Genomic DNA, 63,953 nt, shown 5'->3' with positions numbered 1-63,953 from the left:
TAGAATGTATTATTAGCCCCAGGGGTACAGGTTTGTGAATCATCAGGCTTACACATTTCACAGCACTCACCATAGCACATACCTTCCCCAGTGTCCATAACCCAACCACCCTCTCCCTACACACCTCCCCACCAGCAACCCTCAGTTTGTTTTGTGAGATTAAGAGTCTCTTATGGTTTGTCTCCCTCCGGATCCCATCTTGTTTCATTTATTCCTTCCTTACCCCCCAAGCCCCCCACATTGTAGCAAGAATTTTTTTTTAAAGTTCTATGCTTTAATGCTATATTCTCACTTTTGGAAATCTATCCTAAAAAAATATTCCTAAATGCAGAAAGCAGGTTTCTCATAAAATATATTGATTACACAATTATTTAAAGAAATCATATTTAAAATACTAGGATATAATACATAATAGTAAGAAATAGTAAACTCAAGTATGGCCCATTTATTTAATGGAATATTATGTGAATAATCTATATAAAAGTAATATTGTGTAACCTTTAAATAATCTGCTATAAAATGAAAAATGCATATAATATTAAAAATAAACAATAAGGATACATGATTGAAATTAACTTGAAAAGCACCTATGCCTTGCCTTGAAGGAAATGTGCTCAAATTAATAGTGACTCACTTTGGTTTTACTTTTTAAATTTCTTTATTATGGAGGTCTTATTTAACTGACATGTAGCTTTCCAAATGAAGAAAATGAAAGTGATAATTTACATAAAACAAAGCTTGTCACAGATCTCACTGCTGGTTTACTATGCATTATCTGGGAATTTATCTAAGCCCTACACAATAATGCCAATGAACAGGTCTTGAGTGCTTACCATGTTTTAGGCATTATGCTAAGTACTTCAGAGGTTTTATCTGATCTTCATGACAACTTTTTGGAGTAGAAACCATTTTGACCCCCATTACAAGTGAGAGAAAGGAGACTTTCATTAACAAGATAACTAAGCTGTACAGTTTGTGAGTGCTGTGCCAAGATTTGAAATTGAATTTGATAACCAAATACAGTCATTTAATTTTCATGTTATATTGCTTCCTGTTAACATCTGCCATTTATTTCCTGGACCTGTGCAAACTCTGTCTGCTCTCTGCTGTGTGACTTATAAAATGAATGACTGTATTTGGGTTGAGAGATAACCCTGCCCTCATGAGCATCAAATCCAGAGAACTGTTCATGTTTTATAGCCACATTTCACGTTCCACAGTCTGTTTCTTTCCAGATTAAGGAAAATATTTTTGTCTTTTTATCTCTTACATCTTCTCAATCGTATCTCCCTTTTTAAAGTATTTTTTGTACCTGTCAAACATTTTGAATGTCTGGGTTTTAACTTAGGTAGAAGATATAATAAAATATTATTTTAAATTTTTCTGTTATGCCTACTGCTTTTATTTTTATAGCATCCTATAAACTCAGATTTGAAGATACAGGAGGTTCCCTACTGCTTGTACAACTGTAAAGATGCTGAATGTATCAAGGTGGTATATTTCCTATTTTTTTAAAGATTTTATTTATTCATTTGACAGAGAGAGAAACAGTGAGAGAGGGAACACAAGCAGCGGGAGTGGGAGAGGGAGAAGCAAGCTTCCCTCAGAGCAAGGAAGGCTCTATCCCAGGACCCTGGGATCATGACCTGAGCTGAAGGCAGATGCTTAACTGAACCACCCAGGCACCCCGGGATATTTCCATTGTATTGTTGAACTCAGATCTCATGAGAAGCTGAAATCTGACTACAATCATTGGGTTCCCTTAATAGCTTCACTGAACAAATCTTGTATGGGGGACTTGGGTGGATAAACCATGGGGGAGACTCCAACCTGTGGGTTCTTTCTTAGGGGAAGGAAACCTCAGACACTTAACCTCTCTTCTGAAGAAGGGCCCTTCTAGTATATATATCTGTGAATATCTAATTGTGATTAATAAAGTGGCCTCCAAAGTCATGCAGCTCATCAATGCAGATAGACTAGGCTGAGAGAAAGAGAGAAGATGGAGGAAATGGGTAACTTCCCTAAAGAAACAAAGAGATGCCCGTAGTCTGTAAAAGTAGAGATTCAGCTATCAGGACTCACCCCGAATAATGATGTTAGGACCTCATTTTATTAGCTTGAACCTCATTATATCTCTCCCTACCACCTCCATAGTCTTCTATCTTCCTATGCATTACTCAGGAGAGTACTAAATCGTTCCCTCCTGCCTACCTCCACATGCTTAAGAGCATGGCCAGGTTGACAATTTAATAAAGCTTGTATGTTTTGCTTTCAAGTCTCTCACAGTATTCCAGTACAGCCCAACTTGCTCATATTTTTCCCATCTCCCCCACCCTTCCCTCTGCCCTAAGATTTTCATTTTTTTTCTATTAAACACTGCTTTCATTTTTTAAAGTTTTATTTTGATTCCAATTAGTTAACATACTGTTATGTCAGTTTCAAGTGTACAATAGTGTTTCAACACTTCCATACAACATCCAATGCTCATCACAAGTACATTCCTTAATAACCATTACCTGTTTCACCCATCCCCCCACCACCTCTCCTCTGGTAACCATCAGTTTGTTCTCTTTGGTTAAAAGTCTGTTTCTTGGCTTGTCTCTCCCTTCTCTTTTCCTTTGCTCATTTATTTTGTTTCTTAAATTCCACATATGAGTGAAATCATATGATATTTGTCTTTCTCTGACTGACTTGTGCTAAGCTAAATAAGATTTTCATTTTTTTAAAGTATTTCAGGGACACCTAGGTGGCTAGATTGGTTAAGCGTCAGACTCAGTTTCAGCTCAGGTCATGATGTCAGGGTCCTGGGATCAAGCCCAGAGCAGAGTCTACTTGTCCCTCTCCTTCTCCCTCTGTTCCTCTGCCTGCCCCTGCCAAATAAAGAGAATATTTTTAAAAAAGTATTTCAAAGACTTGTTTGCCAATATTCATAGCAACACTATATTCATAATAGCCAAAAAAGTGGAAATGACCCAAGTGTTCATCAACAGAGAAATAGATAAACAAAAGACGGTAAATATATACATTGGAATATTATTCACATACAAAGGAATAAAATTGAGACACATTTGACAATATAGATAAACCCTGAGAATATTATGCTAAGTAAAACAAGCTACCCACAAAAGAACAAATATTGTATGATTCCATTCATACGAAATATGTAGGACAGGCAAATTCACAGAGATAGAAAGTAGAATAGAGGTTACCAGGGGCTGGGGAGGGGAGGAAAGGTGTTATTTAATGAGTACATAGTATCAATTTGGACTGATTAGGAAGTTTTAGACATGGATAGTGGTGGATTGCACAACAATGTACAACTTAATGCTACTAAATTGCACATTTGAAAATTATTAGAATGGCAAATTTTATGTTATATTTATTTTACAACAATAAAAAATCACCAAAGGAAAAAGGTGAAATTTTCACTATCATTATTGGGTTTTTTTTTTTATCAAGAACATGTTAAGGAGAGGCTGGGTGGCTCAGTCAATTAAGCATCTTACTCAATTTCGGCTCAGGTCGTGATCTCAGGGCCATGAGATAGAGCCCCATGTTGGGCTCAGGACTCAGTGCTGAGTCTGCTTAAGATTCTTCCCCCTTCCTTCTCCACCCCACTCTGTTCCTCTCCCAGCTCAAACTCTAAATAAATAAATAAACTTAAAAAAAATTGAAATGATTATATTTTGAATATACTGGGTTAAAGAAAACACCCTTTTATAAAAGTACCTATGGGTACTTTTACCTCTTTGGGATTATATTTAATCTTTGAGATCCTATTTAATCTCCTGTATTAAGGGAGGGAAAGAGTCCTAGTATGGGATTTATGAGCTCTGAACTGTAGTTCCTATTCTGCCTCTAGGTGGGTGACCTTGTCTAATAAACATAATCTCTCTGAATTAACTCTATAAAACCTGGTGATTAAATTAGATGATCTCTAAATTCCAACCTATTTTGAATATTATGTGCTCTGAACACTGAGAAGCCTTAAACAATTCCAGAGGGCCTACAAACCTGGAACCCTGCAGGGACTCTTGGAAACAGCCTTCTGCCTCACATATGAAAGTCAAGCCCCTTCCCTGAGGCCACACCTGCTATTTGCCCAAATATAGTATTTATCAACTTGATCTCCTACCCCTGATGCTTCCATTAAGGCCCTTCCAAATCTCAAAACTGCTCCACAAAGATGGGGATTTTCCACCCCAGAAAATATTCACAAACTCTCTATAAAAGGCAGCTCAATCCAATAGAAAAAGCAAACAGTTCTGACTCATCAAGTCAGTTCACCCTCTGTGAGGCTTGTTTTCCTCATCTGTTTATTAGGGATGATAACAGTAGCTACCCCTCAGGGTTTTATGAGAATTATGTGCAACAAACCACACATAATCCTTAGCACAGAATTTAGTACCTAACAGGAACTCACTAAATACTCATTATGGTAATGATGGTAATGAGAGGGGGTAGCGGGTGATAATCCCTGCCTCACAGTGATATTGAGGAAATAGAGATGTGAGTTTCTGCCTGTGGCAAACAAACCACTGATTTTTCTTAAATACTCATCTAATCATTAGCCTGGAAGCTTGGAGTTTTCTCTCTCTCTCACCTATACCAGGACTAAGTGTGGTGAATGGGGGAAGTAAGATTCAACTGGGATTCAAATGGGATTGAAATGACTGATCTTACACAAAAAAGGAAGAAAAACAATAGAAGGCCATAGTTTTAAAAGTTGTCCCAGGAAAATGCGATTGCATTCTAGAAAGTGGCAAACTAAAGCAGGTGTTCTGGCCATTGCTTATTCCTGGTTCACATGGACCACAGTCCTGGGAGAGTATTTGCTTTCTGGTTCCCATTGATCTGGAAAGGCTTCCAAGAGGAGGCCCTCTGGGAACTTGGGGAGGTGAGTCAACTCATAGAGGTGGTCCCAAGCAGCGCATGCTGTGAGAGGCCTCTGGGTCTTAAGCAAATGCTCACTGAAGAAAGAGTGTCTTTCCCAGTGAACAAGGATCTCCAGGGACTGAGGATCATAAAAACACTGCCCTGTTCCCAGTCATGTTTATGTTGGCCTGGTCAGTGGAGGGCACTTGTTTAGGTAGCCAATTCCCCTTGAGAGACAGAGTCTGAGGTTGCCCGATAAGCAGGACTGCTCCCATCCCCAGTAATTTCATTTGACCCTCTCTGAGCAGCAAATCATTTACTCCAGACAGGATTGACAAGAAATAAGGACAGAACATAAATTTGTTTGTTTCTGGGGACAGACATTCCCCTAAGCTTTTTTTTGTTGTTGTTGTTGTTGTTATTAGAAGAAAAGATTCACTGTCAATATATATTTACGACCAGAGATTCCCAGCAACACCTATCTGAGATTCTTTCCAATTCTGATCACCACAAATTCTCCCAGCCTAGGCCAAAATTCATGCCCAACTTCCATTTTTATATCATTCAAAGTTAAATATTCAAGAATCATTTATAATATTCTGGGCCCTATAAAAGGTGAAAATAATACAAAACAAACAATAGTGGGTATTACAGTGAACATCAGATAATATTCAAAAAACAAGAGATAACAAGTGTTGACAAGGATGTAGATAAAAGGGAACACTTGTACATTTTTGGTGGGAATGTAAATTGGTACAGTCACTATGAAAAACTAAATGGTTACTCAGTAAATTGAAAACAGGGCTGCCATATAAGATTAAGCAATTTCACTTCTGTCTGAATATATACCCAAAGGAAATGAAATCATTATCTCAAGGAAATACCTGTACTCCCATATTCATTGCAGGTATTAATCCCTATAGCTAAGATATGGAAACAAGAAAAGGATGGAATATTTAGCCTTAAAAAAGAAGGAAATCTTGCCATTTGCAATAAGATGGAGGAATCTGATGGGCAAGATGCTACATGAAATATTCGAGATAGAGAAAGATAAACACTGCAGAGTACCACTTATATGTGTAATCAAGAAAACAACAAGTCAAATTCATAGGAACAGAAAGTAGAATGGCTGTTGCAAGAGGCTGTGGATGGGGAAATACGGAAAAAGAATATGGTAAAAGAATATAGACTTTCAGTTATAAGAAGAATGGATTTTGAGGATCGAAGTATAACATGGTGACTACAGTTGATAATACTGTATTGGTTAATTAAAATTTGATGAGAGAGTAGAACTTAAATGTTCTCAGAAAAAAAAAAGAAAAGTAAAGTAAATATGTGAGAAGATGGATGTGTTAATTAACTCAAAGGTGAGAATCCTTTCACAATGTATATGGTTATGAAATCATCACATTATAGCCTTTAAATATATTACAAATTTATTTGTTAATTGTACCTCAATGCATATGTAAACTAACTCAAAATTGACCACTGACTTGAATGTAAAAAAAAAAATTAATGTAAGCATAAATCTAAAACTTTTAGAAAAATTTAGGAGAAAATCTTCAGGATAGAGGGCAAAGTATTCTTAGCCTTAACACCAAAAGTGTGATTCCTCTAAGGAAAAATTGACAAAGATTTATTAAAACTAAAAACTGTTTCTGAGTCAAAGACTCAGTTAAGAGGACAAAGAAACAACAACAACAACAAAACAACAGAGTGGGAGAATATATTTGCAAATTACATATCTAAGAAAGGCCTGGTATCTAGAACAGATAAAGTACTCTGAAAACTCAACTAGAAAAAAGCCTAATTAGAAATAGGCAAAAGACATGGAAAGACATTTCATGGAAAAAGAAACAGATGCAAATGAACACGGAAAAATTCAACGTTATTAGCTAGGAGGAAATAAAAATTAAAACTACAGTGAAATATCACTATGCATCTATCAGAATAGCTTGCTTGTTCTTTTTTTTTTTTTTTTAAGGTGAAAACATCAAATGTTGGCAAGGATGTGGGGAAACTGGATCTCTCATACACTGCTGGTTGAAATGTAAAACGGTATAGCCAGCCATTCTAGAAAATATTTTGGCAGTTTCTAAAAATACTAAACATGCAACTAACATATGGCTGAGCATTTGTACTCCTGGGCATTCATCCCAGAGAAATGAAAAGTTATGTTCACCAAAAGTTTTCATGCAAATGTTTATAGCAGCTTTATGCATAATAGCCCAAAACTGGAAACACAGAAGTTCTTCAACAGGAGAATGGTTAAACAAACTGGTACAACAAGGCCCTGTAAATACTACTCAGCACTTACAAGAAATGAACTCTTCACACACAGAATAAGCTGGCTACATCTCCAGAGAATGATGCAGTGGGGTTAAAAAAAAAAAAAAAGATTACATATTGTATGATTTCATTTATATGACATTCCTGAATAGAACACATTAGTGATTATCAGAGGCTAAATGGGGGATGGGAGGGAGAAGAGTGGATGGGGCTATAAAAGGTCAGCATGAGGGATCCTTGTGGCACTGCAAGTGTTCTGTATCTTCTCTGTAGCGATGTCAATATCTTTATTTTGATACTGCACTAATGTTTTGCTAGATGCTACCCTTGGAAAAATTGGGTGAAGGGTATATGGGATCTCTATATTAAATATTATAACTGCATGTGAATCTACAAACATCTCAAAATAAAAAGACAAAAAAGAAAATCTTAAAGAGTTGACAAGGTTGGAAGATGGTGTTGGAGTAGGAGGGCCCTAAATGCACCTCATCCCACTAACACAACTAGGTAACTATCAAATCATTCTAAATACTGCAGGAATCGACCTGAAGTCTAGCAGAACAAACTTCACAACTAAAGCTGGAGAAGAGGCAACAATGAAGAAGGTAGGAAGTGCATAGACATGGTTTGAGAGAGAAACAGATCATGGCTAGGGGAGCCACAGTCACAGAGAAGGGCGAGAGACAGACTAGCACAGAGAGGAGCACATAAGGAAAATGAATCCCCATATCAGCTGGCTTAGAAAGCGAGAAAGCGGCTACATTTCATGAGTTCCTGCAACCAGTGGGTCTTAAAATGTGGAGTTTTAAAGGCCAGTATGTTTGTCTTGGTAAGAGACTGGAGGGCGCTGGGGATATTCTTAGAGAGGAGACAAAGAACTCACAGACATACAGCATGGAAACAATGATCTGAAGAGTGCCTAGGGCACACAGTGGGAAGGTTATTTGCTCTTCTCAGTGCATATCCAAGAGAGACAGCAATCAAGGGGAGACCCCTTGAGAACTGGTCAGCACCCTTTCCCTCCCATGCCCCTCAGCATAAGCACTAGCCACCAGTGGGAACCAGCACAGTGCTGACACTCAATGCTTGCTTACTCCAGCAGAACCACTCCTCCCAGTCATGCTTGCCTCAGTCCCAGAATGAGGACCACTTTCCCCACAAGACCTGCCCAAACCCCTACTCACAACTTATCTTCCAAAAAGGGGGTTTTTCAGAGCTATGGTTTCTGTGGGTGGGGCAACAGGTATGATTTCACAAACAGACAAGAACTCACCTAGTTAAAATGTACCACATTCAGGCCAGGAACCAAACATTGCCCACAACAGACAAAGAGAACCTCTGCAGATGACTGGCCTAAAGGATAGATGGGCCAGGACACAAGAACAGAGCACATGCAGTGCACAATGGAAACACTCATAGAAGTGTCCCAACAGGGGACACTATACTGCAGGGCACTAGAGGACCTCTTCTTCAGGATAGAAAGTCTATCAAGAAAGCAAAACAATTGTAAATAATTATACACCCAAATGGGAGTACCCTGATACATAAAACAGTTAATTATAAACATAAAGGAGCTCGGGGCGCCTGGGTGGCTCAGTGGGTTAAAGCCTCTGCCTTCGGCTCAGATCATGACCCCAGGGTCCTGGGATCGAGCCCCATGTCTGGCTCTCAGCTCAGCAGGGAGCCTGCTTCATCCTGCTTCCCTTCCTCTCTCTCTGCCTGCATCTCTGCCTACTTGTGATCTCTCTCTGTCAAATAAATAAATAAAATCTTAAAAAAAAAAAACATAAAGGAGCTAATCAATAAGAATACAGTAACAGTAGGGGACTTTAACACTCCACTCACATCAATGGAACAACAACAAAAAAATCAATGAGGAAACAAAGTGGCTTTAAATGACACACTGGAACAGCTTGATTTGATATATTCAGAACACTCCATCCTAAAAAAAAGCAGAATATACAATTTTTCTAGTGCACACAGAACATTTTCCAGAAGAGATCACATATTAGCCCACAAAACAAGCTACAACAAATTTAAGATCACAGTCATACCATGCATCTTTTCTGATCACAGTGCTATGGAAGTAGAAGTCAACCATGAGAAAAAAATCTAGAAAGAGCACAAATACATGCAGGTTAAATAACATGCTACTAAACAATGAATTGATCAACCAGGAAATAAAGGAAATTAAAAAGTACATGGAAACAGATGGAAATGAAAACATGATGGTCCCAAATCTTTGGGATGCAGGAAAAGTGGTTCTAAGAGGGAAGTTTATAGCACTACAAGCCTACCTTAAGAAGTAAGAAAAATATCAAATAAACAACCGAACCTTACATGTAAAGGACCCAGAAAAAGAAAATTAAACAAAACCTTAACCCAGCAGAAGTAAGGAAATAATAAAGATTAGAGAAGAAATAAATGATATACAAACAACAAAACAAACAAACAAAAGAGAGTAGAACAGATCAATCAAGCAAGGAGCTGGTTCTTTGAAAAAGTAAAATTGATTAACCTCTAGCCAGAGTTACCAAGAAAAAAAAGAAAGGACTAAAATAAATAAAATCACAATAAAGGAGAAGAAATAACAACCAACAGCACAGAAATACAATTATAAGAGAATATTATGAAAAACTGTATGTCAGCAAATTGCACAACCTAGGAAAAAAATGGATAAATTCATGAAAAATAAACCACCAAAACTGAAGCAGGAAGAAATAGAAAATTTGAACAAATAACCAGTAAAGAAATTGAATCACTAATCAAACACCAAAAGTCCAAGACCAGATGGCTTCACAGGGGAATTCTACTAAACATTTAAAGAAGAGTTAATACCTATTCTCAAATTTTTCCAAAAATAGCAATGGAAGGAAAACTTCCAAATTCATTCTATGAAGGCAGAATTACCCTGATACCAAAACCAGATAAAGACTCTACTAAAAAAGAACTACAGACCAATATCCCTGATGAACATAAATGAAAAAATCTTCAACAAAATAATGGTGAACTGAATTCCATAATACATTTTAAAAAAATCACTCACCACAATCACATGGGATTTATTCTTACATTGCAGAGTGGTTCAATATTTGTAAATCAACTAACACCACATCAATAAGAGAAAGGAAAAGAACCATACGATCATTTCAACAGATGCAGAAACAGCATTTGACAAAGTACAACATTCACTCATGATAAAAACCCTCAACAAAGTAGGTTCAGAGGGAACATACCTCGACATAAGGAAGGTCATTTGTGAAAAACCTACAGCTAATGTAGCTTAGCTATAGAGAAAAGCTGAGAGGTTTTCCCCTAAGGTCAGGAATAAGGCAAGAACGTCCACTTCTATTCAACACTTCCATTCAACATAGTACTAGAAATCCTAGCCACAGAAATCAGACCAAAAAGAAAAAGAAAAAAGGCATCCAAATCAGTAAGGAAGAAGTAAAACTTTCACTAATTGCAGATGACATGATATGCCAGCAAAAAACTGCTAGAACTGATAAACTAATTTAGTAAAATTGCTGGATAAAAAAAAATCAATGTATAGAAATCTGCTGCATTTCTTTTTTATTATAAGATTTATTTTTTTAATTTAAATTCAATCAATTCAATAATTAATTAATTCATAATGTATTAATTCATAATGTATAATGTATAATTAATATGTAATGTATCATAATACATTACATATTAATGTTATGTATAATAATGTATAATGTATAATTAATTCAATAATGTATTATTTGTGTCAGGAGTACAAGTCTGTGATTCATCAGTCTTATATAATACCCAGTGTTCATTACAATTCTGTTGCATTTCTATACACCAATAATGAAGCAACAGAAAGAAATCAAGAAAACAATCCCACTTACGATGGCACCTAAAATAATAATATGCCTAGGAATAACCCTAACCAAAGAGGTAAAAAACCTGAACTCTGAAAACTATAAAATATTGAGGAAGAAGTTAAAGATGACACAAAAAAATGGAAAGACAATCCACGCTCATGGATTAGAAGACCAAATATTTTTCAAGTGTCTATACTACTTAAAGCAACCTACACATTTACTACAATCCTTATCAAAATGCCACCAGCATTTTTCACAGAACTAGAACAATTCTAAAATTTGTATAAAACCATAGAAGACCCCAAATAGCCAAAGACAACTTGAAAAAGAAAAGCAAAGCTGGAGGCATCACAATTCCAGACTTCAAGTTATATTACAAAGCCTTAGTAATTAAAACAGTATGGTATTAGTGCAAAACCACACACCTAGATCAATGGAACAGAACAGAAAACTGAGAAATAAACCCACAAATATATGGTCAGTTAATCTTCAACAAAGCAGGAAAAAATATCCAATGGGAAAAAGACAGTCTCTTCAACAAATGGTATTGGGAACCTGGACCACTTTGTTACATCATACACAAAAATAAGTTCAAAATGGATCAAAGACCTGAATATGAGACCTGGAAACAACAACAACAACAAAAAAAAAAAATCCTAGAAGAGAGCACAGGCAATAATTTCTCTGACATTGGCCATAGCAACTTTTTTCTAGATATGTCTCCTGAGGCAAGGGAAACAAAACAAAAGTAACTATTGAGACTTCATCAAAATAAAAAACTACTGCACGGTGAAGGAAACAATCAAGAAAACTAAAAGACAACCTACAGAATTTGCAAATGAAAAGGGTTAGTATCCAAAACTTATAAAGAACTTATGAAACTCAACATCCAAAAAACAAATAATCCAATTTTAAAATAGGCAGAAGACATGAACAGACATTTCTCCAGAGAAGCCATCTAGATGGCCAACAGACACATGAAAAGATGCTCATCATCACTTATCCTCAGGGAAATACAAATCAAAACTGCAAAAAAAAAAAAAAAAAAAAAAAAAAAAAAAAGAAAGAAAGAAACCATACATGTTGGCGAGGATGTAGAGAAAAAGGAACACTCTTGCCCTGTTGGTAGGAATGCAAACAGGTGCATCCACTGTGGAAAACAGTATGGAGATTCCTCAAAAAGTTAAAAGTAGAGCTACCCTAAGATCTAGCAATCATACTACCGGGTATTTACCCAAAGTACACAAAAACACTACTCCAAAGGGATACATGCACCCAATATTTATGCCAGTGTTATTTATAATAACCAAGATATGGGAGCATCCCAAGTGTCCATTGATTGATGAATGGATAAAGAAGATATGATGTGTGTGTGTGTGTGTGTGTAATAAAATAGTACTCAGCATAAAAAAAAGAATGAAATCTTGACATTTGGAACAACATAGAAGGAATTTGAGAGTATAATGCTAGGCAAAGTAAGTTAAATACCATATGATTTCACTCCTATGTGGAATTTAAGAAACAAAACAAATAAGCAAAGGATAGAGAGAGAAAGAGATCAAGAAACATACTCTTAATTATAGATAACAAACTGCTAAACCGATGATTACCAGAGGGGAGGTGGGGAGATGGATGAAATAGGTGATGGGGACTAAGGAGAACAGTTGTCATGATGAGCACCAGGCCTTGTATGGAATTGTTGAATCACTATATTATACACCTGAAACTAATATAACACTGTATATTAACTACCTGAAATTTTTAAAAAATGTAAGAAAACTAATTAAATAAATAATGAAAAATATCTTAAAAGAGTCTTAGGTTACATGTTATGGCAGTCAAAAAAAATTTTTTTTAACCGTATGTGATGAGCACACAACAAAGAAGTAGTTAGAAGATGGAGAGGAGGCTGACATGAAGCACCATGTCCCATTAAATGGTCTCCCTGGCAGGACGTAGATGTTGGAGTGGAAGTGAGTAAGAGCAGATGGGTTGACCAAGAACCTTAGAGAAGGCACACGTGATGGCCTCCATTTCCCATGGGAAGTCAGGAGCAATGTCAAATAAGCTGCTAGGAGAAGAGATTGGCAGGTTGAGTAAAGAGCTTGAGAAGAATGGTGACAATTTAAAAATTGAAAGAAATTACAGAGTGATGCAGAAGTCTCAGCTCAAGCTAATGGCCATAAATCATTTTGATAAAAGATTTCAAAAGTGTGTGATTTTTCCCCCTAAGTTTGTTTATCCTCTCAGGGGGAGTAAAGTAGATAGGCTGGGCCCAGTTCAGCTGGGAGAGGGCAGCTAAAATCAAAGAGGAGAAAGGTCAGTGTATCCCTAGAAAGCAACTGCAGGTGAATGACCACAGTCCAAATCAACTGAGGTATGAGCTGAGGTGAATTTGTGGCAGAACTCTCCAGAAAGTGAGAAAGAATGGAGACAGAGCTTGTATATGGTGAGGAAAACAGAGCAAGAATTCAAACCCTAGCCTGCCTGGTTCTGTAGTACATATTCTTTCCACTGTCCAAGTTCCCTCCTTTTTGAACTTTGATTCAGCCCTAGGCTGAGTGTGGGAAGAATCTGTGCCAGTGCCCCCCCCTTATTGTTTAGTTCTTTCAAACACTTCCCCTGATTCCAAAGCTAGCCTTAACTTTTCCATTCCCCAGGGATCTGGGAAGAGTCACTCCACAGTGGCCCAAACCTGGCCTCCCCTAGAGATAGGCACTGCTGCCAAGATGTCCCTGTGTAATGAGATAAAACTCAATCCCTCTGCCACAAAGACCTCCTGGGCTCTTGCAGGATGTGGAGTGGCAGAGCAACCTGGAACAATAGCCAGGGTGAGTAACCTGTGGCCTCATCACATCCCCTTCTCCACTTCCCAGATGGGTGACTGCCAGCACCTTAGCCTCAGATGTAGATAACAGTGGGAAGAGTCAACAAATAACACAGAAGAAAGAGAAATAATCAATCTTGGACCATGAGAAATACTAGTCCTATCTCCTGCTTGGAGAAGAGGGCCTGAAGGAGGCTACCTATCTGAGGTTCAGGGAATTTAAAGCTCAGACCACATTCCAGGGAGACAGGTCCTTTAGAGCCCAGTTCTCTTCCCATCTGGCATTCCAAGATCATTTGACCTCTGGTTCAGCATCTCAGCTATCCTTCTTTTTGTCTAGACTGGCATTTCTCCACAGGCATTCTCTGTCACACTGGTCTGGCTTCCCATAGTGGCCTACGGTGGTACAGAGAATCCTGATTACCATGACTCTGTGAACCAAGTGGTGAAAGAGAGCTGGGAAGTCTCACCTTTCCTCAATTCCCTTGTTTTCCATACTGTCCATCTTTCCTTTCTGTCTGGCATCTCAGTCCAGAACCTTGCTGGGAGAATTTTTCCAGAAAGTAACCTGTCTTCTGTAAGAATGGAAGGGACAGGAGAAGGAATCATATAGCTGCTCCCTAGAAAATCATCCTGTTTTCAATCCCATTTCTTACTCTTGCTTTTATCAACTCTAACTCCCTAGTTCTTTTGAAGTGGATATGTGGCATAACCTCCTCTCTACAACTTAAGCTTCTATTTCTGCCAGTTTCTTTCCATTCTTCTTATGATTGCTCCTCATCCGTGATATTGTTGATATACCTTATATCCCATCCTGTTCTTCTGCCACTGTCAGATAAGATATTTTTAAAATTTTGCTATCATTTAAATGAGATTTTGGAGAGAGTAAATGTTTGTGTGCAATTCACCATGTTTAATTAGAAATCTCTTACCATTAAATGTTGTTATTTTTACAGAGTAAAACTGTTGATTTATTCATATTTTATTATGAAAAATAATAAAATCCTCTCTCCAAATTAGAGAGGACAAACTTGATCTCTATATACCTACACCTAGCTACCAAAATCATAAGCTCATAGCCTCTCTTGGTAGCTTGGCACTACACAATTCCTACCACAGGTGGCCCCCACTTCCCCAATTATTTTGAAGTCAATATAATGTTCTATTTTATAAATATTTTCAAATCTTAAAACACAACAATAGTATTATACCTATTATATTATAATCACTGGCATCAACTATTATAATCACACACACACAAAAAAGATCATCATCAAGAATTCAACCCATATTTAAATTTCCACTATTATCCAGTAAAAGTATTTCTGAATGCTAGCTTACTTACATTTTTTTTAAGATTTTTTTTTTTAACAGAGATCACAAGTAGACAGAGAGGCAGACAGAGAGAAGCAGGAGGAAGCAGGCTCCCTGATGAGCAGAGAGCCTGACACAGGGCTCGATGCCAGGACCCTGAGATCATGATCTGAGTTGAAGGCAGAGGCTTAACTCACTGAGCCACCCAGGCGCCCCATAGTCTGCTTACTTTTTATATTTGATTTGCTCAAAACAAGATCCTAACAAGGTTTGTCCATTGCATTTGGTTCATAGGAATCAAGTCTCTCTTAATCAGTAGGTTTTCACCCTTTTTTAAAATTTTCTTATAATTTATTTATGGAAGAAACTGAAATTTTGTCCTGGAAGCTTTGTTTTTGTTGTTTGGATTTTTCTCATCACATTTCTTGGTGTCTTTAAACATATCTGCTTGCCTGGTGTCTCCTGTATTCTCTATAAACTGGTAGATATGAGACAGGCTTGTTAACTTAGTAAAATACAGTGTCTACTTTTCTCTCATTTGTGATAATATCAGCCCCTGATGATTTTTCTGCCAGTATTTCATTGGGTTTGTTAAAAAGTATTATGTCAGTTCTATTACTTTTTGTTTTTAATATTTTATATATTTATTTGAGAGAGCACAAGTGGGCGGGGGAAGGTTGAGGGAGAGGGAGAAGCAGACTCCCTGCTGAGCAGGGAGGCCAACGCAGGACTCCATCCCAAGACCCCAGGATCATGATGACCGAGCCACCCAGGCACACAGTTCTATTACTTCTTAATAGCTGGAATGCTTCTGTGGAGAGAAGTTTTCCACCTTCAGTTCCTTTCTTTACACCATGCTACAATTATAGAAGAAAAGTAGGTTATTTGTCAGTTTTCAGAATACTGAATGCCTAGCCTTGCTGACCTCGTACTTACACATACACTAGCTAGCCTTAACACTCTCTCTCTCTCTCTCAGTGTGTTTCGATCTGTAGCAGTTATTATTTTCACTGATGCTTGGTTGACCCATATCTGGCAAGTGGGAGACTCTCTGAGTTGACTTTGTCTTTTAAAAATAACCTCAGTTGTCTTTAGTTCCCCGTTTTCTACTATTAAAAGATATCCAAGGTCATTTGGTGTATTTCCAGGGGAAGGCTTATCATCCATTTATGAAATTGGGGGAAAGGGCATTTAGAGACCACATCTAAGCATTAGGTGTGTTCCTTGCTACTGAACTGTTCTGGTTTGTAGCTGTTTTCTGTAAATAAAGCTAGAAGATATGTATTATTTAAAAGAGAAATATCTCTTGAGCTTACTCTGATATTCCCAAGTTGATATTCTCAGTTTCATGATTACAGCATTTTAACTAACTTGTTTGAATTTACATACATATCCTCCATTCTTACCCTGAAAATTTTGCTTCCCAAATGCACTAAAATAATGACTCAAATGATGTATCTTATACTAATAATAGCCCATATTATAAATAATAATACAAATATATTGACTTGTATTTTTTTCCTTTTCCACCTGAATAATATCTAAATATATTAAGAATGTGTAGATTACATCAATTTTTCTGCTACTCTCTATGAACTTTGATCCTTTCTTTGTAGTCTAGTGGTCTTAAGAGATTTCTGAGATAAGCGGTAACTTTTTCATTTTGAGATTCATTGCTTTTATCAGAGCACCTGTATAATTTTTGTTTATCCTTACAATACAATTGCCATACTTAAATACATATATATTTGCTTATTGGTTTTATTTCCTAGTGCTTGACAAAAACTTTAGTGTTACATTTTTTTCAATTTTCAGAAAAATATTTTATGACATATTTTAGAAGCTTTCTGGTTTTCATTTTTATTTTACTCTTCTTCAGGAATAGCTATTATGTTTAAAATTCTACTATTTATTTAGCATCTTTATTATAGACTAATTACTTTTTATCATTGTTTTCATTTAATTATATTTCATTATTTTCAATACTGTTCTCCATCTTTGAGTATGTTATTTTCTTTGGTTTACCATTTTGATGTTCACTTTCTTTTTTATTACCAACTCATTTTTATACCTTAATATCAAATATTTTAATTTGGTTCATGATTTCTTTCACTTATTTACAAATTTTTATCCATAATTTTCTTCTCCTTCCTTAATAATTCCTTATCTCAAAGAGTATTTTTACATACTTTTAACATGTCTTATCCTTTTTAATTTTTACATAATATGTCTGCACAAATTCTATGTTGGAATTTTCTGTTACTCATCTTTGAATGGGGTGAGCTCTACCAGGAATTAATATTTATCCAAAATATGTCTGAGAGAGAAGAAATGGAGAATGACAGAACTGATACTGTCAAAACTTTATTTCATTATATTCTCTTTTAAATATTCTACTAGAATATGTGCAATCTGTTTTAGAGACCCAATTCTGTCATCTCCCTCAAAGAAAAAAAAAAAAGGTCATTCTTAACTTCAGAGTAAGTTGATTACATTGGTAAGATAGAGCATAACTGTACACCTAGGCTTCATAGTAAAACACCTTTCAGCTCTCAAATTTATTTTTGATAGGTTTTTTAAATCTTTGCTGAAAAATAATTCATGGACTGTTGCCCTTATGTAGTTTTTATTGACCTATTTTAGAGGGGATTTTGGTGTTGCTCTTTGGTTTTTTTTGTTTTGCTTATTTACTTATCTGTTTGGAAATTTAAAGGTGAATCCAAGAAAAGAAAGATAAGAAGCCCATGTTATCAACCCTTTAGTCTTCTATCATATATTTGCAATTTACTTCCATGAGACCATTGTTTCTTGTTTAAAATAAAGCACTTTTTATTAGGCTTTTTAGGATCAACTCATATTCTAAAAGAAAACACTGCTTTCTTCAAAATACAAAGAAATCAGTGTTTCACATTATAAAATGAGACTGTTATAGTCAATAGATTTAAATTAGAGTTATAATCTAGTTGGCTTTTAGGTGGAGTACATTTTTAAATCTCTTTATGTTGCGTATTTGCTAACATGTAGGAACTCATGTCACCTAATATCAGAGCTACTCTATTTTCCAATGATTTTGTCGTTATTTTTCTTCCCAGACTGAAGACGCCACATCTTTCTGGATACCTCAACTACTTTCCAAAGATGCTGCCTTCCCAGTCCTATGTCAATATTTCCTTCTTCCAGCCACATGCCTTCCTAATGATTGGCATCCCAGGGCTGGAGGCTATTCATGGATGGATCTCCATCCCCTTCTCCTCTATGTACACGGTGGCCCTCACTGGAAACTGCCTGATCCTCTTGGCTATAAGGAGAACTCCCAGCCTGCATCAGCCCATGTACTACTTTCTGTCCATGCTGGCCCTCACCGATGTGGGCCTCACTCTGTCCACACTGCCCACCACCCTGGCTGTGCTCTGGTTTGACCATCGGCTCATAGGTTTCAATGCCTGCCTGGTCCAGATGTTCTTCCTCCACTCTTTCTCTGTGGTGGAGTCGTCGGTGCTCCTGGCCATGTCATTTGACCGCTTTGTAGCCATCTCCAACCCTCTTCGCTATGCAACTATCCTCACCAATAGTGTCATCATTAGGATTGGGTTGGCCATTGTGGCTCGAGCCACTATATCCCTCTTTCCTGGGCCCTTCTTACTGAAGCGACTGAACTACTGCCCTGATAAGAACCTTCTGTCCCATTCCTTCTGTTTCCATGCAGATGTCATGAAACGGGCCTGTGCTGATATTACTGTCAACATCCTTTATGGGCTCTATGTAGTTTTATCCACAGTGGGTGTAGACTCCTTGCTTATCGTCCTGTCCTATACCCTTATTCTTCATACAGTGATGGGCCTAGCCTCTCCCAGGGAGCGTGTCCGGGCCCTAAACACATGTGTGTCTCATATATTAGCTGTTCTGATTTTCTATATCCCCGTCATAGGAGTGTCAATGATCCACCGTTTTGGGAGGCACCTGCCTCATATTGTACATGTTCTCATTGCCTATGTGTACCTGGTGGTGCCCCCTGTGCTCAACCCCATCATCTACAGTGTGAAATCCAAGCCCATCAGGGAGGCCATGTTCAGAATGCTGAGAGAGAAGAGGCAAGGCTGATGAAACCAAGAAACAACTGCAGAATCTGAGGGAAAATATGGCCAGTCTTACGTCCAGAAACCCCTTACTCAGATCCCTGACCCAGACACATTATCAAGAGTATGACAACTGGATACCGTCAGATTGATGAGTGACAAACACTCTTCTTGATTCTTTTCTGCACTCATTAACTTCAGCTTTTTAATTCAGTTTTTACTTGTACAAGAGACTCTGTGCTCATTACTAGGGATAGTAAAATGAATTATACATGGTCTTGTCCCTCTGTTGCAGGACAGAAGCTTCTAAATACACAATTAAGTCAAGTGTAATAAGGCTATGATAGGTACACACAAAGTGCTACAGGCACCTGGAAGAGGGTTTCCTGTCTCATCAAGAGGAAATGAGAAAGGAGTCAGGGAAGAAGGATGAAAGGTGAGTAGGAGTTTGTCACACAGAAAAGGTGGGGAAAGGGAAGGCATACCTAATAAAGGCGAAAGAATGTAAAACACAAAAACACTGAGGTGTGGAGCACCAGGGTGGTCAGTTGGTTAAGTGACCCACTCTTGATTTGAACTCAGGTCATGATCTCAGGGTCCTGAGACTGAGCCCACCTAGGCAGGCTCCATGCCAGCAGGGAATCTGCTTGGGATTCTCTCTTTCCCTCTCCCTCTCCCACTCCACCACCCCTCTAACATAAATACATAACTCCTTAAAACAAAACATTGAGGTGTGGAACTATCTGGTGTGTTTGTGGAAAGGTGAGTAGTCAGTCAGATGTGGTTCCTCATAATCTGTGCATGTTGGAGGGAGAAGGACAGGAGATGAGATAGAAATGATGAGCGTACTTTGTGCTCCTTGGGGCCTTTCAGACCTCAGGGATACATCTGCCTTCATTCCTTTTTTAAGAGTCAGCCGTGGGAAGCCTACTGCTTTGTAAAAGTTACAGAGGTTTAACTGTGTGTTACAAGTTAGAAAGGTGAAAGTGGAGAAAAAGAATGCAAGGAACACATTTAAGAGACTGTTGTAACAGTCTAGGAAAAAGAGAAGGGAAGCTAAAGATAAGCTAATAATGGGGAAATTAGATGTATTCTTAAAATCTTATCTCTAGGGGCGCCTGGGTGGCTCAGTGGGTTAAGCCGCTGCCTTCGGTTCAGGTCATGATCTCAGAGTCCTGGGATCGAGCCCCGCATCGGGCTCTCTGCTCAGCAGGGAGCCTGCTTCCTCCTCTCTCTCTGCCTGCCTCTCTGCCTGCTTGTGATCTCTCTCTGTCAAATAAATAAATAAAATCTTTAAAAAAAATAAAAATAAAAAATAAAAGAAAGAAAGAAAGAAAATCTTAAAAAAAAAAAAATCTTATCTCTATAGTTCTCTTCTTTGTCCTCTGAAAATGCCAGAAGCAATGAGCAAAGCTAGGGCCCACATACTGGTTTTTAAATACCATTGCCCACCCTAAATAACCTAGAATCCTTGGAGCAATGACTAATTCTAGGTATGAAGCAGAAAAAAATCATAAAATGATACTGGAATAGTTTATGCCCTGGAGAAATAAAGAACACAAAAACAGTAAGGTCATGTAGAAAAAATGCACAGAAACTCATTTGAAGAGGCTACCAGTGGCTCTAGATGGGTCAAATAGAACATTAAAACTAATTTTGGTAGCAAACAGTTACAACAAATTGAATTTTTAAAGAAAGTGTGAGTCCTAGTGATATTTAAGACAAAGAGGGAGAAAAGAATGAAAAAAGAACTCTTCTTTAGAAAGTACTGATAGATTTAGAAAATTACCTTTTGCAGTTTTTAATGTAATTTAAAATTAATCAAAAAAGGCTGAAAAGATATTGGGAAAAAATATTCACACAGTCTCAAAGTATCACTGCACACACTATTTACTAAATAGTAAAGGAGGAATATGTCTTTATGATAAAGAGACTCCTAGTGACCACCTTAAGCAAGTGATCAAATTTAGCTTAACCAACAATAAGATCATCTGATCTTATATAACTTCTGATTTGAACAATAAGGACACAAAATCACACCTGTAAAACACCCACCAAAATTGTCCAACCCGAATCTAACCGTGAGAAAGTAACTGGAAAAATCTTGAATATGGGTAACACCACACACACATACATACACACACACTGACAAACACAAACATACACACATTAACCGAGCATCTTTTTTTTTTAAAGATTTCACTCATTCATTTGACAGACAGAGATCACAAGTAGGCAGAGAGGCAGACAGAGAGAGAGGAAGCAGGCTCCCTGCCGGGCAGACAGCCCAACGCAGGGCTCGATCCCAGTACCCCGGGGACCATGACCTGAGCCAAGGCAGAGGCTCTAACCCACTGAGCCAACCAGGCGCCCCTAACCGAGCATCTTTTCAAAAAATGTTTATTAAAAAAAATGTTGGGGAATTAATCTAAATTAAAAGAGATTAAAGGGATATTACAACCCAACGCTAGCATTAACCAGTAATTATTAGGACAATTATGAAAAATGAATATGTGTTTTATACTTATAAAATTATTACATTAGCGTGATTTGCTTAGATTTGAAAATAGTTTTGTGATTATGTAGGAGAATCTACTTTTAGGAGTCACATGGTTAATGTTCATTGAGAAGTATTGCAATGTCTACAATTTAATTTCAGATGAATCTGCAGAAAAAGTGTGTATGGTGTGTGTGTGTGTGTGTGTGTGTGTGTGTGTGCATATGTGTGTGTACATGTCTGAGAGGGGAAGAGTGGGAAGGCAAGTGAGCCCCAAGCCCTAATGCCCACGATCCTATAACCTCAAGAGAGACAACACAGTCTCCCAGGTAATTATCAATGAATACTGAGAGAGATCCTAAGACTGAGCCTGGGTAAGCTAATCCACTGGTGGTAAGAATGCAGAATCAGAATGCAGAGGAACCAAAATAATTCTATTTCTTCTTGGCTAGAATGTGCTTTCCATTAAGACTTGAATTGGGATTTTCTCCAGTCCCATCCCAAGCCAAGCCAGGGGTTTCCACAGTGATCCCTAAGCACTTTGTGCTTTCTTCAACTGTAGTGCTTAAAACTTCATATTGTAATTATATACAATTGTGTATGAGACTTTGAAAGTAGGGATCAGTGATGATGTTCCAGTTATTTCTGACTTCTCAATGGTTAACTTGGGGCTAGCACAAAAGAATACTTCCTTAATAAATAATGTTTTAGTGAATGAATGAAGAAAGGAAGACAGTGAAAGAATATAGCACAAAGCCAACGGATCTGGTCAGAAATGAAGATCTCTGGATACAGGGTCCAGCACTCCCCCCCCCAGTTTACTTCCAAATGCAGGCAGCAGAGGATGAACCCATAACTGTACAGCCCTTGGGAGTGGATCCCCAGCTTTGTCTAATACTGTAGTAGTCACCTACTACTTTTCTCCACCTTAACTGGAAGACTCTCATCCTTCCAGGAAGAGATCAAAGGTTCTGTCTTCCGTGTCTTATTCCCTCATCATCTCTCTTCCACTCTCTTTGAAACTGGCACACACCTCTCTCAAAAAATTTACCACTTGCTATTGAAATCATCTTTTGACTAATGTATTCTACTTCCTGGAAGGCAATTACTGATTCACCCATTTACACTGAATGCCTTCATTACCCATTAAAAGGATTGGCCTAGACATTGCTTCAGGAACATAATTTGAATAAACCTATTTATAAATCATAATTCCTGAAGAAATATCCTGATGTTTATTCAATAAAACTCTTTACTAAGTTCAAGCCATACTCCAAGCAATGGAAGCTATAGATGTAACTTTACAAACAGCTGTGGAGCAAATGGGCATCCTTTGCTCCAAAAAGCATCTTCTTGCTCAAGAATGGATTTCCTCCAGTCTTCCACAGTTGCCTGAGATTGTATTGGTAGAAACTCATTCTATTTTGCCTCAGCTCTTAAAATTGGATGTCCCCGGGGTAGAGCCACCTTCATTTGAAAGTCCTCCCAAAGAGACCGCTGAGGCAGGCACTTTCTTCACTGGCAGGCACACTGGCAGAAAACTGGGGCATTGGCAATTTGAAATAAGATTAGGAGGCCAATGTTTGGGAATATAAATGTTTTTTTAAGATGCTTCTGTGAATATCGCTTTGAATCCTGACATCAGTTTTTTTGGGTTTACATCCAGGAATGGCATAACTGGATGATATGGTACTTCTACTTCTTTTTGAGGACCTGAATACTGTTTTCCAGAGAGGCTACACCAGTTTACATTACTGCCAACAGTACACAGAGGTTCCAATTTGTCCACATCCTTACCAATATTTGTTATCATTTGAATGTTTCTTTCTTTCTTTTTCTTCCTTCCTTCCTTCCTTTCTTTCTTTCTTTTTCTTTCTTTCTTTCTTTCTTTCTTTCTCTTTCTTTTCTTTTTTCTTTTTTCCCTTTCTTTCTTTCTTTCTTTCTTTTTCTTTCTTTCTTTTTCATCCTTTCTTTCTTTCTTTCTCTCTTTCTTTTTCATCCTTCCTTTCTTTCTTTCCTGATCATAGCCACCCTAAAAGGGTTGGCATGATATTTCACTGTAGTTTTGATTTGCTTTTCATTAGTAATTAGTGATGTTGAGCACCTATTCATATACCTGCTGGCCCTTTGCATGTTTTGGAGAAATATATATTCAATTCCTTAGTCCATTTGTTAATCAGGTTTTTTGGAGTTTCTGTTATTGAGTTGGAAGAGTCCCTTATATATATTTTTATATTAGTCCTTTATCAGGTATGTGGTTTACAAATATTTTCTCTTATTCCATGGGTTGCCTTTTTTACTCTGTTGTTTCCTTTTCTGTGCATTAACTTTTTAGTTTGCTGCAGCCACACTTGTCTAATTTTGTTTTTTATTGATTGTGCCTTTGGCCCATATCTAATAAATTATTGCCAAGTCCAAAGTCATAAAAATTCTTCTCTGTTTTTTTAGGAGTTTTATAAGTTCAGGTCCATTTTTTTGTATATGGTATAAGAGTCTGATATCATTCATTTGCATGAGGACACCCAGTTTTACCAACCATTTGTTAAGGAAATTGTCTTTACGCCATTGCATATTCTTGGGACCCTTGTCAAAAATCAGTTGACTGTACATATGCCATTTATTTCTGGGCTCCCTATCCCAAATGTCAGTTTTTATACCAATAGCATACTGATTTTTTTTTTATTTTTAAAATAATCTCTACACCCAGCATGCTCATCTACAACTGAACCAGCCAGGTACCCATACCATACTGTTTGAAATTACTGTAGACTTACAAAGTACTTTGAAATCAGGAAATGTGACACCTCCAAATTTGTTTTCTATCTCAGACTACTTTGACTATTTTGGATCTCTTGTGGCTCCATATGAATTTTAGGATTATTTTCTCCTATTTCTATAAAAAATGTAATTGAGATTTTCATAGGAACTGCATGGAATTCATAGATCACTTTGGGTAATGTGGATTTTTGTGACAATATTAAGTCTTTCAATCCATGAACATGCAATGTCTTTCTATTTATTTGTGACTAAATTTCCTTCATCAATAATTTATAGTTTTCTGTATATAAGTCTTTCACCTCCTTGATCCAGTTACTCCTAAGTATTTTATTCTTTTTTTTTTTTTTTTTTTTTTGAGAGAGAGAGAGGACAGCAAGGAGGGGCCAAGGGAGAGAGAGTCTGGAGCAGACTCCATTCTGAGCATGGAGCCCCTTGCTGGGCCTGATCTCACTCCAAGATCACAAACTGAGCCAAAACCAAGAGTCAGATGCTCAAGAGCTATACCACCCAGGCACCCATTTTATTTTTCTGAAGATTTTATTTATTTCTTTATTTGGGAGAATGAGCATGAGTAGGTGGAGGTGCAAAGGGAAAGGGAAAGGGACTAGCAGACTCCCTGCTGCACACAGAGCCCAACACTGGCTCAATGCTGAGCTCGATTCCGGGATCCTGAGATCGTGACCTGAGCCGAAGTCAGTCACTTAACTGACTGAGCCACCCAGGCACCTCATCTCAGTATTTCATTCTTTTTGATGTCATTGTAAATGGGATTGTTTTATTAATTTTGTTTTTGGATAGTTCACTGTTCATATATAGACACACAACTGATTTTTGTATGTTGATTTTGTTTCCTGCAACTTCACTAAATTTGTTTATTAGTTGTCACAGGTTTTTTTTTAAAGGAGTTTTGGGAGTTTTCTATACATAAGATCATGTTGTCTACAAAGAAAGATAATTTTACATTTTACATTGCAATTTGGATGCTTTTATTTCTTTTTGTTCTCTAATTGCTCTTCTTAGGACTTTCAGTTCTGTGTTAAATAGAGGTGGAAAGAATGGCCATCCTTGCCTGGTTCCTGATCTTAAAGGAAAATATTTGAGTTTTCCATTGTTGAATATGATGTTAGCTGTGGGCCTGTCATAAAAATCTTTTATTATGTTGAGATATTTTTCTCACATATCTAGTGCTCCCATTTTCATTGCCCCATTATTCATAACAGCCAATATCCAACAATCCAAGTGTCTATCAAAAGATGAATGGATAAAGAAAATGTGGTATATACATACTGTAGAATATTATTCAGCCTTAAAAAAAAAGAAATGCTGCCATTATAACAAGGAAACTTTTGGAGTTGAGAGATATGTATATTACCTTGATAGTGATGATAAATTCATGAATGAATGCTTAGATCCAAATTCATTAAAGTGTATACATTGAATAAGTGCAGTTTTTTGCACATCAGTTGTATCTCAATAAAGATGCTATGCGTGTACACACACACAGACACACACACCAGATACTGCTGCATTTCACATGTGTGGTTTCTTCAGGTTTTCAATTTATTTTACTCTATTAGGATAAAAAAGAAACTCCTGGGGATGGAACAAGATAGCAAAAAAAAAAAAATTTCCTAGGATGGAAGACACTCTGCTTTAAAAACACAAAAACAGAGATATGGAAGCTCTCAGTAAAGATGTGTGCCTTCATTCATCTCTCTCTGTCTTGGGACACTTTATTCCCCATCTATCTTCTGAGGTTACTTGATACATATTCACTGTGCAACAGAATGAGGCTTTCACAATGATATCACATGAAGAATAGACACAGGAAATAGGGGCGCTTAACCTGCCTGAGCCCTGGGGGCCATGGGGAGAGTAGACAGAGACACAAAGAACCCTGAGTCTCTGAAAGATTCTATTGCTGGGGGGTGGGGGGCCCGCAAGGCAGAAAATGTTGTGTGTGACTCCAGAAGCCTGATCTGATATCATTAAAAGGCACAGTAAAGGAAAAAACCGAAATGCCCAATAAAATTTCCTACAGATATGGTAGAATGGATAAACCTAGAGATGATGATGATTCTAGGCATCTCCTCCACAATTTAGTTGCTCAAATATCTCATTTGCTGCCCTCTATGCCAACACATGTATCCCACACATTTTCCATTGCCCAGGAAAAAGCAAGCACAGACTATCCTCTGTGGCTATGGCTTGGACATCCCTGGGGAATAGCAACTCACTAAGGCATCCAGCCAGTAGTATAAAGGTAGTATCTTAGTTGCATATTTTTCCTGGCTTCTTCAGGATGTGGAGAGGTAGAGAAGGCTGTGATAAGCAAAGTGAGTATCTTGGGGCCCAGACACAGTCTCTTCTACACTCTTTAGAAGGACCGAGGTCTGGTTACTGAGTCTGAGATCCCCTTTCTTCAGCTGCTGCCAAGAGGAAGAGCCAGTGGGATGGGGGTGAGCAGATGTTAGAGAAGCAAGAAGAAGAGTAAGGAGGCCTGGACTTCGAGAGACAGCAGGTCTATGCACCTAGATACGGCACAGGAAAGGAAGGCAGCTACTTTCCTAAAGCATAGAAAATGTCCTGATTCAGATAATTGTTCAGAAACCCAGACTCTGTGTCCAAGCAGATTAGTATTCTTTTGCTTCTCTAAGGAGAGCAACAGTGTAAGAGTATCTGAAAAATCCCATCCCAGCAAGCATCCTGCCAGTGATCTGAATGTTTGCTTGGTGTCTCAACTCTCATTATGAGATTGTCCTTCATAATCTTCTGAGTAAGAGCCTTTTAGAAAAGCACTTGGCATATACATTGCAAAATGATTACACCTTAGTGTTGGATCACATCTCCATCACATAATTATAATTTCCTTTTTTTGTGGGAAAAAAAGAATTAAAAAAAAAAAGAAATGCACTCGGCTTTGGGTTAAGAAAGCATGGTGGATTCAGCTCTTTGTTTCTAGGCAACTTAACTTTCCCTAGACACACCCAGTGACAAGTTCCCAGAATCCTAGACTGTTCAAACAGAAATTATTTAGTTCCTCAGAGGAGAGCTATAATTGGCAATATCTTTGATCCTTTAGTATCCTGGAAATAATAACAGAAAACCAAACCCAGTCTCACTTCCAGGCTTAAGCAACTTAATATAACACTTTTGGATTTCATGGGAACCAGGAAACTTATCAATCCAACTTGGCTACTAAAATGGGCAGAAAAAATAAAATCTGTCCTTTCACCACACAGAATCCCTTCCCAATGTCAGACTCTTCGTAAAACTATAATATTCACAAAATGTAATAAGTGATAGAAAAGCCATTATCTGGATATAAGGGAAAAATTGGCTTGACTGCATAAGAGCTGTCCCTAAATTTTAGCAACTTGTCTTAAATGGTATCATATAATCTTCCCTTGTGAGCTCCAGGCTTCTTGTAATATTCTATTTAATTTAGCATTTGGATACTTCACAACAATAAGAGCAATAGATCACACAAATCCCAGACTTGCATAGGAACTTCATATCAATGAGGGGACAAGGGCAATTTCTACAACAAATGGAGGATATGTCAATTATTCAGTATTAGATAAATCAGTGCAGGATGAAAGAGAGAGAATGGTGATATAAATCCCAGGTAAAATCAATCCTCAAATCAATCCTGCAAATCAAAGGAAACCACAGAATGCACCCTCTATTCTGATTTAAGCTGCCAATGACAAAGTATTTCCTGGTTTGATCTTAAAATAGTACGATAAAAGTAGATACTAACTGCATTAATCTAAAGGAACCATGAGTCTTTACTATATATACACTATACAGTATAAATTGTGAATATGTGCACCTAGGAGGTGCATAAGAAATGTGACTTAGATTAGTAAAAGGAAAAACAGGAATGAGATAATTAGCACAATAAAAGGCAAATGGCTTTATAAGAAGGACACAAAAGGTCACAATGAGCAACAAAGGGACAGTTTTGTGAGAAATAGGAAGGCGCTTTATTCACACAGCTTCAAATTATGTAACCATGGAACAACAGGAGATTACAAGCTCTTCCAGATAATCTGATCCAACTAGCCCCACACTTCACAAATCTCCAGCATGTAGGACAGCTCATGGCCAATACAGGCAATGTAAAACCACTGAATGTGTTTAAGTAAAATAGACCTGAATTTAGACTCATTTCCAGAATGGCCTATAGGAACTCACTAAGCATCTCCCCTCCCGTTTTACTATTTTTATATTACCATTTTTAATGTTTATTATATTATTTAAGGGGTGCCTGGGTGGCTCAGTGGGTTAAAGCCTCTGCCTTCAACTCAGGTCATGATCCCAGGGTCCTGGGATTGAACCCTACATCTGGCTCTCTGCTCCATGGGGAGCTTGCTTCCTTTCTCTCTATCTGCCTGTCTCTCTGCCTACTTATGATCTCTGTCTGTCAAATAAATAAATAAAATCTTTTTTAAAAATTAAGAAAAAATACACACAAATAACATACATGGTCTTTTTTTTTTCTTCAGGTTGTATTTATTTATTTGGGAGGGACAGAGAGCATGAGAGAGAGGGGCAGAGGGAGGATTACCTCAAGCAGATTAAGATTCTGACCCTGAGATCATGACCTGAGCCAAAACCAAGAGTCGAACACTCAACCAACTGTGCCACTGAGGGGCACCAAACTTTTATGATTATTTTTAAGACCAAGAGATATTATTTACAAACAAATAAGTGAGGGGTCTAATATCTGAAACATAAGAGATATTCAATAATTGATAAATTGGTAAATTTAGTTGCCCAGGATCAGATACTAAATTGGTGACATTAATAGGATGGATCCCACTAAATACTAAAGGAGACTAGACTAAAACATGATTCATGTTTTCAGTGTGTGGCTGTAGAAATTCAAACTCTTGGAAAAGCATCTCAGGGCCCATATTCTCTGTAATTATGGCCCACGCAGCTGGTCAGGTGTCTGTGCTGACTGATTCACAGGTAGGCATACTTACAAGAACAAATCAAGACCTCAAGCTGAGTGTGATGGGGGCTGACCAAAATGTTTGGCTGGATTTTTAAAGGTTTGGGGGAATGTTGAGTGAATGGAATGAGGGGATGATTCTTGAAAAGCAATGGGTAGCCTGGATTACAAGAACATCAATTTATCCAGGTTGATATGCTCTGGGCAAGGCATGGGTGAACCACAAATATTTAAGTGTTCTCAGTGACCTGGGGAGCATCAAATGTTTCTTCATTTACCAATCCTTTCCTAGTACTTATGTTCATTTTCAGTCTGGGACTTTATAATTACTGGGACATAATTAAAAGAGAAGGTCCTAGGATCTATATTCAAACCCTCCAAACACAAAAAGATCTTGATTTCTCATAGCTAACTCAGGGGTGCCTGCGTGGCTCAGTCGTTAAGCATCTGCCTTTGGCTCAGGGCATGATCCCCGGGTCCTGGGATGGAGCCCTGCATCAGGCTCCCAGCTCAGTGGGAAGCCTGCTTCTCCTTCCTCAACACCCACTGCTTGTGTTCTCTCTCCCTCTGTCAAATAAATAAATAGAATCTTTTAAAAATAATAACAATAATAACTGACTTGGAAGAATGCTGTAGTATTCTCTTCTTGAAATGGACTTCAGAATTTCTTTTCTTTCACTTTAACTAAAATATTTCCCTTCTCTGTCAGCAAGGTAATTATGACACAACAATGAAATAATTATGTGAAAGCATTTAGAATACAGCCAAATGCAGTATTAACAGGAAAAAATAAGGACCAAGACACAGATGACAATGACGACGATGATGATGATGATGATGAGCATTTAGAGAGGGCTTTACATATTAAAGAGCATTAACAAACATCCCTTCATAACAATGAATCATGGAACACTGAAAAAATAACATAAATTTTTTTTAAAGTGCTCTACAAAATAAAAGAAAGAAAGAAAAGAAATAACTAAATTCTAATTCTATTTCAATCATTTTTGTATGGTAATCATGAGGAAGTTAAACTATCCCCTACATTCTACATTGGTTTGAGGACATATTTGCTGATGTATGTATATTCTTGGAACACCAGCTGGTGGGTGTTAGAGAGGGCACGGACTGCATGGAGCACTGGGTGTGGTACAAAAACAATGAATACTGTTATGCTGAAAATAAATTTAAAAAAATGATAAAAATGATTAAAAAAATAATACAAAGAGCTGAGAAGATGGGAAATAATGAAATAACCTACATAGCATGACTAATTGTCTTCCTAATAACAAGTGTCTTGTCATTATCTTTCTTTCTGTGCAGATTAAAGAAGTCACATCTTTCCAGAAACCTCAACTGCTTTCCAAAGATGCTGCCTTCCCAGTCCTATGTCAATATCTCCTTCTTCCAGCCACATGCCTTCCTGATGATTGGCATCCCAGGGCTGGAGGCTATTCATGGATGGATCTCCATCCCCTTCTCCTCTATGTACACGGTGGCCCTCACTGGAAACTGCCTGATCCTCTTGGCTATAAGGAGAACTCCCAGCCTGCACCAGCCCATGTACTATTTTCTGTCCATGCTGGCCCTCACTGATGTGGGCCTCACTCTGTCCACACTGCCCACCACCCTGGCTGTGCTCTGGTTTGACCATCGGCTCATAGGTTTCAATGCCTGCCTGGTCCAGATGTTCTTCCTCCACTCTTTCTCTGTGGTGGAGTCGTCAGTGCTCCTGGCCATGTCATTTGACCGTTTTGTGGCCATCTCCAACCCTCTTCACTATGCAGCTGTCCTCACCGATAATGTCATCATTAGTATTGGGCTGGCCATTGTGGCCCGTGCTACCCTTTGTCTCTTCCCAGTGCCCTTCCTGCTCAAACGTCTGAACTTCTGCCCTAATAAGATCCTCTTGTCCCACTCATTCTGTTTCCATCCTGATGTGATGAGAAGAGCCTGTGCTGACATCACAATAAACATCCTCTATGGGCTTTGTATGGCACTGTCCACTGGAGGCATCGATTCTCTGCTCATCATTCTCTCCTACATTCTCCTCCTACACACAGTGCTAGGACTGGCATCTCCCAGGGAACGCATCCGAGCCTTCAACACGTGTGTCTCCCATATCCTGGCTGTTTTTGTCTTCTTCATCCCAGGCATTACCCTGTCCATGATACACCGTTTTGGGGGGCACCTACCTCCCATTGTACATGCCTTAGTTGCCTATACATACCTGGTGGTGCCCCCTGTGCTCAACCCCATCATCTACAGTGTGAAATCCAAGCCTATCAGGGAGGCCATGATTAGGATGCTAAAGAGGAAAGACCAAAGCTGATGAAACTATGAAATATAACAGGGTCTGGGTACCATAAAAGAGACTTCCTATTCCTTGCAGGAAACTGCTACCTTTAAAAAGCACTAAAAACTCCTGGCCAAGGCTAGTGGGAAGACCATCAAGATAATCCATGTTGCAAATTTACATTCACTGTTTACTTGGTACTGGAAACAGTGCTGGGGATTAAAGACTGAAAAATATATTAAACATGATCCTTTCTCTCCTGGTACAAACATAGTCTTATACCAGGACAAAGGCAGGTAAATACAGAACCAGAACACAAGTGCCATAATAAAGTTCTGTGCAAGAGATTACTAGAGGAACTGCAAATTAGTAGTTGCCAGAATTTGCCTGGGAAGATCAGACAAACCTCTACAAAGGAGAGACTGTTTTTTGTTTCATCTTGAAAAATGTATGGGGTCTTTCTAGGCAAAGTAAAAATTCAGTAAGAAAGATAAAAACCTAGGAAGAAAGAGCAACATTAAAAAAAAAGACTCCATATTTTCAAAGAAATAAATGTGTTTGTGGGAAGATAACCATTCCTGAACTTCTTTATGCCTTTACCACTTGTTATATTGATACAAGTGTGACTGTGGTATAGAGCTTAAAGAGGGAGTGGTACAGGATGAAGCCAGAAAGGTTGTACAAACTGTACAGAATTGTACAGAACTATGCATACTCTGCTGAGATTGGTTTGTCCAAAAACATATGAATCATTTATTAAATATTTTTTACTATAAAATAAGTTAGGAATATGAATTGCAGATTAGAAGTGTGTTGATATATAAGTGAGACTGGAGCCAAAGGCTATCAACTTTTAACCTCTTATCTGGTCTCAGGGTCTTCTCAGACATCACTTACTCTGCCTGTAATGTTCTCACATCCTCTTTCCCCCTTACCTATGTATCATTCCTAGCTTCATTTCTCATTAGTCAAGTAGAAGCTTAATTTCTCAGAAAAACCTGGCCAACTCTCTTTTTCACATTATTCACTGGACTGTGTTTGTGTCCTATGCAATATATGTACATATATAATAGTTTGTCACTTGACTAGACTGTAAACCCCAAGTAAGGGTGCCAAAATATACTCAGTTTATAGTGGTATCTGTGAAATAATAGCTGCTTAATAATTCCTTTGAATGTATACATGAATTTGAGTGCGAAAAAGGGCAACAGATTAATTAATTAAGAGATAACTTAGAAATGTTTACTCCTGGGAGCCTCTAGTCTTTCAGAGAAAAGAATACATATAAATAATTGCAAAGTTTGTGTAAAGGTTTCCAGTTGAGCTTGGTTAGCTGACCTGGAGATGTGAGAAGTGCAAACCAACTGACTGAACTAAAGTCCCTCACCTAAGTAAAGGTTTTCTACTTTTTCACCATACAGGATCTCCAAGGCCATTTTCCCGGAATTAATGTCCTTCATACCTGAGTTAAATACTCTGGTTCCATAAAGAGTTTTTGTAAGAAAGAAAATTGTGATACTAAGATTTGTTAATATATTTCTGCTTGAGTATACCTTCTATTTTTTCAAGATTTTTTATTTTAGAGAGAGAACGCATATGAGTAAGAGAGGGGCAGAGGGAGGAGAAGATGGAAAGAATGCCAAGAAGACTTCCACTGAGCATGAAGCCCAGTGAAGGGCTTGATCCCAGGACCTGGGATCATGATCTAAGCCAAAATCACAAGTCAGACACTAAACTGAGCCACTGTGGCACACCTCGAGTGTACCTTACAAAGTGATGCTGAAAGGGGATGTGTGTCTTTCTTATCTGGAAGCCCTGGAGAAGAATCTGTTTCCATATTCATTTGGCTGTTGGCAGAAGCCAGTCCCTTGAGATTATTCAATTGTTGTCTATTGGCCTTCCTCAGCTCCTTAAGGCTGCTCACATGACCTCTTTCATCACCAAACCAGCAACAATGCATCACATCCTTCTCGTATTTTGACTATCTCTAACTTTTTCTGTTACCAGCTAGTTGCAGGAATGTCTCTTCTTCTAAGGATTCATCTATCTTAAGGTCAGCTATGCCATATAATAACACAATACCAGAAGTGATATTTCACATATTCAAAGGTTTGGGGAATTAGAACAGGATGTTTTCATGGGGTGTTCAGAATTCTGCCTACCACATGACTGAATAAATGGATTAATTAATGGATGTTTCTATGAAAGTACACAATCAGGGTATCTCACCTGTTCAAAGGATTAGGAATTGCTTTTCTCAAAATATGATAATTATGAAGATGTCTAAATTTTGAAGAGAAATTAACTAGGAAAAAATAGAGTGTTTAGGGAAAGGTATATCAGGCAAAGAAAGCCTTGTCTCCAAAGAGCTTGTAGAAGGTAAAGCATGGTGCAGTAAAGGAATGAAATGAAAAGCGGTATGATTGAAGTCAAAGAGCAAAGAACCTATGGTTCAAGACAAGTATGAAAACATAAATGAGAAATATGGGAAATAATTAATGTGCTAATCATGGATGAGGGTAGTTTTGACACAATCGCATTTATTTTTAATACAGCATTTTATATTATGTTGTAGAGAACAGATTAAATTAAAGCTGTAAGGCATGCAAATTTATCAGAAGGCACTGAAATAGTTGAGATGAGATTTAGTGGAAATTTGGACTGGGTGTGTGGAAATAAAGAAAAAGAGACGGGTTCAAACTTATATGTTCAAACAATAGAAATTGTATAACTTGATTTTGGATCAAATATGAAGCTAAGAAAAGAAAAAGGAAAGGCCAAGGGTGACTGCTAGTTTGGGACACTTCAGGGTAAATGGTGGTATGATTAACTGGAACATGAAACATGAATAGAGAAACTTAGTTTGGTAAAGAATATCATGAGCTGGGTTATGGACACTCTGAGCATGAACTCCCCTGGAAGTATCCAAATGGCTAGACCACACAGGCCATTGGACTTGTAGCCTGGGAGCTCTAGATTAGCCAAATGGTCTAGTCTAGAGATAAAATTTAAGTCATGATATACAGATGACAATAAAAACCATCAACCCAAGTGTGACTATGTAACAACTAAAAGGCTGATTCCAGATGCTCTAATACCATGTTCTCTCATAAGGCAGAAAAAAAAAATATATGTGGCAAAGGAAACTGAGAGGTACTGAAAGAGATAAGAGGAAAACCATGAATGTGATGCCATGGAGGTCATAGGAAGAAAATATTTCAAGAAAGAGGGAGTGGTCAACTGTGTTGAATGTTGTTGAAAAGTCAAGGAAGATAAAGACTTAAAACCTCAAACGCACAGAGATCCTTAATGATGATAGTGAATGCTCTTTGGTAGTTTGACTGAGGCCAAAGTTATATCGGAGCAATGAAAGATGAAAGATGCATATTCGGAGATAAGTTATAGATAATTTTTCTAAGAGATTTGACTAAGAAAGGAAAGGGATAAAAGAGTAATATAAAATCTAGGCAGGTTTATACTTGTTTTGAATATGGAAGAGACTTGAACATAATGAATAATGAATGCTAGAAATGACTGAGATGGTAAATTTGAATAACCAAGAGGAAGCAGGAAAAATAATGTAAGTTTCCTTATATTAAATTCATAAATTCAGACCTCCAGTGTCTTCTCTGGCAGGATAGACAGCAGTCTGACCTAATCTAAACTGAGTCCCTCACTTTCCAGGTTTTATTTCTGTTACTTTCTTTTTATTCAACAACTATTTATTCAGTGTTGTATTTACAAGGCTAGACTACTTTAACAACAACAAAAATATGTTCAGACACTTAACACATTCAGTTTTCACCCCTTCACCTGGTGCAAATATGGGTTGGTGGGGAGTTGTAGGGAGAAGGGTGAGGCTCTAAATAACTTTTCAAGAACTCAGGCTGCTGGTGGTTTACCACATGCAACACACAGGTTCCTAAGTCACATGTGATGTCAACATAGAACACTGCACAAAGGAGGGTTTTCGAGCCAGTCCTAGACGTGGAAGAGGTCACTTCCACTCACACTGAAAGTGGTGGCTAGAATTTAATCATACACAACTCACAGGAAGCTAGGAAATGCCTCACTGTGTGTCCAGGATGGGAAGGAATTAGGTTTGGTGAACAATAGTCAATGTCTGCCATAAGTACATATTACACCCCAGGCACATTGCAGAATGCCAAGGGTGCAAAGACGAAGAGATTCAATGAAACAGTGCCCTCAGACACTCACATACAACTCAGCAGTAAACACAAGTATTAAATAAGCATTTCCCAAATATATGAGTATTATAAGAAAAGAAAAAAGTGTGTTGTGGGAATACCTATCAGAGAAACTGAGGACTGAAAACAGAAATGAATCTCAATCACATATAAAATCACATGTTTCAGAGGTTGTTATTTGAATTTCTTTTTTATTATTATTATTATTTTTTTAATCTTTTTTTTATTTATTTTCAGCATAACAGTATCCATTGTTTTTGTACCACACCCAGTGCTCCATGCAATCCGTGCCCTAATACCTACCACCTGGTTCCCCCAACCTCTCACCCCCCCACCTCTTCAAACCCTTCAGATTGTTTTTCAGAGTCCATAGTCTCTCATTTTTCACCTCCCCTTCCAATTTCTCCCAACTGCCTTCTCCTAACTCCCCATGTCCTCCATGCTATTTGTTATGCTCCACAAATAAGTGAAACCATATGATAATTGACTCTCTCTGTTTGACTTATTTCACTCAGCATAATCTCTTCCAGTCCCATCCATGTTTCTTCAAAAGTTGGGTATTCATCCTTTCTGATGGAGGCATAATACTCCATAGTGTATATGGACCACATCTTCCTTATCCATTCATCCGTTGAAGGGCATCTTGGTTCTTTCCACAGTTTGGTGACCGTGGCCATTGCTGCTATAAACGTTGGGGTACAGATGGCCCTTCTTTTCACTACATCTGTATCTTTGGGGTAAATACCCAGTAGTGCAATTGCAGGGTCATAGGGAAGCTCTATTTTTAATTTCTTGAGGAATCTCCACACTGTTCTCCAAAGTGGCTGTACCAACTTGCATTCCCACCAACAGTGTAAGAGGGTTCCCCTTTCTCCACATCCCCTCCAACACATGTTGTTTGCTGTCTTGCTAATTTTGGCCATTCTAACTGGTATAAGGTGATATCTCAATGTGGTTTTAATTTGAATCTCCCTGATGGCTAGTGATGATGAACATTTTTTCATGTGTCTGATAGCCATTTGTATGTCTTCATTGGAGAAGTGTCTGTCCATATCTTCTGCCCATTTTTTGATATGATTATCTGTTTTGTGTGTGTTGAGTTTGAGGAGTTCTTTATAGATCCTGGATATCAATCTTTTGTCTGTACTGTCATTTGCAAATATCTTCTGAATTTCTTGATTAAGACTGTTTTCACATCATACTGAAGACAAAACCTGTTAAGCCTTGGAAATAGTGCCCTCAGAAACGTGCTGATTCCTGTGCTTCTATAATGAGACTGTCTTCTTGTTCCATACCACACAATACCCCAAATAAAGCACAGTCCTGAAGGATCCCTCACCAGCTACCAGTTACATTCAAATGGCCAATGTGATCTCCATCTACTGTCTCACACTTCCCATTTTAGGCCATGGCTCCAAAGCCTTGCTAAGTATAGCTTGCTGAGCCCTATGCCAGGACCTCCTAACTCAGAATCTATAATAACTATAGGTCAAAGCAAAAATGAAAAGGGGAATCACTAATTATTTTGAACTGAATGAAAATGAAACATATTGAATTTGTGAGGTGCAGGTTAAAGCAGTAATTAGAAGGAAATGTATAGCACTACAGGACCTATATAAGAAAAAAAGACCCCAGTAACCTCAGCTTCCACCTTAAGAACTTAGAAAAATAAGAGGAAATCACAACCAATATAAGCAGAAGAAAAATAATAGAGAAATAACAACAAAACAGAAAAAGAAAAATAATGAAAATCAATGAAACCAAAATCTCTTTCATTAAGAAAAGCATTAAGATTGATAGGCTTCCAGCCAAACTGAACAGGAAAGAAACAAGAGAGAAGACACAAATTATCAATACCAGGAATGAGAGTGGTGACCTCACTAAAGATGCTGCAGATATTAAAAAAAGATTATTAAAAAATATTATGCCAATAAATTTCACAACTTAGATGAGATGGAAAATCTCTTGGAAGACTTAAAACATCTTAAGTCAGGATCAAGAAAGGGTGATACATCTTCCACTCCTTCTTAAAGTGTTCCTTCCCATTACCCCCCTTTCTAAAGACATTTTTTCTGGGTGATTTTCACTAGAAGGAATGTTTACCTTCCAAATTCCACACTCTTTACCTTTGAAAGTGTGACTTCTCTTTACATTTGTATGTCTATATCTTAATACAGAACAAAAACTCACAAGAACAGCTTAAAAATAAAGGTAGGGAACAGATTTCCTGTCAATCATAGTGGTGAAAAAGATGAAAAGGAAGAATAAGAGAAGGAAAAGGAAATCAGTTTAGAAGTAAGTCAGGGCTCTGGACATGTCTGGGAAGAAGACCTTGGAAGAAGAGAAGCTCTACTCCTATATAAACTACCCTAGGACCTCTGGTCTAAAGTTGACTTTCTCTCATCCATCCCAACTCTGCTCTAAGTGACAGACATTATAAAAAAAAAAGGATACTTTGCAAGCTCACATGGCTATTGCTGAGAGTAGTAAATGAAAGTTCTCTAAGGTTAGGTTCTCTCTCTTATACTTCTCTATTTGTTTACCCCCCTCCAAAATAGTTCTTACTTTACATTGAATAAAAGAATACATAAATGTGTTAATTATGTGATGCTGGGCTCATGACACCGTGATATGGTGCCACCTGCCTCAACACTGATTCTCCCTGTAACCTCTCTCAGGAATGTCCATTTTTCCAAGAGACTTCTTTGCCTACCATTTTCCTTGGTGAAGCATTGCCTGAAAGTTTTCATGGTGAAGTCTAACACCAACAATTGTGTCCTCTTCTACGTCCCCATTTCAGATATCCATATTCTCCATCCTCCCATTCTTAAACTTTCTTAGAATTAAAAGCCCTGTATTCCCATTAGCTTCCTTAGGAGTGGAAAAGGCAAACTATAATCAGATTCTGCATCAGCTACATTCCCTTTGGATCAAGTTTAACATAAAGAAAGCTTTGAGATGTGAGGGCAATAGATAAGAAGTTGTTCTGAGAATACAGCAGTTCCTCCCCCTTACCCACAGTTTCACTCTCCATGGCTTCAGCTACTTGCAGTCAACCGCATCTGGAAACAGATGAATCTCTCCCTGACACGTCATCAGAAAGTCAATAGTTGCCTAGTGCTGCATCGCAATGCCTACAGAAATCACCTCACTTCATCTATCCTGTAGGCATTTTATCATCTCACATAATCACAAGAAGAAAGGTGAATACAGCACAATAAGATATTTTGAGAAAGAGACACCACATTCACATAGCTTTTATCATGGTATATTATAATTGTTCTATTTTATTATTAGTTATGTTGCTAACCTTGTACTGTGCCTAATTTATAAGTCAAATTATATCATAAGTATGTATATACAGGAAAAAAAATATAGTAGAGTATATATAGGGTTTGATATTATCTGCAGTTCCAGGCATCCAGCTGAGGGTCTTAGAATGTATGCCCTGTGGATAAGCAGGAACTACTGTACCTTAAGAGATAAACAATAAACATCAGCTCTGAAATCCTAAACCAATGGTATAATATAGTCTTTTCCCAAATTCAGGTCTATCTTAAAGGCAAGACAGTGGAAAGGCTAACCCTCCACATGCATGTGCATCACACCCAAGGGAGTCTTATCTCATCTTAATTAAAGAAGTAATAAAGGGTATCTTACTAATCTGAACATATATAACTCAGAAGTCTCACCCCAAACTTTTCTGAACTATAAATGGTCCTGTTTCAAAGTATGAGCCAAAAAGTATGGGACACTGAAGAGAAAATATTTCTTTAGACCTGACAAATTGATAAAGAGCTTCATTTTGTAAGGTGTTACTAAAAAGAGAAAACAGCAAAAGGCAATTCAAAGGAAACAGAGTGAAAGGGAGGATTTAAAAAGTGCAAAAACCACTGAGAGCAAGTACTATAAAGTAGCTAAAAAACACTACGTGGAAAAATTAGAGATATTACACAAAAAAATAAGATGGGGACCAGTATAAAAGTGAAAAAGAATGGCCTACTGTCATTCTAAGAAGTAATGCTATATGGCAGACAATAAAAGACCCTCAGTGGATTTTAAGGAGAGGAGCAAGATAATTGGAATTGTGTTTAGAAAAACTCCTGCAAACTCATGGGATTTTGGACTAGTGCAAAAGATGTTCAAATAAGGAGACAAATGTGGAGGTATGGCACTCCTCTAAGCAAGAGACTAGAGCACTAGTAGTCAGAATGGAGAACACAAGTCATGTTTATTAAACATTCCTAAACAAACCTTAAAAAATGAGTAACTTACGACTGAGAGTTACTATTATTCAGACTTTTCCAGGACCCAACAAAAATCCAAGTGACTGAGATGGTAGGGACAGAGACAACAATGTCCAAACAAAGGAAATGGGGAAGGTAAAAAGATACCTGTGTGAAAGGCACATGATGAAGGTCTTTGTCCAGAACATACCTTAACTTCCAGCCAAATCTCCTAAAAAGGCAGCCTATCCTTCTCATTCTACTCTTTAACTCCAGGCCCTTCCAGGTGACGCAGTGAGTATTCATGAAATAAGTGACCAGAAATCTAATCTAGAAGTCAAAAGAGTCCTGCTTTATCTCTATATCTGGCATTTAGTATTTATTAAGAAATTACATAAGGAAGGTAGTGGTAGTGGTGGTGGTAGTGATGGTGTAGTTGTGGTGGTGGTGGTGGTGGTGGTGGTGTGTGTGTGTGTGTTTATACCCACAAAATGTTTAAGTCACTTAAGATCAAACCCATGAAACTTACCCTGAGCATATTAACTCTCACAGACTCGGAATCGCTTCTAAAATCTAGGATAATGGCTGCACTTTTAGAAAAAATTTATAAAGTGTCTGATTCATCTGTTTAGGTTTTCAGATATATATTTTCAGATATAAAACAGATACACACATTTATCATATGCCCATACAGAAGCATGCATACAAACACTAATAAAAAGTCTGGAGAGGGGCTCCTCAGTTGCTCAGTTGCTTAAGCATCCAACTCTTGATTTCAGCTCAGGTCTTGATCTTGGGGTTGTGGGTTCAGGCCCCTCGCTGGATTCCACACTGAGCATGGAGCCTACTTTAAAAAAATCTGGACAAATAAACACCAAGATGCTAACACTGTTTGTCATTTTATGTGAAAGTTTACTGGAATTTATTATATTTTTCTTTTATATTTTGAGAGTGGACAAGTTTGTTTACAGTGATCATATACTGCTATCCCACTAAGAACGAACATCTTCCTCTTTCATTCTCTCTTTCTCCCAATCCCTGTGTCAGGGTACTACTGGCTAAGAGGCTACTCCTCCATCCAAAATGACCAAAGACTGTACTGACTCTAGTTTATGCTCCTAGTTCTGCTGGCCACCACCTTGCTGAACATACCAGATTCTATACTGCTCACAATTCTCATCTTCTGGATTCCAGTCCAAGGAATTAGAAATGCTCTCTCCATACCCTCTCTACCAAGAAGTCTGATAACCATAGCCAGAAAATTCTGGCTGGCTCTGTGTCATGCTTTCTGCTATACTATCTACTTCTCACACTCGTGTACCTCTCTTTGGGCCTGATAAACCCCCTCCACCATGGGTGGTAGTCTCATTTCTGCTCTGTCTATTCCCACTGCACTCCTGGAGTGCCCACACCCTCTTTTTCCCATTCTGCTTCCTTCTAGAAGTGTTGTGTCTACCTTGTGAGGCTCTTAGGTAGACCTCTGGGATCATATTCATGCTAAGTACAGCTGGCAGGGGTGTAGTCTTTATTGGCCTCTCCTACGGTCTTGTTTTACAAGCACTAATCCTGTCAGCTTCCCCTGCAGGGCCATTCAGAGTCTAAGGGATATGTGGTGTCCAGTTATGTGAGCTACTCAGTTTTTTTTGAGCCATGTTTGCCTTAACCTTGCTTTCTGACTAGCCACATGGGCCGTTGACCTTGCTCAGCTTCATGATGTTTCCTACTCTTGATTCCTGGTCTGTGGGAGACTTGCCATTTCTGACATGAGCTTCTAGTTGTTCTGAGCTGCATTTCTCCATGAAGTGTTTCTCCAGGTATCCAGTGAGTGCCTTTACTGCTAACCACACTATTTTCCAAACTAGCCACTTCTGGGGAGTGACCCAAACACACTTATGTTGCTACTACTCAGGTATGGTGGGAAATGGACCCAGAACTATTGGGATTAAAGCCATCAGCAACATTAACAGGAAATTCCTATATGCAATACTAAATGAGTGAGGAAGAAAATTAAATACCTCCCCTAAAAAAATGAAAGACTCTGGAAATGTCTAACTCACTAATTCACAGGTTTCCCTAACAGACCCTCCCCCATAATATGGGATTGGGCATCAAAAGACAATTTTCTGTGACCTCATATAATTCATTGATCCCCATTAACATCAATTTCCCCACTGGTATAATAGTGATACTAACCATATTCCTTCCCAGATCAAAAGGTTGATCAGAAAATTAAGTAAGGAAAAGTCTCCACAAGCTGTGAAACTCTCAAAACAGAGTATCCTCTCTTTCATTAATATAGGTAACTATAGTCTTTTCAAGGTTCTACTTCTAATCCTTCTCTTAAGGGCTGGTGTCCAGAAGAACAGAAATTATTTATTCTCTGTGGAGATTATTTTAAAGAAGAAAATCCAAGTATATCTCTTCCTGGGATCCAATACAGTTAGGGATTCTGAAAAGGAAATCACAGTTTTAAGCCAGATTATCTGATTGTATTGCACTCTTGTGTTTATTTTACTTTGCCATGCTTAACCCTTCATCAATATCCCTTAGATGTGTCACTCTCATCTCAGAATGCTGTAGAGTATCAGTGCAAGCAATTAGAAATTTGGGTTAAATAATTAAATGGGAAGCAATTATCCTCCAGCCACAACCACCTCATGGTTCTAATAATTATATAGAGAGAATTATAAAGGGAAAATAACATTCTAAAATGGGGATTGGTAGGATATGGGTCTACCCCTATCTTATAGAGATTCTCCAACCGGTTTCATGTTTAAAGAATCAGTTGTATTTCTTAACTAGGGAAGATTTTTTTCCCTAATACTGTCTTCTAAAATGTTTATATTAAAATTTGAACTGAAAAACTTTGAGTAAAAAAGGAATTTTCACTGACACCTATGGATCTGAAGTAGGGGTCGTCACATGGAAAAGACGAAGGATGCGCTGCCGGATCTCCTTTGTCTTGACTCCATAAACAATAGGGTTGAGCACAGGAGGAACAAGCAGGTAGATGTTGGCCATGATGATGGGTAGAAGGAAGTCATGTCGCTTGCTGAAACGGTGCACCATAGATAATCCAATGAAAGGTACATAAAATATGAAAACAGCACATACATGAGAGACACAAGTGCCAAATGCCTTTGCTTGGGCTTCACGTGGCAATCCCAATACAGTCTTGAGGATAAGTAGATATGACAAGGAGATGAGAAGTGAGTCTAGGCCAATGGCAGAGATGATGACAATGAGGCCATAGATGATATTGACACGGATATCAGCACAAGCCAGCTTCATGACATCTTGGTGTAGGCAGTAAGAATGGGAAAGAATGTTGGAGTGGCAGAAAGGCAGCCGTTTGATGAAGATAGGCAGGGGTGCCATTAGTGCAGTACCCCGTACCACAGCAGCCATGCCAATCTTGGTAACACGAGGCAATGTTAGCACAGTGGCATGGCGTAATGGGTGGCAAATGGCCACATAGCGGTCAAAGGCCATGGCCAGCAATACTGTGGACTCCATGCCAGATAAGGAGTGGATGGCAAACATCTGTAGCAGACAAGCATCAAATTGGATGATAGTGGAATTGAACCAGAAGATGGCCATCATTTTGGGCATAGATGAAGTGGAGATAAGGATGTCAAGGCCAGAAAGCATGCAAAGAAAAATATACATGGGCTCATGTAGGCTGTGCTCAGTCCGCACAATGCAGATAATTGTCAGGTTACCTAGCACAGCAATAAGGTAGAGGGAGCACAACAGAAAGGCCAACCAGAAATGAGCTTCTTCCAAGCCTGGAAGACCTATTAAAATAAAATATGTGGCATTGGACTCATTGCTTTTGGGGTCCACCATAGTGAAGAAGCTGAGTCTCAACCAGTGCCAGGCAGGTAAATGCTGGAATAAAAACACAAGCCATTGTCAGATCCTCCAGGATCCCAATGCCATGTTTTTTCCCCTCTACCCTGATGTCCTGTTCTCTAGCCCAAACTCTAACTTCATTGACTATCCAAGCTCTGATTCTATTCTAAACTCAACCTAACCACCATTTCAACGCAAGGCCCAATTCTAATTACTAATCCCACCTCTAAAGTCAATCCTGAAAACAAATGAAATACTAAGACAAGTTGCCAGAGAGCAGTTGAGTGTGAAGAAGAGCTCATGGCCAGCATCAGGAAGGACTTACACCATTCACTGGGCTCAGGTTGTGTCAGGAATCTTTGTTCCATCATTGAGCTATTCCATGAGGGTTCCCTCAGACCAGACAGAGAGCAAAACACTGGAAGCATGAGATTTAGGGCAGAGAATGAAAGTTTAATTCAAACTGCTGGAGGGAGAAGGTATAAGGAGCCATATTTAACTTAGAATTTCAGGCAAAGAAGCCAAAGTCATCAGTGTCTTAAACCTTTTGTGCTGACCTCTCTATAACCTATGACACTACAAGGAGTTCCCTTCTTCTTAAAAATTCTCTCTTCTCCTTCTACTGCTCCTAAGCACTCTATGATCACCAGTTCTTGGTCTCCTTTCTGGATCTTCAGCCTCCTATCCTTGACACTTAAGCATACTTTTATTTTTTTTATCATTTTTTTTAATTTATTTTCAGCATAACAGTATTCATTGTTTTTGTACCACACCCAGTGCTCCATGCAATCCGTGCCCTCTCTAATACCCAACACCTGGTTCCCCCAACCTCTCACCCCCCACCTCTTCAGACCCTTCAGATTGTTTTTCAGAGTCCATAGTCTCTCATTGTTCACCTCCCCTTCCAATTTCTCCCAACTGCCTTCTCCTAACTCCCCATGTCCTCCATGCTATTTGTTATGCTCCACAAATAAGTGAAACCATATGATAATTGACTCTCTCTGCTTGACTTATTTCACTCAGCATAATCTCTTCCAGTCCCGTCCATGTTTCTACAAAAGTTGGGTATTCATCCTTTCTGATGGAGGCATAATACTCCATAGTGTATATGGACCACATCTTCCTTATCCACTTGTCCGTTGAAGGGCATCTTGGTTCTTTCCACAGTTTGGGGACCGTGGCCATTGCTGCTATAAACATTGGGGTACAGATGGCTCTTCTTTTCACTACATCTGTATCTTTGGGGTAAATACCCAGTAGTGTAATTGCAGGGTCATAGGGAAGTTCTATTTTTAATTTCTTTTTTTTTTTTTTCAGCATAACAGTATTCATTGTTTTTGTACCACACCCAGTGCTCCATGCAGTCCCTGCCCTCTCTAATACCCACCACCTGATTCCCCCAACCTCCCACCCCCCCCACCTCTTCAGACCCTTCAGATTGTTTTTCAGAGTCCATAGTCTCTCGTTGTTCACCTCCCCTTCCAATTTCCCCCAACTCCCTTCTCCTAACTCCCCATGTCCTTAAGCATACTTTTAGATAATAATGCTCTCAGAAATTTATCCTTAGTTTTCCTCTTATTCTATACCCTCTACCCTGAGCATCTTGTCCCTTTCTATAAGTCCATTCGTTATGCCTAAACTACGGATTCCAAATCTGTTTAGCAAGCTTTGAACTGTCTCTTGTGATCCAGATTCATAACTCTAAAGCCTTACTGAAAGGAATCATCTGTGTGTCTCTCAGGCACATCAAACTCGCCCTGTCCAAAAAACAAACTCTTCTGCAGGCCGTATTGTATGGTTGTTAAGACTATGAGCTTTGAAATCAATCCTGGATTCATATCCCAGTGGATAACTTCACTGGGAAAATCAGTTAACCTTCCTAAGCCTCAGTTTCCCCATCATTAAAATGAGGATAATATTTGCTAACAGAGCTCATTGTGAAGATTCAGTAAGATGATGAGTATAAAGTATTTAACACAATGCCTGACACATAGTAAATGGGCAAATAATTACATTTGTTGCTGTTGTTAACTGTTTTCCTCTAGTATGTCCTCTCTTCTGCAGGATGGCCTGAACAGCCACACAAGCTCAGAGACTCTGAGTCTGTCTGCCATGCTTCCAGTGCCTCCTTGTTTAGCTGCACAATTCCAATAATCTTCAAAGCAAATGAACTCAGCTCACTATCTGTTGCTTAAAAAAAAAAATACCTTTCAAAGTTCCACATTAATTCTAGAAAAAAGATCAAACTGGTAAGCTGTGGCAAAAAAAGTCTGTCTTCCAGAGTCTGGCCCTAGGTTTCTCTCTCACCACTGCTGACCAAGACTCCTGTGCTCTAGCACATTAGAATGCATGCCATTTCATGAAGGTGGCATTGATTCCCATGCTTCTATGTCTTTTCATCTTTTTTTATTTCTCATCCCCATCATCAAGATATTCCCAGATCCCCCTCCTTGACTTCCCACTGAGCAAAATCTTCTTCATCTTTCACACGCTGGTTTACTATCTCTCTCCTATGTTGTTTTGCTAAGCTTCTACCCCTGGGTATAATAAAATGTTTCCTACCCCCTGCTCCCAAAGAACTTTGTTTAGGTCTCTTTTCAAGCATTTATAGTCCTGAACTATATAATTATTGCTATATTTGTTTTTCCCTGAATTATGGATTCCTGAATGGCAGGAACCCTACCATATTTGTTAATTAGTATTCAGTTAACATTTATTGAAAATGAAAGTGAGTTTTATCAAAAGAAGAATCCCTCAAGACACATCTAATGAGGATAGCATGGCCAAGGAGGTAAAAAGGACTGCCAGTTGTATGAGCTACAGAGACACTGAAGAAGAATGGAAGAATGTTTAGAAGGTCAGTGCATGATAGTCTTAATTTTAGAACAAAAATCTTTAGGGTCAAACGGAAAAGGCCTTTCTTACCCAGGAATCCAGAAGGCACAAGAGAATACATGGAGAATGGGGCAGGTACAAAGCCTTGGTTCTACATAAATGCAAAGTAGGCACACAGTACAGTTTATGTCCAAGAGACAGCGTGACCCAGGATCCTTCCTCTGCAGACATCAGCAAGAAGGTTCTGCTACTCCAGAAAGCCAGATATCTACACCATTCAGAAATTTCACATGAACAGACATGGTAGAATGGGGTCACAATGTGCCACTTTAAGAAACACTGGATTGGCATATTTCACCTTATTACCCCTCAGGGCCAAGTGATGTGGTAAGCAGAATTCTGGGTCTAGAAACTCAAGTCCAAGCTCAGAATAACGTAGAAGAAATGAAAAGAAAATGAAGGAATGTTACAGGGACCAGCCAGAAGGCACAAGCCCTGAAACATCTCAATCTCCCATAGTCCTGCCAGGAGGTGGGGAGAGGAAACCCGTGCCATCCAGCCTGAATGGGCTGTTGATAATTAAAACCATTTGCATCCACTCAGAGAGAGAACATTTGGAGCTCTAGGGGAAACGAAAGAAAGAAAGAAAGTCTTTTTTCTTTTTTCTTTCTTTCCTTCCTTCCTTCCTTTTACATTTTTTTTTTTTTTTTGAAAGCCTGATTACCCTAGTCCTAGGGAATAGGCCTGGGATTTTCTCTGAAAAAGTCACACTATCTCAGCAAGTCCCAGCCATGTACCTTGGAGAACTATGAAGTACATCTTGGCCCTCTCCTGAGAATGGAGGGAGCAGAAGCTGCCAGCAACACAGAGCAGAAACACACTGTCGGGCCTTCAAACCTCATTCCTTCCTCCTGGCTTCCAGACTCCGTCCCCCATTGCCAGCTAAGCTCGAATCATCAGCCCATTCTCACACTCTTCCCAGAGATCTCCGAACTCCCTGTTTCTCAGAGACCCATGGAAAGGCAGTCAGAGAAGTAGACCAGGGACTACAAGCTCTATTTCTTCTGATCCCAGAGAAGAGTAATGAGGTCATTCCCAATGCTAATTTTACTGCTTTTTATGATAACAGAAATCACTGAGTGTCTACAAAACATGGGACACTGTAAAAAGATGATCTCTAACCTTAGAACAATTCTGCATGATAGGAATTCTTATGTATCTTCTCTATATTATAGCTCAGAAAACCAGGTCCCAAGGGATTAAATAATGTTTAGGGTTTAACAGATGAATGGAAAACAGGATTTAACGGATGAATGGAAAAGCAGAAATTTAACCTGAACTAACATCACGGCCCGTACACTTTCTACTATTCTAGGCTGCCCTTAATTGTGCTGCACCTTCTGAAAGCAATAAAATCTTCCCAAGAGGCAGGGCAGAATGGCCAGGTAAGTAGGACACCTGGCCCAGGTAGATCCTTAGAAGGCAACTCAAGAGGCAGGGAAGAGGACCCCCACCCCCGGAACAAGACTCAGGAACTCTCCTTTCAGCCCCAACTCCTCTGGTAGTAAGTTTGGGTGGGTCCCAGAGTGGAGATTAAAAAACTTTATCCTCTACCCAGTACTTCCTTCTTATATGATTAGAGCCTCTCATCAACCTGTCAGGCAGGTATTATTAATCCCATTTGACTGATAAGGATGTTGAGGGTTAATTAGAGCTCTCAGTGACAAATCCATATGCTTTCCAATAGGCCAAGCTATTGCCCTGCCCTCTCTCAGTCTCCTTCAGAATGGACCAATGTTTTATAAGGACTATTTTAATGTTAATCTCCAAGAAATCCAAACTTTGAGGACCTGTGAGTCTTAGAGGGCCTCTCCAGGACTCAGAACACCTGACCAACTCTCCCCACTTGTGTGCAGCAGGGAAGGGGAACAAGGAGGGAATGGAGATGGGATTCATAGTCATTGTTATTGTCTGGGCTAAACACACAGAATGCTCCATGCTGAGAGCAGTGGGGTAGGGACCTCTGGTGCCCCTGCCAGCCTCTGTGGGAACATCTGGAAGACAATGTCCTTGGAGAGAACCCAGAATACCTGGGAGCCTCTGGCTCCTACTCCTAGGCCCAAAGAGGGAAGGCAGACTTCAGTGGTGGACAAGAACTGTAAGATCTAATCACTCACTTCATTAGAGGGGGGCACTTTCCTTAATATTCCATGGGTGTGGTAGCCCCAGAATCACTTCGACCCCAAATCATCCACATCCCTTGCCCCTCTTACTTTGCTTTGATTTGATAAAGCAGATGAACCTTTGCAGAGCCTTGGCCACTCATTTTAGAATGGCCAAAATGAGAATAGAAATTGCATTCTCTCATTTTTCCATCTAAAAAACTAGAGTGAGGCTCTACTTTTAGAGCCTCACTACAGGCTGGGAGCCTCATTTTACTCACTCAAGTCAGCCTGGCCCTTCAAAATCACCCCCAAACAGAGCTCCAGGGATTCAGGTCCCTACCCCTCCACATCCCACATAGGACCAGAGTCAGTAAAAGTTCCACAGGCCTGCAAAGCTTGACCCGATAATCAGTGCCCATCAGAGCCACTCTGCTGCCTACACACAGACAAATGTGGTGCAAAGAAAAAGCCTGATCTTGGACTTTGATTGATCTACTGATCTTTTTCCAGTGATTATTGATTTACTGACTGCCATGTACCAGAACCTATGCTAAGCATTGGAGATAATGAGACATAGAGTGAACAAGGCACAGCTCAGAACTCCAGGAGTGGGGAGAAATTGAGACAAAACATGAAGCTATCACAACATGTTGTCTTAAATGCTAGCATAGGGATAAGTACACACCCCAGGAGCAAAGCAGACAATAGCTTACCAAGTTGTCAGGCCCAGAGGACTTCCCTGAGGAGGTGACCTCTGAGCCAAGAGTTGCAGGGTTAGTCACAGTTAACCAGACAGGATGGAGAGTATGGGGCCAGCAGCATTCAGTTAGACAGTAAAAACACTGAGTATGTTTGGCTCCATGTACCAAAACTGGAGATAAAACAGTGGATGAAACAGAAAAGATCACTACTTTCATGGAGCTCACGCATTATGAAGGAAATAACAAAAAGTAAACAAATAAGCAAGAACATGTCAGGGAAAGATAAATGCACCAAGATAAGATGGAGTAAGAGAGTAGGGGACAGGTAGGGCACCCATATTTGAGAGGGGATCAGTGACAGCCTCTCTGAGGAGGTGACATATGAACCAAGAGCTGTGTAGGAACATGCCAACCATTCTAAGATCTAGGGAAAGAGCTGAGGAAACAAAAGGAGAAGGTCTTCTGTTCTGAGGATTCACAGAACAGAAAGAAGGTCAATGGGGCCAGAGATATAGAGAAGACAGGAGAGTTTTAGAAGATGAGGTCAGAAAGGAAGAAAGGGGCCAGATCATGTAGTGGCTTACAGGACATGGCAAAGGGCTTTCATTTAATTCTGAGTGACTTGAGGGAACTAAACCAACAGACTGGATGTAATTTGTTAAAAGTACACACTGGGGTATCTGGGTGGCTCAGATGGTTAAGCAGTATTTGCCTTTGGCTTAGGTCATGATCTCAGGGTCCTAGAATCCAGCCCCTGAGCAGGGAGCTTGCTTCTCTCTCTCCCTGTGCCCCCAACCCTAGCTTGTGCTCTCTCTCACTCTGCTGTCTCTCTCTAAATAAATAAATATAAAAATCTTTTTTAAAAAAAGTGGTTTTAATTTGAATCTCCCTGATGGCTAGTGATGATGAACATTTTTTCATGTGTCTGATAGCCATTTGTATGTCTACATTGGAGAAGTGTCTGTTCATATCTTCTGCCCATTTTTTTATATGATTATCTGTTTTGTGTGTGTTGAGTTTGAGGAGTTCTTTATAGATCCTGGATATCAACCTTTTGTCTGTACTGTCATTTGCAAATATCTTCTCCCATTCCGTGGGTTGCCTCTTTGTTTTCTTGACTGTTTCCTTTGCTGTGCAGAAGCTTTGATTTTGATGAAGTCCCAAAAGTTTATTTTCACTTCGGTTTCCTTTGCCTTTGGAGACATATCTTGAAAGAAGTTGCTGTGGCTGATATCGAAGAGATTACTGCCTATGTTCTCCTCTAGGATTCTGATGGATTCCTGTCTCACGTTGAGATCTTTTATCCATTTTGAGTTTATCTTTGTGTACAGTGTAAGAGAATGGTCGAGTTTCATTCTTCTACATATAGCTGCCCAGTTTTCCCAGCACCATTTATTGAAGAGACTGTCTTTTTTCCGCTGTATATTTTTTCCTGTTTTGTCAAAGATTAACTGACCATAGAGTTGAGGGTCCATATCTGGGCTCTCTACTCTGTCCCACTGGTCTGTGTGTCTGTTTTTATGCCAGTACCATGCTGTCTTGGTTATCACAGCTTTGTAGTAAAGCTTGAAATCAGGTAACATGATGTCCCCAGTTTTATTATTGTTTTTCAACATTTCCTTAGCGATTCAGGGTCTCTTCTGGTTCCATACAAATTTTTGGATTATTTGCTCCAGCTCTTCGAAGGATACCGGTGGAATTTTGATTGGAATGGCATTAAAAGTATAGATATCACCTTACACCAGTTAGAATTGCCAAAATTAGCAAGACAGGAAACAATATGTGTTGGAGGGGATGTGGAAAAAGGGGAACCCTCTTACACTGTTGGTGGGAATGCAAGTTGGTACAGCCTCTTTGGAGAACAGTGTGGAGATTCCTCAAGAAATTAAAAATAGAACTTCCCTATGACCCTGCAATTGCACTACTGGGTATTTATCCCAAAGATACAGATGTAGTGAAAAGAAGAGCCATCTGTACCCCAATGTTTATAGCAGCAATGGCCACAGTCGCCAAACTGTGGAAAGAACCAAGATGCCCTTCAACGGATGAATGGATAAGGAAGATGTGGTCCATATACACTATGGAGTATTATGCCTCCATCAGAAAGGATGAATACCCAACTTTTGTAGCAACATGGATGGGACTGGAGGAGATTATGCTGAGTGAAATAAGTCAAGCAGAGAGAGTCAATTATCATATGGTTTCACTTATTTGTGGAGCATAACAAATAGCATGGAGGACATGGGGAGTTAGGAGAAGGCAGTTGGGAGAAATTGGAAGGGGAGGTGAAAAATGAGAGACTATGGACTCTGAAAAACAATTTGAAGGGTTTGAAGAGGTGGGAGGGGTAGGAGGTTGGGGAAACCAGGTGGTGGGTATTAGAGAGGGCAGGGACTGCATGGAGCACTGGGTGTGGTACAAAAACAATGAATACTGTTATGCTGAAAATAAATTTAAAAAGTGATTTTTTAAAAAAAGCGCACACTGGCAAATTTGAAGACCTAGAGAGAGAGAATATACCTTGTTTGGAAAGCTATGAGTGGTTTAGTGGAGCTGGGGAACAGAATGCATAGCAGAGGAAGTCACAGTGTGGCAGTAATGCACTTTTTATATGGGATGAAGACTGGATCCTAACCCCAGGCATAGATAGAGTCAGGACCAGAGCTCCAAGAGGACTGCTAAGTCCCAATATCAGCCACAGTCTGACTCCCAATGCAGATCACAGAATAAGGCCTAAAACCCCAGTCACAAACTGAGCTTCACCCACACTAACACCTGGGACTGTCCTGTTAACACACAAACACCAATCTAACTCTAACCCAACCCCAACCCAGTCTGTTTTCTGTCCCTTCACCTTCATTTAGACCAACTCCTGCCAAGCCCTAGATGGGCACCCTCAGGAAACTGATCACTAAAAATTGCTTCAAAACTACCCATAGGCAACATCTACCACTGTCCACACTTCCCTTCATCCCACACAGAAACTGCTAACACTGTCCTTTGAGTCAGGAGCCTCCTTCATGTTCCCCGGCTCCACCCCTATACTTCTGGTTCATCATAGCCTGGTTTCTCCTCCCTTAGATTTGGCAGGTCTAATGGGAATTCCCTACCTACAAGAAACCCACACATCTCTGCATACCCCCTGGTCTCCTGCACTCACTGCAATGGCCTGGAAGTAACATGTGTCTTTTTCTCCAGTCCTCTTCCCAAAGATGTCTGGCAGACTGTGCTGAAGTTCAGCATTCTCTGTCTCCACCCCCTTCTTTGGGCCTCCCTGATCAAGGTTATTTATTCTGTCTTACCTCCTCCCTCCTTCTGCTTCCCCCTCCTGGGGGGCAGACGTGTTGCCCAGAGGGTCTATCAGCAGGTACCCCTCAGTAGCCAACTGTGCATCTGATGTCCTTCTTGGCTTCTGTGTCCTGGGAAAGTGCACCTCGGGTATGGGGAAGGAGGGACAGTGGGTAGAGAGGGTCTCTAGAGTCCTCTCCAGATGGGCCCTGTGCCAGGCAGGATATTGGCCAGTTCCAAATGTAAAGTTTGACAGGGGGATGAGTAAGGAAAGGCTAGAAGAAACTCATTTGTGTGGCTGTGGACTTTATGAGGAGCGTTTTTCCACGTTTCTTCCCAGGCTCAGTAAACTCAGCCAGAGGAAAAACAGAATAAGCTTTCAGTGAGGCCCCACAATTAACTACCACCCCCTCTTCTTCCTGGAGCTTTCTCTATCCTCTGCCTTCTTCCTGTTCGTGGCCCCTGCTGGATCCTTGCTGAGTCTGGATCCCAATGGACCCATCCGCCTTTCCCCAAAGCTCTAGGGCTAAATTTTCTTTGTCTCCCAGGCTCTGGGGCCTGTGTCTAGCTAACTCATAACATGGATCCCTGGGGACTATGCTATCTTCCACTCCCTGGCCTTGGATTCCTGAACTTCTGGCTGAAGAAGGAGGATGTGGTTTCCTTAACCCTCTCCTACCTCCAACACCCACCATAAAAGACCAATGCCAGCTGGCTTCTCTCTTAAGGGCAAAAATAGTGAGAGAACATTTTAGAGAGCTAGAGAACAATTTTAATGTAAAACTAAATGCCTTACATATTTAAATATGTTTTCCAAAGTGCATAAATAAAGCAAAGTGTATTTTAGTTGGCTTCTCCTTGTTGTCTACTTACCAGTTTTACAACTCTTAAGTTTAAAATGTACAACCCAGAGCATGCTAACTCAAATTATGCAAAAATAGATCATGTCAAATCAGGCCATTCCATCTCAAACCACTTCAAAACTAGTGATGATAAGGGCTCCAGCTACCTGCAGAACCTGTAGACCATGAGTGCAGGCACTCACTACCATCACCCTCAAGCCATCTCTGCTGTTTCCCTAAGCCTCCCAAACTTAGGCTGTGTGAAGACTTCAAAAATATATACATCCAAGGGACTTTTACTTCTGGGAAAATGGGGGTAGCAAGAAGGAATATTCCCCTGAAGAAACCAAGAAATGGACTATATACATAAACAGTGTTTTGCAAGACTGGGCATCAGGCAATGAAGTACAGTGAGCCCTGAGATACAGGAAACAAATAAGGTGAAACCCTGTGGATTCTCTAGCTTCCTGCCCTAAGGAAGTTTCCATGTTGCAGTGCAGGCAAGGAGAACCCAAGCAGAGTCCAGAGGACACCCTAAGTGAAGGACATGGAGATGAAGAGTTCAGTGAAGATGAAGATGAAGAATTCAGATCAAGCCAGCTAGATCTGAAGAGAGAATATCAAAGATGAGAGATCTACACATAGAGAGAACCCCAGAGATGTAGAGGATCCTCCTTCAACTGAGGTCCTGATCAACACATGCATGTGAACAAGCTACCTAAAGCTGGGGAAAGAGCCGCCTGAAAAGATGAAAGGTAACACTATCCAGTGTTCACACAGGGTCAAGGGTCTCCACCAGCCAGACTGGAAAACTTCAAGATTAACAGAGCACTAAGTAGAGAATGCAGAAGGATCTTGCCTCAGTAGTGGGGAAAACGAACCTTAGACTGAGCACTGCTCTAGTCCCACCTAACAATTCTTAAAGGCAAGACCCAAGTGACCTAACTATGTATAAGTAACTTGACTGATTCCCTAAACAAAACAGAAGAATATCTATAGGGATACGAAAATACACAGAACCAAGGTAAAATCTGCACAGTCTCACATGTGATCAAATTGCCAGACATGCAAAGAAGAAAAGTGACCCATAATGACGAGAATAATTAAAACTGATCTAGAACTGAAACAGATATTAGAACTACAAGATAAAGATATTATATATTAAAGATGATTACAACTGCATTAAACAGAATAAAAACTTAAGTAGAGACATGAAAGATATTTTTTAAAATTGAAATCGGGGTGCCTGGGTGGTTCAGTTGGTTTAGTGTTTGCCTTCTGCTCAGGTCAAGATCCTGGGATTTAGCCCTTTGTCCAGCTCCCTGCTCAGTGGAGAGTGTTTCTTCCTTTCCCTCTGCCCCTCCCCCCTTCCACCCCTATTCTCACTCTCTATCAAAAAAATAAATAAAACCTTTAGAAAAAATAAAATAAAATTGAAATTAAACTTCTAGGGATAAAAACTCCAAGGTATGAGACGTAAAACTCTCCAGATGGAGATACATTGTGGAAGAAATGATTAGTAAACTTGAAGACACAGAATTAAAAACTATTCAAAAAGAAACACAGAGATAAAAAGCAATATTTAAAAAACAAACACAGGGACACCTGGGTGGCTCAGTGGGTTAAAGCCTCTGCCTTCAGCTCAGGTCATGATCTCAGGGTCCTGGAATCAAGCCCCAGGTCAGGCTCTCTGCTCGGCAGGGAGCCTGCTTCCTCCTCTCTCTCTCTGCCTGCCTCTCTGCCTACTTGTGATCTCTGTCTGTCAAATAAATAAATAAAATCTTTTAAAAAATTTTTAAAAATAAAAAGCAAACACAGACTCAGTGAGGAGTAGGAGAACTTCAAGTGGCCTAATTACATGTGATTGGAGTCCTCACTGGGAGGCAGGGAACAAAAAGTTTTCCAAGTTTGATATACACTATAAACCTATAAACTCACAGATGCAAGCAGCTCAAGATAATAATATTTTAGGTATACAAAAGCTGAAATAATTCATTATCATATCACATCACAAGGTTTGATAAACTCTTCAAGTAGAGAAAAACAATACCAGATAGAAATAATATACATCTACAGAAAGAAATGCAGAGCAGTAAAAATTGTAACTACCTGGGTACATACATAAAGTTGTTTTCCTATGATTCAAACCTCTTTAAAGATAATTGTTTAGATGAAAATAACAATAATGTAGTGTGGAGTTTATAAAACATATAAAAGCAATATGTACAACAACAGCACAAAGGTTGGGAGGAGAGGAATGGGAATACAGTACTGTAAAATTCTTCTATACATTAAATGGTTAAATGAAGGTAGGCCGTAATAAGTTAATATATATTTAAACCCTACACAGCCATTAAAATAACAAAAGAGTGATAGCTAACAGACTATAAAAGGAGATAAAATGGAACCATTAAAAATATTCAGTTAATCAAAAATAAAGAAAAAAAGGCAAAGGGGGGGAAACAGATGGTACAAATAGAAAACAAATGGGATACCTCTAGTAAAATACAGATATCATCAAATCAGATAAAAATGTAAGAAGTGACAATATCCTTTCTATAAAAAAAGGCACTCCAAATCAAGACACAAATAGGCAAAAAGTAAGGAATGAAAAAAAAGATATATCACGGTTACATTAATTACAAGAAAGCTAAAATGGCTTTATTAATATCAGACAATGTAGATTTCAGAGTAAAGAATATTACCACAAATAAAGAAGGCCACTTCATAATGATAATTCATTATGAGAAAATTAAAAATGCTAAATACTTAAATATCTGTTAAGAAAACTTCAAAATATTTCAAGCATAAAGTGACATAACTACATGAAGCAATAGACAAATGTAAAATTATCTGTCTTAAGAATTAATAGAACAGGGACATCTGGGTGGCTCAGTCGGTTAAGCATCTGCCTTTGGCTCGGGTCATGATCCCCAAGCGCTGGGATCAAGTCCTGCATGGGACTCCCTGCTCGTCGGGGAGCCTGCTTCTCCCTCTGCCTGCTGCTCCCCCTGCTTGTGCTCACTCACTCTCTCACTCTCATTCTTTAAATAAAATCTTTAAAAAAAATTAATAGAACATATTCAATACTAGAACAGTAGATATTTTCCACCTAAGATCATGCGACACTTATTACTTCTAGTCACAATATCCTGGCATTTCTTGCCAATCCAATAACACAAACTAATCGATTAAATGTATCCAAATTTGAAAGAAAGAAGTAAAACCATCTTTACTCACAAGCAACATGATCATCTATGTAGAAAATCTAATGCAATATACAAAAAACTTATAGAAATAATGATTGAGTTTAGCAAAGTTGAAGATTCAGGAGTAATGTAAAGAAGTCAGTTACAGTTCTGTACACTAGCATAATGGACAATCATAAAAGTTAACTAAATAATACCATTTATATAATAGCATCAAAATATGAAATACAGATAAGTCTGATGAAAGACATGAAAAACCCATACAATAAAACTACAAAACACTTCTGAAAGAAATTGAGGGAGATCCTAAAAAGGAAGATATATACTATGTTCATGAGTTGGAAAACTCAACAATGTCAATTCTCTCGAAACTGACCTATATAAATTCAATACAATTCAAGTCAAAATTCCAAAAGACTATTTTGTATAAATTTTAAAACTGCTGCTAAAATTCCTAAGAAAGTATAATCAGAGCACCTTTGAAAATGAAGAACAAAGTGAAAGGATTAACAATACTGATTGTAAGACATCTTACAAAGCCACATTAGTCAAAACAATGTGGTATTGACATAAAAAATAGCAAAATAGTGAATTGAATAAAAATTCTAGAATGAGACCCACACATACATAGATAACTGATTTTCTACAAAGATACAAAAACATACAGTTGACCATGGATAGTCCAGTAGCATTAAAATAACCAGATGTCAATATGGAAATAAATTAACTTTAACCCATACCTTACACCTATATATACAAAAACTAACACAAAATAGATCACAGAGCGAAATATAAAACCCAAAACTATATTGCTTCTATGAGAAGAAAAAGAACACAGATTTTTGTGTGATTGTGATGAGTTTTTAGATACATCAAAGTGTTGCTATAAAAGAACAACTTGATAAATGAGATTTCATCAATTAAGAATATTTGATTTATTTTTTAAGACCATTAAGAGAAGCAAAAGACAAGCCACAGACTGGGGGAAAATGTAAAGTATATATCTGATAAAGGACTTACATGCAACATATATTTTTAAAAATCCAAACTCAGTAATAACCAAACAACACAACAGAAAAGTGGCAAAGATTTACAGATGACAAATAAGCACATGAAAAGATATGAAACATCACTATTTATTAGGGTCATATTGAAAGCACAATGAAGTGCTATTACAAACCTACTAAAATGGCTAAAATAAAAAATACAGACTATATCAAAAGTAAGCTAAGATGCCAAAAAATTTTAACTCTCATACACTATCAGTAGAAATGTAAAATGACACAACCACTTTGGAAAGTGGTACGACCACTGTGGAAAACACTTAGGCAGTTAAAAAGTTAAACAATATACCTCCAGTATGATCCAGCCATTTCATTCCTAAGTATTTACACAGGAAGAAAAAAAAAAAAAAACCACATGTCCAAACAAACACTTACATGTTCACAGCAGCTTTATTTGTAACAGTCAGTTCTGGAAACATTCTAAATGTCCATCAGGAGATGAACGGATAAACAAACTATAACATAATTACACAATAGAATGCTACCTAGCAATAAAAAGAAGTAACTTAATATTACTTAATATAAGTATATATGCTATAGCATGGATGAATCTCAAAATAACTGTGCTGACTAAAATAAGCCAGACAAGAAAAGGAGTACATAGTGTTTGGTTCTATTTATCTAAAATTCTAGGAAATGCAAACTGATGTAGCATAAAGCATTTCAGTGGTTATCTGGGGACTGGAGCAGGAAGTGACCAGGAGAGATGGGAGTGAGGGACTTCAAAAGGGTATAAGGAAAAGGGTATAAGGAATGAGAAATATGTTCATATCTTGATTGTGGTGTGGTTTTATGGGTGTATACATGTCAAAACTTATCAAACTGTGTACTTCATGTACAAATGTGTGCCATTTGTTGTATATCAATTATACACCAGTAAACTATTAAAGATTAAACTAAATAATGGCTGGAGGCAGAAAATACCTAAGTCCCCATACCACGGGCCTTAAGTGGCTGAAATGTCTAAGGTGAGATCCTGTGGCAGCCATCGAAGTGTGATATTCAAATCTCCTTCACAAGACCCTGCTGCCAGGAGCATAGCAGACTGACAGTGCCAGCCACTGCCTCTCAGGCTCTACCTCCATGTTAGCAGCAAGGCCACCCTTGTCCAGCCTACCCCGCTAATGACTTAGTACTGACCCATTCTTGCCAATGTAGGAGCCTTCTGACGAGAAACCTTTGCTTGAGGCTGTTCCTTTGGCCTAGCCAAAACTTTCTCAGAACCACACTTGTGTATTGACACATTCCAGATATCTGGAAACAGACAGCCCAGTAGGTTGAATGCTCCAATCACCAAGACATTCACAAGGTCATAATCTTCTCAGCCTTGGCAGGGATTGAAGGCACTAGGGAGGTTATTCTGCTCACCTACCACCCTGTGAGAACATATGGAGAATCCGTGAACGGATCTCCTTGGTCTTGGCTCCATAAACAACAGGGTTGACCACAGGTGGTAGTAGTAGATAGATATTAGCCATAATCACATGGAGCAGGGAAGTAGGGCCCCCCAACCTGTGTACCACTGATAGCCCAATGAGGGGCACGTAGAAGACCAGTACAGCACAGAGATGGGAGACACAGGTGTTGAAAGACTTGAGTGCTGCCCCCCGAGAAGACAGCTCCAACACAGTCTTCAGGATGAGAATGTAGGAGAGACCGATGAAGAGGGAGTCCACACCCATCACTGAGAGGATAATGAAGAGTCCATACACTACATTGACTATGGTGTCAGTACAGGACAATTTCATGATATCTTGGTGCAAACAGAAGGAGTGTGTGACAGTATGTGTTTGGCAGTATGACAACCGCTTCAGGAGGAAGGGCAGTGGGAAGAAGAAAACAAATCCTCTGGTCAGAGCAGCTAGTCCAATCTTGGCCACAGTAGGCCCCGTGAGCACAGAAGCATGCCGCAGTGGATGGCAGATGGCCACAAAGCGGTCAAAAGCCATGGCCAGCAGGACAGCTGACTCCATGGCTGACAGAGCGTGGATGAGGAACATCTGGGCCAGACAAATATTGAATCCTATTTCCTGGATGCCTGTTAGGAAGAGGCTGGCCATCTTGGGCATGGTGACAGAAGACAGGACTAGATCAATGGTGGAAAGCATAGCCAGGAAAAGGTACATGGGTTCATGCAGGCACCTTTCCACACGGATGATGAGGACAATGGCCAGGTTGCCCAGGGTGGCCAAGGCATACACAAAACACAGTGGAAAAGCCAGCCAAAAGTGTATGTTAGGCCCCAAGCCAGGGATGCCCACCAGTAGGAAATATGCTGGGTGTACCAGAGTTCCATTTGGAGTGGCCATGACAGGAACCAAGCACTGAGGCTTCTGCATGCCAAGACCAGGGTCTATGAAGGGGAAAAGGAGAAACACCATTTAGTCATGGTTCAGAGGAGATGAAGGACTTACCAGGAAAGGGCACTGGAGTCGTGATGACAGTAGCAAACAGAAGATTAAGTACTTGTAATTCTGAACTCCATTCTCTCTGTGCTCTGTGTCCCCTTATACACATTTCCTAGAGGTCCCATTAATCTCAGTGTGTGACAATCCACTCAGAAAACATGCAACAGGTCTTCTTTCCAGAGCTAAAGCTGTGGACAAGGGCACTGCTCTTAACCACTTCTCCAACATAGAGGACCTGCCCAGAATGTTCCACACTGACCCCAGCTCTGCTAGTGCATGTAAGGTTAAAGTTCATTTGGGTCCCAAGCCTAAGGCTCAGCCTGTGATTGCCTTTAAGTTCCACTCTAATCTGATTTAGGGCAAAAAGCAGGGGTTCGGTCTGGTATGGGGTTTCAAGAGACAGGTTTGCGTTTAAGCCTGAAGAGGATTTCCCAAACTTACCTGACAGATTCATTTGAAGTAGTTATTGAAAACCCTATACCCAAGGTCTGATTCCAGGCCCAGAGAATCAGAATTTCCAGGGCAGGGGGGTCCAGGAATCTGATTAAAAACTGTAATTCCCTTATCCCCAGGTGATTTTTGTTTTTAATCAGGGAATTTTGTGAAAAGCAGTTCTGGTGTTCTGGGAGGTAGAGAGATGGGGGTGAAGAAAGATTATCATTTCTAGCCCCCAATGAAGAATAGAACAGAATTTTTCATCAGATCTCTGGAAAGCTGCATGAGAGTCAGTCCCAGACTGTGCTTGGCTGCAGTGTGACATGGAAAGGACATACACCTGAGACATGGAGAGAAAAGCAGTCCATACTGAAGCTGGTACTTTGTGATATCCACAGGCATGCCCCTCTTCCACCACTACTCTCCCTGGTGATCACATAACCACCAGGCTCAACTTCCTTTGGCTCACATACACTCACTCCGTTCTAGGCTTCTGTCCTGAGATCCAACCCTATAAGCTGCTGCCTCTTCATACTTCTTCTTGGATAGCCTATGGACCTCACTTATCTTGCCCCAAAAGGAACCCCTTCCAAACGGTACCACCCACTCACCCAAGTCATCCAGGTCAGGGCAGTTTCTTCCCAACCTCATTATATCATCCACTCTGCTCTGATTATGAAAGGAGCTTCCTAACTCACCTCCTTGCCTCCAAACCCACATATTTCAATGCAACTTCTGCATCACTACTATCTAAACAGCAAAACTAGACATGTCAGGCTCCTGTCTAGCAAGTTACTGTTGACTCCCATAGTGCTCAAAGTTGAAACCGTGTGGTCTGCATTCAAGGTCCTTCATGGGGTGGTTCATACTTAACTTTAAAGCCCAGCTTCTCAGTTTCCTTTTTCATTATGGATCACCCACCACCGCTGCTACCACCACCACACATCTATTTGTCCCCTACGTGTAATTTCCCTGGAAAAATTCATTTCCCTTGCCTCGTTTCTTAGGTGAAGTGTAGGAGGCTGGAACTGGGGACTCCTTCCTTTCTCAAGGGATAGATATAGTTTGGAATGGACCTCACTATGTTTGAAGAAACTCCTCTTTGGCTGATTGCTGAACAAGGTCTGGGATCCCAGGCACTGTAGTCTGGAAGTGCATTCGCAGACAGACTTCTCCAAGAAACCAAGAGAGCAGAGCAGAGGCCAGATTTCCTTCTGCAGTGCTTCCTGCCGGGATCTGTGGCCAAGACCCCCTGTAGAGCCTCCCCTCCCCTCCCTCCTCTTCCCCTCCCAGGGCTGAGCCTGGCTCACTCAACAACAGAGCCTCCGCCCAAAGCCACAGCAAGTTTATAGCTTCTTCCCGACCCTAGGGAGTGAGAGGGATGATGAAGAGTAAATTAGCCTGGGCTCCCTGGGACCTACACTCCACTCAGGCACTCCTACCCAAAGTGGCTGTGCTGTTACTGTTCTAAGGTTCGGAAGACTAGAGGAAGGCTAGTGCCATCGAGCGGAGAGAAGAGGGATGACCTGCTGGAAGAAAAGGAGCCACTGAATGGAGGTGTGGGTGTGTACTGGAAAGTGCACAGCCATGGATACTTCCACTCACACTCCCAAAGGCACTATCCAAGGGGATCCCGACTGTGCTCTTTGACAGCCTAATGCTTCTTGATGCTGCCCCCTTGTGGTCACGCCAGAAAGCTGCAGCTTCATGGTCACCAGGCCATAGCTCTAAGGATGCCCAAGGACCTAACTCAGTGGTCCTGAATTTGAACTCCTTCCATTGCGGTATGCTGCCCCTTGGCTCACCTTCCCTCTCAGGCAAACTCTTTCCTCCTTAAGCCATTAATCATAGCTCACCTGTCACACCAGAAATGGGACAGTGTACACAGGCTATTTAAATGTGGGGCTCTGTCAGGAAACAGTTGTGTCCAAATTGGAGTACAACCACTTGCTCATGGTGTGACCACCTTTAGCCTCAGTTTGATGTGAAAAATAAAATGAGATATTAGCAATTCTCCAGTGAATGTCTGTGTTCATTATTATTACTCAAAACAACTGGAAGAACCAAAGAAATAAGAAATTCAGTTGAGATAGTGCTACAACAACCAGAGGAAGAAAGCACATGGTTAAGGAAGAGTGGACAGTAGTACAGAAGGCAGCTGAGAGATCAAGCACTATCAGGACTGAAAATAAAACATCACTTGTTACCTTGAGAAAGTCTTGTGGGAAAAAAATCTTGAATGCAGCAAGTGAGGAGTAAGGGGGTTAGGAAGAAAGGGAGAAAGTGGATGTAGACAACCCCTGGAGTAAGTCTGCATGTGAAGAGAAGGAATGAAATGGGAACTATGTCAAACACTGATAGCTCTAAGGAGTTTTTAAATGTGTATTTGACCTACAGGAGATTGAACGTAAGTATATGGACTTGGTAGGGAAGCTCCCTGCTCTTAACATTCCTGGTGGGAATCTTTAAGGCTATGTCCCTTGAGCCTCTATAGAGTAACCATGAGAAATCTTACCTGTGCTCATAGCTTCTTTACCAAAACAGGCCTGACTAATATTCTGAACTGCATATTGTCTACTAGAAATCACCATTTTGGTGTTCCTCGGGCACCTCAAACTCAGTGCCTCCAGCTAAGCTCATTATCTCTGATCCCCAGTCTATGTCTATGCCCCCAATCTATGTTTTCTGTTGCCTGTCCCAAAATGACTCTGTTACCCAGTAGTAACCATTCCATTTTAGGTGCTGCTTCTATAAGGAAACCTCTACTGTAAGAAAATGTTCTCTTGCATGCGTGAGTGGCTCAGTCAGTAAAGTGTCTGCCTTTGGCTCAGGTCATGATTCCATGGACCTGGGATCAAACCCCACATCAGGCTCCCTGCTCAGTGGGGAGCCTGCTTCTCCCTCTCCCACTCCCCCTGCTTATGTATGTGGGTGCACACTATCTCTCT

At 39.4% G+C, this 63,953-nt stretch overlaps 4 protein-coding genes across 4 annotated transcripts; 2 read left to right on the top strand and 2 right to left on the bottom strand.

Moving 5' to 3' along the window:
- The first annotated feature begins 18,297 nt into the window (after positions 1 to 18,297).
- On the top strand, positions 18,298 to 19,481 carry LOC116865319 (olfactory receptor 51I2-like). Its single transcript, XM_032853588.1, has one exon. The coding sequence runs from the start codon at positions 18,298 to 18,300 to the stop codon at positions 19,258 to 19,260; it is 963 nt and encodes a 320-aa protein (XP_032709479.1). The 3' UTR covers positions 19,261 to 19,481.
- An 11,361-nt stretch (positions 19,482 to 30,842) lies between these two features.
- LOC116865318 (olfactory receptor 51I2-like) lies at positions 30,843 to 31,805 on the top strand. The gene has a single exon (XM_032853587.1). The coding sequence runs from the start codon at positions 30,843 to 30,845 to the stop codon at positions 31,803 to 31,805; it is 963 nt and encodes a 320-aa protein (XP_032709478.1).
- Positions 31,806 to 43,098: 11,293 nt separating this feature from the next.
- On the bottom strand, positions 43,099 to 44,052 carry LOC116865317 (olfactory receptor 51E1). Its single transcript, XM_032853586.1, has one exon. It carries the CDS (start codon positions 44,050 to 44,052, stop codon positions 43,099 to 43,101), a length of 954 nt encoding a protein of 317 aa, XP_032709477.1.
- A 15,474-nt stretch (positions 44,053 to 59,526) lies between these two features.
- LOC116865316 (olfactory receptor 51D1) lies at positions 59,527 to 60,501 on the bottom strand. Its single transcript, XM_032853585.1, has one exon. It carries the CDS (start codon positions 60,499 to 60,501, stop codon positions 59,527 to 59,529), a length of 975 nt encoding a protein of 324 aa, XP_032709476.1.
- Positions 60,502 to 63,953: the final 3,452 nt, after the last annotated feature.

The sequence above is a fragment of the Lontra canadensis genome, unplaced genomic scaffold, assembly GCF_010015895.1.
Source record: "Lontra canadensis isolate GAN:19392208 unplaced genomic scaffold, GSC_riverotter_1.0 scaffold7, whole genome shotgun sequence".
Taxonomy (NCBI): domain Eukaryota; kingdom Metazoa; phylum Chordata; class Mammalia; order Carnivora; family Mustelidae; genus Lontra; species Lontra canadensis.
This window is presented reverse-complemented; position numbering and strand designations above follow the sequence as displayed.

Bases quoted from the DNA above. Each gene is read 5' to 3' on its own strand.
- LOC116865316 (XM_032853585.1), bottom strand. From the start codon at position 60,501: ATGCAGAAGCCTCAGTGCTTGGTTCCTGTCATGGCCACTCCAAATGGA.
- LOC116865318 (XM_032853587.1), top strand. From the start codon at position 30,843: ATGCTGCCTTCCCAGTCCTATGTCAATATCTCCTTCTTCCAGCCACAT.
- LOC116865319 (XM_032853588.1), top strand. From the start codon at position 18,298: ATGCTGCCTTCCCAGTCCTATGTCAATATTTCCTTCTTCCAGCCACAT.
- LOC116865317 (XM_032853586.1), bottom strand. From the start codon at position 44,052: ATGGTGGACCCCAAAAGCAATGAGTCCAATGCCACATATTTTATTTTA.